This window comes from Amphiura filiformis, chromosome 4 (genome assembly GCF_039555335.1).
Source record: "Amphiura filiformis chromosome 4, Afil_fr2py, whole genome shotgun sequence".
NCBI lineage: Eukaryota > Metazoa > Echinodermata > Ophiuroidea > Amphilepidida > Amphiuridae > Amphiura > Amphiura filiformis.
This window is the reverse complement of record NC_092631.1, coordinates 37883272-37947910: the sequence shown is the minus strand read 5'-3', so window position 1 is coordinate 37947910 and position 64639 is coordinate 37883272. Positions and strand designations below refer to the sequence as shown.

The following is a 64639-nucleotide window of genomic DNA, read 5'->3' as shown; positions in this document are numbered from 1 at the left end:
AAATAATGTATAATTTCACGTGCTGTATTTTACCCGCTTAGATTTCTGTACTTTTAGTTTGTATAGTTTTTGTAAATGCATTGATGAGCGTTAAATGCAATATAATACGCTCGTACCACTCACAAAGTAAACACTAACTGTACCATTTACCTTAACCCTAATGCTCTCATCTTAACTCTTACCTTAACAATAACCTTCAACGCCAGGGCTGTACCTTAACACCGTCCCGCCTTCACGGTATTAAATAGTGTCTTGTAAACTTTGCTTTTGGGTGGTATAGAATTAAGTATCCTGTCGTTTGGAGGGTTGGAACAACATCGGTACGGGTACACAACGGTTAGTTTATGTTAGTGTGCAAAAAGGTAAGACAAGGTCCTGTCACATGTCTAAAAGGTAAGACAAGATCCTGTCACAGGTCTAAAAGGTAAGACAAGGTCGGAGAAATTAAGTTTAATCTATGTGGTAAATTAAATATGAGAAAGGTTTTTAACACAGGTCAACAGAGGGCATAAACTGACAGGCCTAGTGAAAAAAAATTCACTGACTATCCAGGACTTTGAGCCTGGGACCTTCGGTCCCGGATCCGATGCTCTACCAGGTTCAAATCCTGATGTTATTATATATAGGTCTATAGTCAGTGAATGAAGGCCTTTTCACTGGCTGTCATTTGATCGAAGGTGTATGTGTTGACTTGTGTTAAAAACCTTTCTCATATTTAATTTACTCATAGATTAAACTTAATTTCTCCGACCTTGTCTTTACCTTTTAGACTGTGACAGGACCTTGTTCACCTTTTTAGATGTGACAGGACCTTGTCTTACCTTTTGCACACTAACACTCTCGTAAGACAAGGTCCTGTCACAGGTCTAATGAACAACATCGGTACGGGTACACAACGGTTAGTTTATGTTGGTGTGCAAAAAAGTAACACAAGGTCCTGTCACAGGTCTAACAATGACAACCGTAGATCCTAAATCATAACACTAAAGGTGACCTAAATGACAAAAGGGCGAAGTATCAACTCACCAAAGAATATATTAATGTAAAATAACTGCAATTGCAAACCACGGTTATGGACCAAAATTGTTTAATCTTTTATAGCACATGTTATTAACTTCCATGCTCAAACTTTGACATCAATTTGCAGAGTATGAGATTTTAAAACCAACATAATATAATTTAAGGTAATTATTTGATTGTACAAATAAATCAGGGTTAAACAAGTGTGTTTAATTTATATACATCTTTTAGTGTCTACGTATCTTAATAAATTGGAGAATCGTGCTCGTTGCGGCATTACTAAGCAAGGGTTCTAGCTTGAAATCTAACCTGTCTGATCTTATCGAAACATTGTTGTTAATTTTTCAAATAAATACGTGACACAGAGATATGATGAGATAGTTTGTAACAATGTAGAATGTTCCTTGCGGAACTGTTGAGTGTGTTGTTGAGGCGGGTGCATGACTTGGGGCTACGTCAGGTTATCAGTGTACTCACGGTGATAAACAATAACGTTTATTTCTGCATTGGGTTATTATAACATCAAGACAGACAACAACAGTAACAACAGCACTAACACAAACAACAAGAGCAACAACACGTGTAGTATTTGGATATCCTGGCTGTCGAAAACGTACCTTATGTAGTCAATGGGTATCTTGACCTTGTAAAGAAAAACTTAATAGGAAGTCTATGGGCATCCTAGTCTTTCAATGGTATATTTGGGCTTAATCGAATAAGTAGTCTTTAGGCACCCTGACCTGTGAAAGTATAAGTGTATGATACACATAGTTTATGTGCTCTGTGATCACAAAAAAGCATTATATGTGATGCGATCAAGCAAAATCAGTCGGAACTCGGAAATATTAAATTTTCAGTTTCTTATAGGATAGTAATAATAATTTACAACGCTGCATTTTGCAGTAAACCCCATTGAAATTGAACAACCAGTTCCAAAGATATGAGCAATTAAAGAGTTTCCAAAACAAAAGGAAACAAAAGGAAATATTTCCGTTCTTCGGCTATATCTCAAAATCAATATTTCCGAGTTCCAACTGATTTTGCTTGATCGCATCACATATGTCTATGGTCATTTAGGTCGAAGAAAGCTTGCACCAAAATTAGTCAAAGAGTATTCTAGTATCTTCTGGTACAAGATAGTATAGGAGGTAATAAATGAATAAGTACTCGTAGGATATCGTACTCGTAGGATACTCGTAAGTATGTCGTGGCCCTATAAGGCCCCATTCCGGTACACGTCGTAAATAGAGTGTTAAAATTCTACAAAAGTAGTACATTAATTCTGGAATGCAAACTGTTGAGATGAATGTTATAGTAGAAAATATTCAATGAATATTTACCGGCACTCAAAGCGAGAACACCAGCGTACTTAACATGCATCCCGTTGTTTTATTCTAAATTTAACTATAGTTTCAGCTATTACCATCGTATAATGATGAACAGACTTAGTTCGACATTTCGTTATTCCAGTGAGCTTTAAAAACTTCACCATGTGATAAAATGGTGCGTGGTATAATCACAATGTGTTGTCTTTGAAGCAACATTCTGAGTTCCGTCGATGCCCAAACACACGTTCTCCATACTCCATAGTTGAATTAATGTTCATCCAATGACGACCCTTAAAGGTCCGTAACCCGATCGACAGTATCGTGCCCCCGGTCGTTTTCATTGTTGATGAGTTTTTGTTGTCATATAATATTTTATATTTTTCTCATTACCATCCTGAAATTTGACGCTCGAGTTTTATGTACTACCGAAGAAAACAGTCTATTTGTGGGTACCAATTTTAGTAAGTAAGTAAGTAAGTAAGTAAGTAAGTAAGTAAGTAAGTAAGTAAGTAAGTAAGTAAGTAAGTAAGTAAGTAAGTAAGTTACTAAGTAAGTAATATTCACATTTGGCAAGTATCGTGCAACACTATTTGAATAAAGTATTTACTTAGCCACGTTCATGCTAAACAAACCTCATTTAAATTCTTCCCTATACAATTCGTGACAGAACATGCATTGGCAGCCTTCCCGTTGCATTTAGGGTTACAAGACGGATTCAGTCAGATCTGATAGCCCCAATACACAACTGCAAATGTTTCGTGGAATAATCATCAGAGTATAACAAGTAAAATATATCCATTTAACTAAATAATTCACTTGTTGCAATCCCATGGCTACCAAACTTGTCTCTATGCTAAATACGAGGGATGTCTTTAATGTCTGCCTAGTCACTTTACCGCCTTACTTTACAGACAAAACGCTTCAAGATGTATGTTAGGATGCAGAAAAGAGGTGGAGTTTCTCAGGTTAAAGAAACAAAATAAGGCAAAAGAGTAAACAGCATTATCGGGCCTTTAGACTTCTGTGAGAAGTAACATTTTCTTTAGACTAAAGATTCGTGTGAAAGGATGCAATGTACGTCTTCACACAGATTTTGTGGAGATGATCAGTTGAAATTTGTAGAATTGTTTCGATAGGCCGTAAGAACATGTTTTGTGAAAACTTGAAGGTATGTTGTTCCATGATAGGGTTTGGGTTATGTTGCTTGAATTCTGTATTGTTAAGCTAATTATTCTTGATAAGAGTTTTAAAAAATCAGGCTTCCACGAATGCCTGCACATATATTTCTTAGCTATTTCTACCTTAGATTTTCCTTTCTTTATCCAAATTTTTCTGATTTTTGTGGTAACCTTTATTTATTTGTGGGCAAATTGAGGGCGCTATTCACATATATTTTTTATTCAATTTAGCCCAATAATATGAGATGAGTTATTCCTTTCATTTAGTGATTATAAAAAGGAGTTTGAAAATTTCCTTGCTATGTGTTACTCATTTTAATGATGTTTTAATGTCATTATACTAGTGTCCACCCCTTGTAAAGATGCAAACGAGAATCGAGATGAATGTAGCCATCATTGTTCAACTTTGCTTTAAAATGAATACAATTGTGCATGCCACCAAACTACCGTGCTTTGTTATGTAGCCTCAACCCAAATATGAATTACGGAATTGGCACTTTAACGACAGTATACAAAAGATTATGTCGATTATTTTAGTTCTGATTTATATACTATATGATAAATGCAAATTCATTAGATCACGAGTGGTAACTTTGATACTCATTCTATCGAACTCATTACTTGATTTCCCAAGATGTTATCAGAAGATTTACTTTGCAGGTGTTTGTTTGGAAATTAATTTTGTCTTTAATTTAAATTGTTAATAAAAGAAAATGACATATGGTGATCAGATGACCAGTTTGTCATATATCAGGGGCACTATACATAAATGTAGAGGAAGGAGTTATCAATTATTAGAACAGCTTAATGTTTGTTTTGTTTATTATGGAAGTAAAAATTTGATAACATTCTAAATATGAATTTGGTATCAAAATGTTTTCAGACTATCGAAGAGTGATTTTTGGAGTTCACATCTCATTTGTTAAAAATTGGAAATTGTGCTTGAGTATTGACCATGTTTTGTGGTTCTTGCGAAAGTTAAAGATAGTATTATAAACAATTCTATTATTGAAGTATCTTATAATGTTTTATCAATCACGGCTATAGCGAAGCATAATTTATACTTACTGTTGACTAATAAGAAAAATAAAAATTAAAAGACCCCTTTATTCTCGCTGCATCTGAGAAATAATATCAAAAATAACAATCCAAAAGTATATCCACTTGAGACACAAATCAATTACTTTGGCAATAAGCGCAAATTCATGGTCAAGAGGCTTAATAAATCCACTCAAAGCCACACAGATTGCAAGATGCTTATTTTAACAAAATAAATAGATTTTTTACCTTTTGTGAATTTATAAAAAGTGGCATGCCCTTTGGAAATCATGGTCTATGAGAGTGTGCATTACGTATAGTACTTGTTTCCAAACCATGTTAAATTCACAACCACATGTTTCTTATCTGCTTGTGTGATACAATCACAATTACTTTGACAAGTTTGACATTAGCAACAATGAGTTGTACCATCAGCAAGCCATTATTTACCACAACAATGCTGTTTAACAATATACAGACTATTGTTCTTATTTGGGAATCAAATGCCTCATGCAGTATTGTTACTGTGCATCCATCCACTGTTTGCTTTGTAATGGTGCATCCAACTGAAATTACTATACCTAAAGCATCACAACCCATTGCAATATCGCACAGGTAAATCAGAAACGTGTGTTTGTGGACTCAGGTTTCGAACCAAGCTCTTCATTTGCCGATAGGGAAACATTCATTAATACAGCCTATGGCTTAGGAGGTATTTGGACATCCTGGTAGGGCAAAGTGTGGTCATCTATGGTCATCCAAGTCAGGGAAAACAACGTACTCTAACATGTCTTTTGGAATTTAATGAACGCGGGATTTCGGTTCACACAGACTCCAATGACAACAAAAAAGAAACCAACAAGAATAAAAGCAGCTGTATTTGTACTGTTTAAAAGAAATTTAAATTGAAAACATTAAACCGATAATGAAATATTACTCAATATTCACGATTTTTTGACAATCACAGACAATCACAGTCATCCACATCCGAAATACCAACATAATAACTATATATGAAATATTGGTGCTATGCAGCACTAAGTAGAAACATAATGGAAATATTAATGCTCATATCAATCAACCAATTTTCTATTATTATAGGTGATATGAATGTGGGATTGCGTGCAAACTGCACTTTTGATTGATTTCAATTTTTAAAGATAATAATTTGAAGGTTATGATTAAGCTTACTTCACTCTATGTATACTTTTACGTTCAGCCACTGTTCCTAAGGACAATCATTGTTTTGGGTATCTATATAGCATGAATTTGTCATGTTCAATTAGGAGTAAATCGTGTACTTGACAATAAACATAATTCAATTAAAAAGACATTATTACCTTCAAGGTATACTAAAAGTTAAGTTTAATGCATACAATCAGTTTATTAGTTGCTGCAGCCTTAGTATTAGGGATTCTCCATAATGCAATGTGTATTATAACATGTTTCTATAGAATTAAAACAAGCACTGTTATTCATTCGCGATGTATGTTTGCTCGTACTAGCATACAAATATTTGCTGTCGCGTAGCTATGATACATACCCTGAGGCAAAATCACAAAGACGGCATCGCTGGAGGGATAATCATCCATACGAAGACTGATACTTCTGTACTATAGAAAACTGTTACTTGCCTATAATTATTATAAGCCAAGCAACTGTGTTCACGTTTCGGGGAGATTTGCATTAAGATTAATTCAAAGAAAACATACAATCATGACAAAATGTACAAGCAAAATAGTTTTTTTCTGGCATGCCTGAGGACAAATAGTGATGTACAGGGGATGTGGCGGCACTTTATTATGTAGATTGTACAGGTATGACTGTTTGTTAGTCAAATAAGAGCGTATTCATTTTCCAGGGATATTTTTGTAATGCAGTTGATAATTACTGTTCAGATATCTCGTCTTGAGTAGGGAGTACAAATTCTTTATCTGCTAATAATTATATCCTGGTCCCAAAAGTACAACTCCGCGTTCATTTTTCTTTTCATTATTTTATTTATTCATTTTTATCATTATATATTGGGTCATTTATTTATGTGTATATTTATTTTTGTACTCTTTCAATTTGTTTAAAGTTTATTGCTGTACCAATAAATCATCTGCCTTTTCATTTTGTTGTGCTTTGTATCATATTTATAATGTTATTATGTAAATAACGTTTAATATCACATGCTGTATTTGACATCTTTAGGTTTCTGTTCTTGTAGCTCCCAAAGTAAACCAAAGTATCTGCTGGGTATCAACAATGCAAATACTACCAAATTAAATTGGGATGGCACACCTTCGTTCACTATAATAACCCTGTTGTGAAACGTAGCCCTAACTCTACCATTTAACCTAACCATAATGCTATCTCATCTTAAGTCTTACCCTAACAATAACCTTAAACACCAGGCATGTACCTTAACACCGTCCCGCTTTCACGGAATTAATAGTGGAGTGTAACTTTGCTTTCGGGTGGAATAAAATTAAGAATTGGTATTTTGGCAGGTAAAGAACAACAGGTACACATCGGTTAGGTTATGCTAGTGTGCAAAGAAGGTTAAATTCAAAAGACAAATGGAGTGAAATAATCAAAACAAGAAGACTACAGTGGTTTGGACACCTAATACGACTACCCGAAGGAACATTAGCAAAACAAACATTAGAAGAGACTATAATCGAGTAGTAAAGAGACCAGCCGAGTGACCAAAACTAACATGCATCAAATATGTGAACGACCAGCTGAAAGAAATAAGTATAGCGGACGACAAAAATATTAAACCTTTGACCTCTGACCGAACATTGATTAGAGGTCAGAGGTTTTAATAACCTTAAAAGCCAGGCTTGTACCTTTTATGCTAGTGTGCAAAGAAGGTAAAACAAAGTCCTGCCATAGGTCTTATAACGACAATCGAACAGGGTGTCCCAGAAAAAAATTACCGGGCGAATGAATTTGGACGTAAGTCGAGAAATAGACATCAAAATCCAAAAATCTAAAAATCAGCATGTAGCCCGTCTTATTTTACATCTTATACGCTAACGCTTATATTTTACTGGAATCGTTTGACCGATTGTGAAGAAATGAGTGATTACATAACGCATGCATCAATTCACTTCATTCCAAGTTTATAAGAAAGACCATTCAACACAATGCACACTAGTGGTTAACTGTCAATGGGCTTCATATTTTTGGTAGCGTGAAATCTTTTTCATTCTTTATAAATAATCTGTTTCTTGCAAAACATTTGATTATAGGTTAAATTTGTCATTTTTGACAACCTGCACGATATTGAAAATAAAAGCTTGCATGTAAGATGATGCTCGGTACTTGTACATATATTTTTCGTTAATGTTGATATAAATGTTATATAAAGAATGATTGCATAGAGAATTCTATCTGGCTTAAAACAATTCTCACACACATTAATGTTTTTGGAATATTTTCAAGAAATTGTAATACAAAGTTTAAATCTTTCGAAACTTCAACATTAATGTTGCATGGTATCAAAAATCACACGTAAAGCCGTAAGCACTTGTTCATTGTCATTCTTGGCTCAAATGTTCTTTGGAAAGTTAAAATATAAAATATTTGCACAACATAAAGAATTAAAGTAGAAAAGCTTCCAATTGCAGAAATCAGAGCTTTCTTGGACAAACTGTTATTCATCTTCAGTGAAAGCATGAATAACATAACACCGTCAGATTATAAAATAGATAATGTGGACTAAATTTAATGAGATACACACACTTTAGGAAGCGGTGAGCGAGTATGAAAAAAAGCGCCTGTTGATCAAACTTGGAATGAACTGCATTGATGCGCGCATTATGTAATTGTTAATTTCTTCCCAACCATTCAACAGAATCAAATAACATTTTTGCATGTGATGCACAATAAAATAGGCTATGCGCCACATTTTATTTTTTTTAATCTGATGTCTAGTTCTCGACTTACGTTAAATTTTATTCACTCGGTAATTTTTTTCTGGGACACCCTATATATAGATCCTAAATCATCACCAAACGTGTGACCCAAATGACAAAAGGAAAACGTGTCAACTCACTAAATCGCAACCCACTACTATGGGCCAAAATTTAAAATTATTTCATTTTAATAGCATCTTCATTTAAAAACTTTGACATCATACAATATGATTTAAGGTAATTATTTGAATGCGTAAATATACCAGGGTTAAAACTTTTAGTGTCAAGGTATCTTAATAAATGGGAGAATCGTGCTCGTTGCAGCATCGCTATCAAAACAGTGTAATTAGTTTTTCAAATAAAACGTGACAAAGAAATATGATGAGAATAGTCCATGCGTCTCTACGACCTGTTGAGTGTGTTGGTGAGATGGGTGCATAACTGGGGCTACGTAAGCCAAGTTATGTGTATTAATCATTGTACTCGCGGAGATAAATATAATGTTAATTTATTGTTGTATTGGGTTATTATAACATCAAGACAACAACAGAACCAACACAAATATCATGTCAACAGCAACAACACATGTAGTATTTTGATATCCTGGATGTTGGCTCAGATGAAGAAATCCAGAAGATGCCAGAAGACTTAAACAAGCTCATGGGCTGGTCTGACAAGTGGAAAATGAGTTTTAACGTAGATAAATGCTCAGTCATGCATATTGGACACAACAATCCGCAACACCAGTACCAAATGAAGAATAAAGCACTGGCAAGTACAACAGAAGAAAAAGACAGCGGTAGCGGAAACAACCAAGAAGGCTAACAGAACACTAGGGATGGTAAAAAGAACGTTCAAGTACAGGAGCAAGAGGATTATTCTACAATTATACAAGTCCCTCCTCAGACCACACCTAGATTACAGTATCCTATGGTGATCTAGGCCGAAGAAAGCTTGCACTAAAATTGCACTAAAGTATAGGACATAATTCAGGGACAAGCGATTTGCGCGGAACTTTTTTTCCGCGCAATCCCGCGCAATTGGCTAATATTTTTCCTATGGGCAGAGATACATGATCGCCTGTCCCTAGACATAATACATGAATACATGTAGGTACTCGTAGGGTACTTTATGTATAGTCAATGGCCATCCCGGGATGCCTCACAAATTGAGTGTTAAAATTCCACATAAACCCTTTTCCCAATCATGAACATTTCTAGTCATCAATAACACAAAAGCAGTTCATTAATTCTGGAATGCAAACTGTAAGGATGAATGCAATACCGTAGTAGAAAACATTCAATGAATATTTGCAGGCACTCAAAGCGAGAACACCAGCGTGCATCTCGTTGTTTTATTTTAAATTCAGCTATAGTGACAGCTATTACCATCGCATAACATACTTAGCTGGACATTTCGGTATTCCAGTAAGCTTTAAAAAACTTCACTGTATTATAAATTGGTGCGTGGGATAATCACAATGTGTTGTCTTTAAAGCAACATTATGAGACCTGTCTTAGCCTAAAAACACTTTCTCCAAACTTGTCAGGTTTCTTTGCACGTAAATAATGTTCACCAATGACTACCCTTGAAATGAATTATTAGGAAACTTTATTTCTTGTCAAGAGAGACAAGTATCAGATTGTGTTGCTTCATACAAACAAGCAAGTTGAATTCGGAAACTATGATAATTATATGATAAGCCAATGGACATTTCAATACAGAATTACATGACCTGTTTCATGAAAAAGTATGACTTGTTCGGAACCATTTTGTGCTTATATATTGATCAATCAATGCATGGAACAGTTATATATACACATTTTCGTACAAAATATAAGTCAGTATGTCCAGATCTAGAAGACGTCGTACTTCTGTGAATGATATCTTGGAACCCTAAAAAATAAAAAAATAAATAAAGATATTTATATAGCGCTTTATGCCGTAAACAGCCTCAAAGCGCTTTGCATTTATTCCGCCGTCATTAGAATATTTCGTAACCACGTTTGCAGCCTACAAGTGGCGCAGGGTCCATCAGTACAACGACTGTGACTACCCCTAACAGCTTCCCATTGCACCTGGGTGGGGTGAGGCAAGCGAGACAAAGCGCCTTGCCCAAGGGCGCAACACGGTGGTGGGACGGGGAATCGAACCCACGCACGTCGAGCAAGCTCTCAGATTATGAGTCCAAGGCCGTAACCACTGAGCCACCATGCCCTCACGATTGTTCTTTTGGATAATTGTCCTTGCGATTGTCCTTTTGGATGATACATAATGTGTTGTCGGAAAGTACATACTAGAAATCAGTTACTGACAGGAACTGCTGCTGAACATTAAATGCCAAGAATAGTTACACTCCTATCGACACAAAACACGTTCATGCTAAACACATCTCATTTAAATTCTACCTTATACCATTCGTGACAGAACATGCATTGGCAAACCTTTCCGCTGTACTTATGGTTAAAAAGACGGATTCAGTTAGATCTGATAGCCCCAATACACAACTGCAAATGTTTCATGGAATAATCATCAGGGTATAACAAGTAAAATATATCCACTAAACTAAATAATTCACTTGTTGCAATCCCGTGGCTACCAAACCTGTCTCTATGCTAAATACCACAGGGCTATCATTAATGTCTGCCTAGTCACTCTACTGTCTTATTATGACAAAACCCTTGGAGATGTCTGCTTGGATGCAGAAAAGAGGTGGAGTTTCTCAGGTTAAAGAAACACAATAAGGCGAAAGAGTAAACAATATTATCGGGCTTTTAGACTTTTGTGAGAAGTGACATGTTCTTTATGACGAATTACTTTGTACGTCTTCGCAGATTTTATGGAGGTGTCGGGGGAGATTTTCAGTTGAAATTTATAGAAATTTATAGGTTTACAATTTTTCTAACTGTTGGCGTAATATCATCGTAAGCATGGTAGGGAAGGACAACTTGTTGTTCTCTGATAGGTTTTATTTAAATTTAAAATGTCATTCCACTTGTTAAAAGTACACGTACACTATTGTCCGGTTAATGGTATTATTTTTTAACGTTAATCAGAAAAAAAATGGTTTCATTTATTTAGAAGGGTAAAAATGTAAGTTTATTCAACTGACTTGTCATTATTTTTAATTATCGATGAAAGTACACACCAGGTTCACTAATGTCATAAATTTATAGTATTATAATGTTGAAACAATTTTAATCAGAATGCAAATATGAATACAAACTCTGTAAATACATTTGAATGAATTATCGGTTTTTTTACAACTCGATGAAAGTACACAGCTGGTTTACTGATATTAAGTTAAACGGTATTATGATAAAACAGTTAATCATTAAAATGAAAAAAACCCGCATACATACTCTGTATTAAATGTTGCATAAAATGCACACATATCCATACAAAATTCTGAAATTGTGATAAGATTTTTGTAAATTCCGTAACTTTAGTGATGCAAAGGTGCATAAGTTGTCGGCAAATTGTATAAAATTCGGCAAAGTTGCATACAAATTTTATAGATAATTATAATTTTAAAAAACTAAACGTCAGTGCTTAATTTTAAACACCAAGGTGTTTAGTTCATAAACAGGGTGTTTATTTTCTACACTTTTTAAACACGTTAGGCGTTTAGCGAAATTGTTATTATCATCTACGTGTACCTTTTCAGAAAAAGTTTCATATTTTGAAGCCGATTTTCATACACAACACAAATCCAAAATAATATTAACACTGTCCCTTTGGTTTACTAGTTATTACAATTATACCCCATTCCAAACACCCTATTTAGCTTGTGTTTACATTATAGGCCTATATGTTTAGATGTCAAACATCAACCTGTATAATCTAAACACAAGCTAAACAGGTTGATGTTTGGTATCTAAACATGTCGCTTAGGTAAACGGTAGTATTTAGAGTATTAAGGACGGATATTAGTGTTTAGGATGCGTGTAAATACAAATTCAAAGTGTGACAACATATTGACCAATATTGACCAAAAATTGTTGGAAAATGCTCAATTTAAAAAAAATCATAAAAATGCCTGATTTTCGCCCAAATTTCAACAAAGTTAGTCAAAATTCAAAAAGATAAAAAACAGGTCCTAGATATTTTAATCTAGTTTTTAAAAATTAATATAAAAAAATTTTACTAAAGAATTTTTAAAGTAGGCTAAAAAAAAACAGTTGGGAGATTTTCTCCAAAAATTAGCATTTTCGCCCAAATTTGACGTCACAGATGATTTCATCAAATCTTTTTAAGCACGGATTTTTACTTCTCACTGCACGGATTTTTATTCTTACTACACGAGCGTACCAGGAGGCACGATATGAGGCCTAGGAAAGCGTGTAATTTGTTTATTAGTTGCTGCAGCTGCGATTTCCCCATAATGCAATTAACATTGGCAAAAATCTAACACTACAGGTAGTTTGTAAACTTTTATGTTCTACCAAGAAACATATTCCTCTCATTTGCACTTTGAGGAACATTAGTATATATTGAAATGCTATTAAAAACGTTATGATATCAAGTGTTAAAGATATAAACTCATACACACAACAGAGCATGATTTAAGAATCATATGTGATTATGATAAGTGAACAGCCGATTAAAATAATGATCTCGTCCTATCCGCTCAGAATGAATGTCCCGCATGTTATACCACAACTTGAACTACATGTGTTACATAACATGCTATTATAAAATCAAAACAAGTGTTGTTATTCATTGGCGATGTATGTTTGCTCGTACTTGCATACAAATATTTGCTGTCGCGTGGCTATGATACATACCCTGAAGCAAAACCCATCACTGGAGGAATAAAGAAAGCTGCTATCTGCTCATAATTACAATCTAAACAACTGCGTTTCGGGGAGATTTGCATTAAGATAAGTGTAAAGAAAGCATACTGTCATGACAAAATGTACAAGCAAATATAGTTCTTCTAGCTTAATAGTGGATGTACAGGGTGATGTGGCGGCACCTGTTTGTGTGAGAAATAAGATATTCATTTGCATGGGATGCTTTTGAAACTGTAGATAGGAAACAACTTTGGTGATTAGCTTTGAGTGGGGGGAGGTAAATATTGTATTGGCTTGCATATAAATAGTATGTATTGATGATGCGTGAGTATTATGCAGACTGGTAGCATCATTTCATTATTACGATCAAGTGATTAATAATAAAAATGTGAAAATTATTGGTGGTTAATTAAGGGATCTAAAATGAGCGTTTATTGCGTTTCGACAGTATTTTTTGTGGGACATGAGAGCACCTCAGACCTATCGAATTGCATTCTGAATACGAAGCATGTCTTTCTGATATCAAATAATTTTCATTTTTTGAAAATCACAATATAATACAAATTTTATGTCAAATTATAAAAATTTGATATTTTTCAAATTTTTGATATATAACATTCCTCGAAGTAAATTATATAAATCTAATGATATATTCTTAAAGGGTATGTAGCAGGGAGGATTTCAACAACATGGCGGCGGTATGAAGCACGCGAGGGTGTCACCGTCCGGAATAAACGTTAAATTGACTGTCTAAATAATCACCAGAATCAGAAATATTGATACTGTCGACGTATTTAGCAGTTTCGGAACACACTGATCAAAATTTCGAATGAAATGGATACCAGAAGAAGAAAAAATCAAGGTGGAAATGATACGGCGGGTGATTCAAACAGCGGCGGTAGTAATGTGAGTACTGCACGTAACACTAGCGCTAAACAAAACGCAGCTGATCCAAGGCCGACTACAAGTAAATATTTCGCCGATGATTCCCGTAGTGCTAATGCCCAGCCTACTGGCAACGATAGTGCAAAGGATCAGGACGTAAACGCATACATTAAACGGTCGCTAGAAACCCTTATTACTGGACAGAATGAACTGAAGAAGGAACTGAATGATATTAAAGCTGCCGTGAATTTCCAAGGTGAGGAAATTAAAGACATAAAAAAGGACACAAAACGCCTGGACATAATAGCTAAAAATCAGAAAGAAAAGATCGTATCAAATACAAGCAAAATCGCCGAGCTGCATGATCACATTAATAAGCTTGAAAGACATTCACGAAGAAGTAACATACGGATAATAGGGTACCCCGAAAAAAAGGGGGAAAATGTCTTTGAGATAGTGGAGACCATTTTGAAAGAGCAATTTGACAGAGGAGACATCGAAATAGAACGTGCTCATAGAGATGGAAAGTTTCGTCACGGTGTTAATCGACACATCTTGGTCAAATTTCTCCGGTATCAAGATAAAATGGACATTATGAACGAAAAGAAGGAGAAACTTAAGTATGAAAATTATCACATGGTAGAGGACCTAACGGTCAAGGATTTAAAGGAGAAAAGGCGTTCTCTGAACGAGTAAAATTACTGTATAAGAAGAAAATTTATTTCCGGTTTGTCGCTGGTTACTGGAGGGACAAAAAAGGAAACAAGGCGCCTTTTTATGCAGATGATACATACGGTCGAGATTATGGAGAATATACAGGCCCAATACACAGGAATTGCCGGCACACTGAACAACGAGACCATAGGGATGATCAGCGAGACCTTGGTGATGATCAACCAACTGGAAACGAGTTAGAATGATAGCTGCACCCCATGATAGACTAATCTTAACACATTATTATAGACACAATACTGTTTACAAGTATAATGAAAGACAGTTTGATAGCGGAGTTCCGCATCAATAAGTGAATCTCAACACCATAACTGAAAGTTTAAAGCGCAAACAATGAAAATAAACAAGCATTAAATATTAAGAACTATTGAAAGAACTTTGCTATAAAAGCAAGGTGAACTCTTGAACTGATTGGTGAACATTTTGTAATATTTTCGGATGGGTAGACACCCGCTAAACTGATCAAGTAGATCAGGATTTATCTTTTTGATTACATTTTTGTTATTTCAAATCTCGTTATTATTTAATATTATTATTTTTATTATTTGTACTTCTTATTTATGTCGTGTATAAATGTTGCATCTCTGAATGTCCGTGGGTTGAGAAATGTAAAAAAACGTAAAGCAATCTTTATGTATATGAAGAAGAAAAAAATAGACATTATATTCCTTCAGGAAACACATTGCTGTAAAAATTTAGAAAAACAGTGGAAACGAGAATGGTCAAGTAATATTGTTTTTAGTCATGGAACAAACGATAGTAAAGGTGTAGCTATTTTAGTAAATCCAACAATTACATGTACGTTTGACCAAGTGATAAGTGACTCGGAAGGAAGATTCATTTTAGCAAAAGTTAGTATCGAAAAAAACCTTTTACCTGTTAAATGTGTACGCTCCCAATAATGACAAAGATCAAGTTATCTTTTATGATCAGTTAAGCAATATTATAGAAAAACATGTAATTAAAGAATACTTGATTATAGGAGGCGATATGAATTTAGCTATGGATATCACTTTGGATAGAAAATCTAAAAATAATACTATTAAGGATGAGCATAAGAATGGCCGAATTTCCCTCAAACGTCTTCTTTTTAAAAACAATTTAATAGACATTTTTCGTACAAGAAACCCTACCAAAATAGCTTACACATGGTCAACACGTAATCGCAATTCTGCATCAAGGATTGATTATTGGTTTATACCTCAGTCGCTTAAAATGAATATAGTAGATTGTAATATTGTACCAAGTATTATGTCCGATCACCAAACAATTATTATGAAGATTTCTTTGAGTGATACCGAGCCTCGTGGGCCGGGTTTTTGTAAGTTCAATAATAGTCTTCTAGAAGATGTTGATTATCATAATTTAATTAAAAGTGTCATTTCAGATGTTAAACGTGAATATGCTAACTTAAATGATCAACAATTTTGGGAATTTATGAAGTTCAAATTACGTATGGAAACCATATCATATTCAACCACAAAAAATCGAGAAAGAAATGCACGTGAAAGATCTTTGAATAAAAGATTAATTGATCTTGAAGAAAAGATAAATAATGAACTTCAAGAAGAAATTGTACACGAGTATGCCGAAGTGAAGAAAAACTTAGAGGAAATATATAAATACAAAGTTAATGGTAGTATTGTGAGATCAAGAGACAGGTATTATGATGAAGGAGAAAAAAGCTCTAAATATTTTTTTTTTTTTGAAAAAAGAAATGTTTCAAAAAAGGGAATTGATGAATTACTTGTAAATAATGTCCTTAAAACAACATCAAAAGATATTCTTGGTGAAATCAAAGTCTTTTATGAAGATCTTTTCTCAAGTAAACAAGATGGTGAAGGTTATGAAGATATTGAGGAATATTTAAATCAAATTGAGATTCCCAAGCTTTCTCCACAACAGCAAGAGCTCTGTGAAAAGCGTTTGACTTTGGACGAATGTTACAAAACCTTAAAAGATATGTCTAAAAATAAATCTCCTGGGAGTGATGGTTTCTCTAGTGAGTTTTACCTATGTTTCTGGGATTTGCTTGGAAATATTTTAGTTGACTCTTTAAATTTTGGCTACTTAAATGGTCAACTTTCAACAACGCAATCACAAGCAATAATTTCTCTTCTACCTAAGCCTGGAAAAGATCCAAAGCTTATCAAAATTGGCGTCCAATATCATTATTAAATATCGATTACAAAATAGGTACAAAGGCAATTGCTAAACGAATGGAAGGTGTACTACCAAGTATTATAGGTAATCATCAAACAGCCTTTGTCAAAGGTAGATATATTGGAGAAAATATTCGTTTAGTTGAAGATATTCTGCAGTACACAAATGATAACCACATTCCTGGTATGTTGCTTTTTGCCGATTTGGAGAAGGCTTTTGATTCTGTTGAATGGAGTTTTCTTATGGCAACCTTGAAGAAATTTAATTTTGGTCCAAACCTGCTTTCATGGGTAAAATGTTTTTATTCAAATATTAAAAGTTGTGTAATAAATAAGGGGTTTTCTACTGGTTGGTTTGATCTGACACGAGGTGTTCGTCAAGGATGCCCGTTATCAACAGCATTATTCGTATGTGTGATAGAAATGTTGGCTTTAATAACTTTGAAATGTAAGGATATTAATGGCATAGAACTCCCAAGTGGGGTGGAACTTAAGTGCTCCTTTTTTTGCAGATGATGCAACCTTTTTTCTATCCGATTCAAAATCTGTGGAGAATCTTGTAAGAGAAATAGATAAGTTTGGAAGGTTGTCTGGTTTGAAGATAAATTTGGAGAAAACAGAATTGATGAAGATAGGAAGTCTTAGACACTGTAATGATTATGTTTATGGTATTAAACCAACTAAGGAACCTGTGAAAATATTGGGCTTATTTGTTGGTTATGATAGTAAAAAATGTAATGAGTATAATATTCAACCAAGACTCACAAAATTAAAAGACAAATTAGATATTTGGAGACAAAGAGATCTAACACTTAGAGGAAAGGTCTTATTAGTAAAAAGTATTGGTATTTCACAAATGACTTATTTAATGTCCACAGATTATGTGAGTGGAAATGTGTTATCTGATGTTCAAAAGATACTGTATAACTTCTTATGGAGTGGAAAACCAGAAAAATCAAACGTTCTGTTTTAATTGCACCAAAAGAAAGCGGAGGAATAGAGATGGTAAATATATTCAATACAGACAAAGCATTAAAGATAATGTGGCTAAAAAGATTTTTGAGTGAAGGTTATGCACCGTGGAAAGATGTCCCAAATTATTTCTTTAATAAAATGGGAGGTCTGGAGTTCCTGTTACAATGTAATGTTGATGATTCTGTTTTTCCTGCAAATTTCCCCCAGTTTTACAAAGAAGTCATTTTAAGCTGGCAAAGTTTTAAACAATGTAATAACAAAGAAACAATCAATTTGGAAGATGTATTGCATATGCCACTAAGTTATAACAAGTTGTTTTCAAAAGATGTAAACAAGGCTCTTTATAGAGCTCGAACAAGACTAATAAAGATTAAAGATATATTAGATGATAAAGGTTCATTTTATTCATATGAAAAGCTTTGTGAAAAATATGGACGATGTATTGATTTTGTAACATATTACGGTGTTATAAATAGTTTACCAAGGGAATGGAAATTAGAAATAAAGAAACTTTCTGAAACAGATATGGGAAAACTTAAAAGTAATGAAAAAAATATTTCGTTAGAAGTAAAGAAGTTAACAACTCGTGATGTATCTAAACAATTTAACATGTCACAATCAACAAAACCAGTAAATCAGAATTATTATGATCGTTTGTTTGATCATTTGGGTAATCTAAATTGGGAATACATTTGGACATTACCTTTTCAAATTACCACTGAAGAAAGAATGAGATTTTTTCAATATAAAATCCTTCATCGAATAATTCCAAGCAATAGTTATTTAAAGCTCATTAATCTGAAAGAGAACGAAAATTGTCATTTATGTCAAAATAAAGAAACAATTGATCACATGTTCTGGGAATGCCATCAAATAAACTCTTTTTGGAAGGAGATAGAGACATGGTTAAATGGAAAGATACAGACTCGAATACATCTATGTTATAAAGATATAATTTTGGGACTGGAAGGACATTCAAGGTTCAAAGTGCTTAACTATATTATTCTGAGTGCTAAGTATTATTTATTTAGGAACAGGTTTTCAAATGAAAAACCATATATCGCCACGTTCTCACATTTTTAAGTAAAAAATTGAAGAAGAAAAAGCTTGTTTTCAGAGAATAAATAAATTGAATATCTTTCGTATGAAATGGGAAGGTTTTGTGTAAGAAAAAAATGTAACAACAGTAATTATATATAAATATAACATTAATTATTATTGTCTTTCTCATGTGCCCACGGACAAACAAAGTATTTAAACGAATTTAAAAATATGCATAATATTGTATTGTACTAGTGATATAAGAGATGCTTTTGTATTTGTGTGTGTTGTTTTTATTCTTTCTATCTTTTGTTTATTTTTTCTCAAGTTATTTGTCTTTTGTCCTGTTTAATCTAAAAGCAAAATGAATAAAAAAAAAAAAAAAAAAAAAAAAAAAAAAAAGGAGGAATGCCGACGGTCAATTGAAAATTTTGACCTTTCATATTGAAGATATGGATTTTTTTCCCAAAAAGACCTAATTTTTTGTGGTGTTTTGGGAAAAAAATCCATATATTCAATACGAAAGGTCAACATTTTCAATTGATCTTCGGCTTTTCATCCCACCTACATACACTTTAAGTTTAAATCATCAGATTTATAAAGTCGAGTACTGTTAATTATAATAAATATCAATTTTTAATCATTTTCTATAGTATTTGTATTAAATTGCGAATTTCAAAATTATTTGATATCAGAATGACATTCTTCGTATTCAGAATGCAATTCGATATGTCTGATGTGCTCTAATGTCCCAAAATAAATACTGTCCAAACGTTCATACCCCAGCCCTTAAGTTAAACCAATGTTTGTTGGGGTTTTTTCGGTTAGGGTGAGGCTTATTATTTTCCTATTAATTCACACTGTCTGTTGATTGGGTAGTAATTGCCCAACATTTATGCTATGTATTAAAGGGAAAATACCAAATTTTACTTGTAAGATTTGCATATTTTCACAGAATGATGCAAGTTTTGTGTCACATAATTATTCCCTTCCCAAAATACGGCTAATCAATATGTATGTCTTCCATACATCTGCAAATTAACACATACTGAAAAGTAATTACCCTCCGCTTTAGGTAATAACTCAAAATCTATGCATCAAATTTTACAACTGAATAGCAAAAAGGAACCAAGAGTCGTATTGACATTGTGATGCCTCGATTGTCTTAATAGCTCACAATTTGTTGCCATGTTGCGGTCATCCTTGACAAGTCATGTAGAGAGAGTGGAATGGTAAACTGATTTTAGTAGTTTTTTAGTGCAACTTGTGCAGATGCATCTTTTTTCATTCAAGGAGTCACCATGGCTACCAATTTTGAGCTATCCAGACAAATGAAAAGTTAAAATTTGCAGATTAAAACTAGGTTTGTTTTTGCCATTTCAGTTTTAAATTTGATACATAGATTATGAGATTTCGTCTCGTAATAAAAGGGGTAATTAGTTTCTGGTAGGCGACTGTTATTAACATAACACAGAATGATACTGCTTTTTTTATATCATAACTGCACTATCTACAACTAATTTGATTTGAGAGTATACAAATGCAACATGCTGGAGGGAAAGTAGTAAAAAAACTGGTACCGAGGTGTTGGATAATTTGACACTACTATACTCACAAGTAGTCAAATCATCCGATACCGAGGGACCAGTAGTTTTGAATACTTCCCCGAAATGTGACATGTTGTTGTTTCACAAGACCACATAAATATTTATCAAAGTAAAACAATTTTTTTAGAACCCCATATTTCCATGTAATTATTTGAATGTACATCCCTGGGTACTAATTTATCAGGGTTAAAAAACTGTATTAGACAGATGAACATGTTTCAGTGTCTACATATCGTATTATAAATCAGAGAATCGTGCTCGTTGCGGCATCAGGTGTTCCTGCATGAAATATAACCTGTCTGATCTTATCGAAACAGTGTCATTAGTTTCTCAAATAAATACGTGATATATAGATATGGTGAGATATTTTGTAGCAACATGGACTATTCCTTACGTCTCCACGAACTGTTGTGTGTTAGGCGCGTTTGCAGGTGCATAACTGGGGTTTCGTTGATGAGTATACATCGTATTAACATCGTACTACCCCGGGGGCACTCAACTTTGGAAGTGACGGTATGTGCCTGTCAATAGGCCCCCTCTTTTGAAGTCGACAATACCCGATGACCCCCTTTTTTTAGTTGCGGCTACCCAATGACCCCCTTTTTTTGGTTGCGGCTACCGAATGACCCCTTTTTTCTAGATTTTCTGGAATAGCATCATCAAAATGCCAGAAAAAATGCCGGAACTTTCAAATTTGGCTCAATTTTTGGCAAAATTTTGTCGAAACTTTCAAAATTTTGCTCCATTTTTTCAAAATGTTATACTCAATGACCCCCTTTTTTCAAAATATTATACCCAATGACCCCCTTTTTATTTTGTTTGTACCCAGTGACCCCCTTTTTAAATCATGCTTTGTTTCCTATAGGCCCCTACTTCGCGACGCCGGTAGGCACATACCCGTTACTTCTAAAGTTGAGTGCCCCCCCGGGCGTATATACTAGTTCTATCCCCAGGATAGAAACAATAATAATTTAATGTCCAATAGGCTTAGTACAATACAGTGGCGTACGCGGGTTTTAGAAAGTGTGAGGATAGGGCACGACTCCTTTTATGATCAAAATGATTCTGTTCACTTCACTCCCCGTAATTAGCCCAGAAAAAAGTTAAGTGTTGACCCCGATTTATATTCGTCAGGACGGTGCACCTACCCCTAATACGGTGCACCTATAGCTACCCCGAATAGGTAGCTGTAGGGGCATTTCAACCGAGTGTTTACACTTACCTCAACTGACTGACAAAAGTGGGAGCCCCCACCTTGCATACGCTACTGGCATGACTGGTATAACAAGAACACAAAAAGATGACAATACAAGTAATATTTGGGTATTCTGACTGTGGAACAACATTAACACCAACGTTTGTATTATTCGCATGAATCTTTTGTTAGAGATCGTCATTAAATTTAAGAGATCTAGTATATGTCCTATATGTATGTAGATTATTATTTCGACGATATTTCGACGATAGAAGATTCACGTGTATTTTACGTGTATTGTGTATGAATATCACGAATATCTTTGCAATTTTGGTTGCCACATTGCCGTATGATATACAAATTATATAGCTTTTATTTTTTATATTGATTGATAAAGCATCATGATTGAATGTTGGGATGTGCTTAGTGTGTGATAACCAGATTATACACACGGCAGATGCGAGCCATCGGGAGACAAATAGGTTAGTAATAGGATTCAGTTCAAATCTACTCCAATATTTGCAGCACCTGGTATGGTAAACAGCTATTCTATGTTTGGATGCAAAAGGTTAATCGCGTTAAATCTGAGCTGATTGGCAAGCTTGGAGAATTTGAACTGCAACATACATCTGCTATTCTTTAATGTACAGTGTGGGCCAAAAACAACTTTACCCAATTTCAAAGGGTGCTTGCTCGAATTGTGGAAGAGCTATTCATGATATTGTTACATATTCTAAATGTATATCTTTCTAAAAGTATTTGATGAAGAAATGAAAGCAAAATAAGCTAAATTAACAAAATGGTGCTAATTTTACGTCCGAGGGTCAAAAATGACTTTGTCCACACGTAATTCAATGGGATGTGTCCGATTGCTAAGAGTAAGGCATACATATGCGTTAGGCATACATGTACTTGGTAATACGTTTGGTTGTCTTTGAAAAGTGACGATTGTTTTACATGCATGAAATAAATACAATCGATTTTAATCCCCATTTACTTGTTATATACTCAAACTTCACTCCTAACATTGACCAATAATTAGCATAAAAATTACACAAACTTCACTCCTAACATTGACCAATAATTAGCATAAAAATTACACAATTACAAAGGTTTCATCTGGCGTAATTCTTGAATTGTAAATAGACCTTCGTGCATTTTGTGACTGCGTGGCTTATTTCTAATAGGTTTGCAAGGTGTCAAGATAAGGCAATTCACAACACAATAGAAGACTTTTATGGCAGCAGTATATACACCAGGCACAAAAAGAAACTCGTCAGTTATATTCATCCTTGCTGTTCAATAACTTGATAATTTTGGATTATTCTGAAATATACATTTTGTTAATTGGACTTTTCTTTCTCATTTGACACCCTGTTTGTGAACATTGAGCAAGAATTGACCTAGATATGCACCTCCAAACTCCCAAACCCCAAAATGAAAAGTTACAATTCTAACGATTCAATTGTGCCTGTTACACTGTGTGTTTATTGATTGGCCCGTGGTGCTTGTGTGCAATACAACGATACGTTCCCATTGAAAATCGTCGAAAATGCAACTTTTGATTTTGGGGTTTGAGGCTTTGGAGGCGCATATCTTGGGCAATTCTTGTTTGTTTTTCGATCACGAACAGGGTGTCAAATGAGAACGCAAAGTCCAATTAACAAAATGTATATTTCAGAATAATCAAAAATTATCAGGTTATTGAACAGCAAGGATGAATATAACTGACGAGTTTCTTTTTGTGCCTGGTGTACTTAAGAACAGAAAGCTTTTTGGAAGAGCAGCGTCAATTTCGGATTCGTTTCCCGAACGTAAGAGTCCCGCCGAAACCTAACACAACTCTAATACGAACAACTTTCACAACCTCGGAAGTGTGATGAATAGATGCAAAGCACGGAGCGGACGTGCAAGAAGTGACCGTTCAGCTGCAAATATTGCACCGGTTCAAAGGGAACTTGCAGCTAACCCCAGAGTCTGTTGTCGACGCAACAATTTGTCGAAAATACCATGAACGCAATAAGTGCAGTGCAATAACTTCCAACTTTCTTGTAGATAACATTTCGTAATGACAAAAAAAAATGAGGTCTGAGGTTACAATAATGCTTTGCGCATATTTGAAGAGCATTGTTTTTATATCTTTGCAGCATGAAAGCTGCAAATCATGACGAAATATCGTAGATTGACATTTAAATGTTTATGTTTGATTTATTTGATTGTGTTATATAAAATTACTGAACAAATTTGTGCGTACACCGAGTTTTCGTCATTCTCTATCGACCTCGCTATTGCAAGTGATGCGACGCGACATCTAGTAGCCCTTCACGTGGACAAAGTTAATTTTGACCCTTTGATTTAAAACTAGCGTCAGGTTTTTATTTTAATACATTTTTCAATAGTTTTTTCACCAAATACTCCTAAGAAGATGTTTTTTACGAATATGTGAAAACAATTTGAAGCAGGCTTTTCAATTTTGAGATATAAACCTTTGAAATTGGGTAAAGTTGTTTTTGGCCCACGCTGTATAGTATTTAATAACGCACAATGCTGAGTAGCCGAGTACAGGTAATAGATCGAGTAGAATAGAATGGAGAAAAGTAGAGTCTCGAGAAGAGTAGAGCAGGCTAGATGAGTGTAGAAGAGAGTAGAAGAGGAAAAGCAGAGTAGATTAGAGTGGGGGAGTAGAGTAGAGAAGAGCAGAGCAGAGTAGATTATATAAGAGTAGAGTACACAAGAGTAGAGTAAATAAACGGAGAGTAGAGCTGAGCAGAGTAGAATAGAGTAGTGTTGAGTAGAGTAGAGTAGAGTAGAGTAGAGTAGAGTAGAGTAGTGTTGAGTAGAGTAGAGTAGAGTAGAGTAGAGTAGAGTATGTAGAGTAGTGTTGAGTATAGTAGAGTAGAGTAGAGTAGTGTTGAGTAGAGTAGAGTAGAGTAGAGTAGTGTTGAGTAGAGTAGAGTAGAGTTAAGTAGTGTTGAGTAGAGTAGAGTGGGGGAGTAGAGTAGAGAAGAGCAGAGCAGAGTAGATTATATAAGAGTAGAGTACACAAGAGTAGAGTAAATAAACGGAGAGTAGAGCTAAGCAGAGTAGAATAGAGTAGTGTTGAGTAGAGTAGAGTAGAGTAGAGTAGAGCAGAGTAGTGTTGAGTAGAGTAGAGTAGAGTAGAGTAGAGTAGTGTTGAGTAGAGTAGAGTAGAGTAGAGTAGTGTTGAGTAGAGTAGAGTAGAGTAAAGTAGTGTTGAGTAGAGTAGAGTAAAGTAGTGTTGAGTAGAGTAGAGTAGAGTAGAGTAGTGTTGAGTAGAGTAGAGTAGAGTAGAGTAGAGTAGAGTAGAGTAGAGTAGAGTAGAGTAGAGTAGAGTAGAGTAGAGTAAATGAGAGCAGTATTATCTGTAGCATAGCCAATGCCGGGGGTTGGATCAGTGCACCACTGCACCGATGCAAGGACACCCGTCGGTACATTTCGCTACATACCAGTGCGTGACAAAGAGATATGATGAGATATTTAGTAGCAACGTGGAATATTCCTTGGGTCTCTTAGAGCTTAAAATTCACTTTGCTACGGCACAGGAGGGGGCAGAGTAGAAATAGATAATTAAATAGATCAGGCGGTGAGTAATTGCTACGCCTGAGATGTTTCACTTACCTGAAGTGTTATGTTATGTTATGCTAAACTCCGTTGTCTTAATGGATGTTTTGGAATGAGTAGGAGCTATGGGTGGGTAGCTAGACATTCTATTAAAACTTGCTAACAATAAACCCTATAAATATAATAAAAACTATAAATTAAAAAAATAAAAATATCACTAATGTACACATTTGATCATTCGTAAATAAAACCCTGCTTATGTCATCGTATATGTAAAACGCTATTTAGCTTAATGGATGTTTTGGAATGAGTGGGTGCTAGTTGTGGGTTGCAAGATCTTATCTGTTACAGTAGCTATCAATAAACATATAAAATAATATACTAAGTGAATGTCATTGATGCACATTATTTGCTCAGTCGTAAATAAAACCTTCTTGCTGCTTTATCTTAAACCGTCGTATAATCACTCCATCCAATGGCAATTATGTGTCAGCCTGCAAGTTACTATATGTGTAATAGAGTACCTTTTGATACATTTCTTACACATTTTTTGCATTAAACCATATACAAAGGAAAGGATCAGAATTATTTTATTTTATTAATCCGATACAAATGTCGAAGTCAAATGTGACTGACTTAAACCAAAACAAATGATAGCATACGGGTGGCTTCACTGTGGCAAGAGAAAAGTTGGAAAAATTTCATCTTGCCTTGACTACTAGCGCAACCTCCTGTCAGAAACCTTGACATATTGATGCACATCTGTCTCTAGCAAAAGCTGTGACAACATCCATTTTGTGAAAAGATATGACATGGATGGTGACCCCTATTTCCACATTAATTGATGGTCAGATTTTTCTTTAGTTCATCCATAGACCCTGAAATTCCAGGGTCTTTGGTTCATTATACGCTGGATACATTGAACTTAAAATGGTACATCATTCGTATCAGACAATATTTTATCTTCTCGAATTACGTAGGGAATATTCCAGTCTGGTCTGACGTCGGTGTTTAACAAAATGTTTGATAGATGTTAAAAGATTTGTTATCATGGCAAAGATTGATGAAAATGTGTATTATAAAGGTCATCGTAGATGTAGGGTACGCTATCTGACTATTTCGAGAGTTGTATGGGTATAGACATTTATTATTTGATAAAGACATGCTGTCAATACAAAAGAATTTTAGTGACATTAAATTACCTTACGAAGAATGGATGGATGTTTCTGTAAATTTACACAGATCAAAATAACACGACAGTGTACAACTACTTGTCGTTTTTACGTATTGTTAATTAATCGTTAAGCCTTTGGCTTTCTATTATTAGTTCTGGAATGATAAATGGATGTTAATGGTGCTTATTCCTGCAGCGGGAAAACATGACGCAGGCTTCAAATTGGCACCCAAAATTGACACCATGCTCTGCTCTAATAAAATATAATTCATCACTTATTTGAAGTATATCGTTATTATAATAGCGATTTGTCTCTTAAATTCATGTTGTGAATGAATTCGTACTAGGGATCAGACAGCGAGGGAATGTACCATTAACTTACACCAGAATACTTTGCTTATACCCTGTATGCTTCACTAACCTTTCACGCTAAATCACTGTTACCATAAGCCATCTGGCTAAAGTTTGTTCGGCTTATATAAGGCGAAAAAAATAAGACTCATAACACCGTGTATTGATATAAATTTAGAATGGCTTGCACGCAGCTGAGAACAGTACCTACGCTAGTTTCGCATTGCGTAATACGCAACCGGCCCATATCGGTATATCAATGTCCCCTTTTACTAGGCCAGTTTTGGTATTAGCCTGTGGATGGGTCTTTTTTTTCAAAATTGTCGCCATTTTTCCCGAAAATAGTCCATTTTCGACTCATTGTAGCAGGGGGAGGAAGTTGTAAAACTACAACAATTTGTGCTCAATTTGACCGAAAATTTGGATATTTGGTATATCGATTTCTTGCAAAATTGGTATTTTGATGGTTTCTCTTTCAAATTCTCAACGACACCCCAAACAAAGTTGAGTATCCCCGGCCCTCTACTCTACCCTAAACTAACTTGACTCGACCATATTCAACATTGTGTAGATCCAAAACATGGAACATATATATTTTGATACAACAGTATGGAATACAGTAGCAGCCCAATTAGTGATTTATTTGCATCCAAACATAGAAGGGCTGTTTATCTTACAAGGTGCTGCAAATATTGGCATAGATTTGAACTGAATCCTATTACCAAACTATTTTCATCCCGATGGCTCGCATCTGCCGTATGTATAATCTGGTTATCACATACTAAGTACATCCCAACATTCAATCATGATGATATTTCAAATCAATATTAGAAATACAAACTATATAATCTGTATGTATCATACTCGGCAAAAGTGGAAACACTATTGTACAAATCGTTATATTTGCAGATATAATGCAACGGTATTCTATTGTGGAATTATTGGTGTGACTATTTCTTGTTACAAAACCGAGGTTAAAAATAGAATGGTTCATCGTATGTTTTGACTTTGTCTAAATCCATAGAGTCGTTAGAGACATTGTACTTAAAGTAGTAAAAGGCGCACCATTTGACTTCAAGGGGAAACATGGAATATTTTTGAAAACAAAAACTTCGCCCACTAGTGAGACGAAAATAAGAAATCGAGTTTATTTACATTAAGGTAAAGCGTGTACGCTTTCACAGCACGTGTCGCGGAAAACTTGTGCACGTATCCTCACGTATAGCTCTGCATAGAATGTGCACACTTTATTACGTTCCATACGCAATCAGAGCACATTATTTCAAACATAGTGCTTTCACGTGACGCGTTTTGACCAATCACAGTGTGTGAGTTCTAATAATGGGCCATGAGAGTGATAAAATATCTATTAAAACTGCAAAAGTAGTAACATCAAATTACGTTAAGAACGTTCAATTTACACAGATGGAATACGCACGACATAGCTCCACTCCTATCAAATCATTTTCTTATCGTTGATTTTCGTATATTATTTCTGGAATGAGAGAAAATAATCTGAATATTACTTTCTTCTTCAGAGGGAAGACACGCCGCCGGTTCCAATTGGCACTCTACTTAAGAAATATGCAAATCTGTAAACTTATGATTTATTGGAAGTATAAAAAACACTTTCTTTTGGTCTCTTTTATGAGTACTGCACGATAATCACGCTCAATCAAACTTGATATACTCTGCTCTACCTAACTCTACTCAACTAGCTATACTCAACTCTACTCTATTCTATTCTATTCTATTCTATTCTGATCTATTCTAATCTATTCTATTCTATTCTATTCTATTCCAATACATTCTATTCTATTCTATTCTATTCTATTCTATTCTATTCTATTCTTTTCGACTCTATTTTTCAACTAACTTGACTCGATCCTCTACCAACTGTAGCTATATTGTATCAATTCAAATCATGAAATACAATACAGTTGGTACAACAAGGGTGGTTGCAATTCAAATTCTCCCCGGGAAATTCTCCAATAAAGAATAGTATCCCGATCATCAAAGAAGTTAAAACTTGATTTATATGTATCCAAACATAGGACTGTTTATCATACCAGGTTCTGTAAATATTGGCGTAGATCTGAAATAAATCCTATTACCAACCTATTTTCATCCCGATGGCTCGCGTCTGCCATGTGTGTAATCTGGTTATCACATACGAAGCACAATCCAACATTCAATAATGATGCTTTTTCAAATCAATATTATAAATAAAACCTGTACAATTTGTAAGTATCATACTCGGCGAAAGTGGCAAGACAGTTGCAAATGCACAAATCATTATATTGGCAGATATGCGAAGGTATTCTATTGTTTGTTAATAAAGGTCAATGTTTTCGTGGAAGGATAATGATGCTGTATTCATGGCAACCATTCTCAGGCTGGAAATGATATTGTATTATTCGCATGAAGGTATTACATCTAACTTTTGTGACTATCTGTTCATTGACAACAAAGATGAACATTGGTTTATATATAGATCTCGAAACTTAACATGTAAAAAATTTTCTTGCATCCTTCACCGGATTAGCTATTTTAAGATTCTTCATGCTAACTAACAATGTGTAGTTCCTAAATTATTATTTTATGTTTAACCTTGACTTTATTAAATGGATTTCCAGTGATAAAAATAACTTTTCTCATTGTTGACGAATGACGTACAAAAGCATGAGATATTGAGTGACTCAGTATGCCACTCAAACAAATCAAATAACAGAGACAAGGGAATACACCGTTGTATCCAAAGGAATTAAAGTAACGTCGGCGCTAACTAAGATATCGCTTTAAAGAAAAATGTAGGGTAAAACACATGCGGTACTCGTTAAAATGATAGAAATGCCGATTTGAGAACAATTCGTCGGCTGTATTCCATAGTGGCGTATAGTGATTTTTGGTCATTTTTTGAAAATTGGCACATATGTTTTTAATGATGTTCTCTTTCATTTTTCTAAGTCTCATCAGTCATAATTAGCTAATTAATTAGTAATTAATTAATTAAATGTGGCGTATAGTTACAAAGTGACATTTTTGTATTCCATAGTGGCGTATCGACCATACGCCACTTTTTATACACATTTTATAATTATGAAATATCGGCAAAAATGAAAAACATCGTATGTCATATTGGCGTACGCGTATCGGACCTATACGCCACTATGGAATACGAACGACGAAAAGTAACGCCATAGGGATTACACGGCGACCGAGGTGGCGTACGGTTAAAGTAAGGTTAGGGTATTGCGTTTTGTTCGGTTTCCATAGTGACGTATAGTTTTATTGTCAGTTTGCCAGCAATAGTATGTATTTATTTCTTTTGAAAAATATATACAATAAAATCTATTTAGTTTACTACAGAAATTTCACATCATTTACAAAATATAATGAATGTCTGATTTACACAACTCGATTTTAAATTGGCATTTCTTCAAACCCGATTTTCTCGAAAAGTTGTTTATTCGCGGCGCCCCACTATACGCCACTATGGAATACAGACGACGAATTGTATCCAAATAATATTTACTTGGTTCGATTATCTACCTTTCTTATTTATGACTCAGTTGAAGTTACTTCAAGTCATGAACTCTTTGCACAAGTGTCAAAGCGCGAAACGTGAGCGCAGACTATCGATACACACAAAACTCAATGATAATAAAAAAGAAAAGAAAATAGAAAACAAAACCCTGCTGTATATTTAAAAGAAATTTGACAAAATTAAACCAATAACGAAATGAAGCATGCGCGTCTAAACATTAATCAATAATATTCACGATTTTCTCACCACAAACCCAGACAACACATAATATCCATCCACATCCAAATACCAACAATATTGTCAGTAACAATATTGATACATATGCAGCACGAAGTATAAACATAATGGCAATTTTGAAGCTCATAATCAATTAACCCATCATTTTCTATTACAGATGATAGATATGGGATTACTTGCAATCTATACTTTTGATTGATTTCAATTTTTAAAGATAATATTTTAAGGTTACGATTGGGCATATATGAATACCGTTACGTTCGGCCATTGTTCTTGTTGATAATTACTGTTTCATTCTCATTTAATATGGTAAACCGTGTACAAATATAAAATTAAACCGACATTAAAATGTTTTTAAAGCTATATCACGTTTAATGCATACAATAATAGTTTATTAGTTGCTGCAGCCTTAATAGAGATTTTTTTTTTATGTTCTGCCAAGAAAGTAGAGTAGAGTAGAGTAGAGTAGAGTAGAGTAGAGTAGAGTAGAGTAGAGTAGAGTAGAGTAGAGTAGAGTAGAGTAGAGTAGAGTAGAGTAGAGTAGAGTAGAGTAGAGTAGAGTAGAGAGAGGAGAGTAGAGCAGAGCAGAGTAGAGGAGAGGAGAGGAGAGGAGAGGAGAGGAGAGGAGAGGAGAGGAGAGGAGAGGAGAGGAGAGGAGAGGAGAGGAGAGGAGAGGAGAGGAGAGGAGAGGAGAGGAGAGGAGAGGAGAGGAGAAGATATCTTGTGCAATTCTTGCTTAAATATTTTAATTGTTCTTATGTGTATTTTTATATTTATAGGTTAATACATGGTATCACTTGTTGGGAGTGAAATTATACAAAATAATGCACGCGTACTGAGATGTTGATGCGTCTAATGCACGAGCCCCGAAGGGGGGAGTGCATTAGACGCATCCACTTCTCAGTACAAAATTGTCACTAAAAATTGGGAAAATGCAGGCAAATATAAATGCAACAACCCGCAAGTAAAATAAACGCGTCCGAAAGCTCTGCGGGTACTACGCGGAGTGCGCGCCCGTGCAATTGTACAACATTTATGCACGGCTAGTAATTTACTAACGGAGGCTTTCATTGGTTCTCACTATCTTGGAGTGAATAAATGGTAATAAAATTGGTAATCAATCAATCAAAGAGAACAGAGGACAATATAGGCGGAGAGTATGGTAGTCTAACTAGAGAAAAGTAGAGTGGAATAGAGGAGAGAAGAGTAGAGGCGAAGAGTATGGTAGAGTGAGTAGAATGGAGTAGAGGAGAGTAGAGGAGAGGAGAGGAGAGGAGAGGAGAGGAGAGGAGAGGCGATGAGTATGGTAAAGTAGAATAGAGTAGCGTAGCGTAGAGTAGATAGTGAATGAGAGTAGTATTATCTGTAGCGTAGCCAATGCCGAGGGTTGGGTCGGTGCCACACAGTACCGATGGCATATCGATACACCGAGAACCGTCGGTACATTTCGCTACATACCAGTACGTGACAAAGAGATATGATAAAATATTTAGTAGCAACGTGGAATATCCCTAGCGCCTCTACGATATGTTTATTTATTTATTTATTTTATTCATATTTATCCAGGGTAGCCCAATTCAGCCGATAGCTGGTCTTACATAGGGTCCTGCAATACATTTACATAACATTAAAAGGCAACAATTTTCAACATGCAATTTATATAAACCATACAACTATTATATAGAAAGATTTAAACTCTTGATCTCAATACAAAATATTTACCTCCGTAATTTTCAGCTGTTGCTACTACAGCCTTCGTCAGCGGAATGACCCGATCGTGCACTCTTGAAGTGTGACGTAATGACCGGGTCATAGACCTTTGGTAACTTGTAGCGCCCTCCGTCTTTGTTCAGAGATGGTTGGTTGGCCCTGATGTGGATGGCCTCCTTGACTCCTCTCTCAAACCAGCGAGGTTCCCTATCCAAAATTTGGACTTTGTCCAGGTCGACGTGATGGCCCGGTGACTCTATGTGGATATGTTTGGAAACCTCAGACGAAGTTGTGCTAGGACGTCTGTGTTCGAGAAATCTGGTCTTGAGAGAACGTTCAGTCTCTCCAATGTACGATTCTTTGCAGGTGCCTCTTGTAGTCTGCCCCTGGCATGGAATCAAGTACACTGGACCAGTTACGTCCTTTTTCTCAGTTTTGTCTTTTGGCGCCACTAAAAATTGGCGCAGTGTCTGTGTAGGTTTAAATGTTACCCGTATACCGAATTTTTGGAAATTCCTTCGAAGAGCCTCCGAAATCCCTTTGATATAGGGTAACACGATCTGTCCTTTGTTGGTAGTACTACTGTCCTTATTCGCGTTTGATTTTGCGCTCTTGGGCTTATTGATTTTGTCAAAGACCCATGGCGGGTAGCCACACTTGGAGAGAGCTTGCGTAATATGCTCCTTTTCCTCAACAACCACTTGAGGGTTGGTGATCACTGTCTCTGCACGATGGAATAGAGTCTGTATTACACCAAACTTGTGTTCTAACGGGTGGTTGGACGAAAAATGCAAATATTGATCCGTGTGCGTTGGCTTACGGTATATCTTGATCTCTAAGCTGCCGTCAGCTTGGATCACGGTCGAAGTATCTAGAAACGCGAGGGATTTATCTTCCTCCCCTTCGGTGGTAAACTTGATGTCGGGGTCCAACGAGTTGAGATGATCCGTAAATTCCTGCGCGTGTTCTTTCTTGAGCTTTGTGTGTGTGTCGTCGACGTAACGATACCACCACTCCGGGGGGTGGGGTGCTGTGGTAATGGCTATTTGTTCTAAATGTTCCATGTACAGGTTACACACAATCGGCGAGACGGGCGAACCCATCGCCGCTCCGTGGATTTGCTGGTAATATATGCCATTGTAAACAAAGTACGTACAACGGAGACAAACGTCAAGGAGTTTTACCACATGGGCCGCAGACAACTGAGTTCTTTCTTGCAAGGTGTTATCTCTTTCCAGTCTAGACTGTATAATGGGGAGCGCTTTGTCCACAGGCACAGATGTAAACAGTGCTGTTACATCATACGAACGAAGCTCTTCATCATCCTCAACGCGTTCATTTTTGATGCAGTCAGCGAAATGTTGCGAATTGGTAATGTGGTGTTTTGTCTTACCAACCAACGGAGATAAGATGTCCGCCAAATGTCTAGCACAGTTATATGTTATGGTACCAACACTACTAACAATAGGTCTCAGTGGGATGTCAGGTTTGTGTACCTTTGGTAGACCATAAAACTTGGGTGGAGACTCAGTCGTAGGATAAAGCTTACGGTATTCAATCCTATTAATCCCCTTCTCGTTCTCCAAATCTTGAAGCACTGACACTAGTTCTTTCTTGTACCTTGGTGTGGGATCTTTGGTGCCAAGATTCTTGTATGTGGCTGTGCCAACCAACCATCTCTGAACAAAGACGGAGGGCGCTACAAGTTACCAAAGGTCTATGACCCGGTCATTACGTCACACTTCAAGAGTGCACGATCGGGTCATTCCGCTGACGAAGGCTGTAGTAGCAACAGCTGAAAATTACGGAGGTAAATATTTTGTATTGAGATCAAGAGTTTAAATCTTTCTATATATGGATTACCAATACAGATGAACTTTCATGCTAACATACAACTATTAGTTACAAAATTAAAATACAGAAATATATACAATTTTCAAAGTAGAATAGAAATACATCATTAACAAGTACATGCTCAATTTTTTTAAGACTTGAATCGTTGCTTGAAAGTCTTCACATTTATAGAACTTCTTACATCATTACTCAGTTTATTCCAAACCTCAACCCCACTGTATGAAAAAGATGATTTAAAGTACCCAGTGTCATAACCATTTGTGCAAGGCGGTAGAGCCAATAAATTGGACGCAGCTTGTCTGGTGTTCACATTATGTTTTTCATGTACATAAGAAAACCTGTTGATAAGGTACTGTGGTGATATATCGTTAAGACATTTAAACAGTAACAGTGATTTGAAATACATTGCACGATTTGGAAGTGATTCCCAACCTAATATAGGAAACATTACATCGTAAGGTAGTTGGCACGCAATATTATTCTAGCACATCGCTTTTGTAAAACACATAATTTACGTACATCTTCATTGAAGCGACCAAACCAAACTACACTGCAATAGTCGAACTGCGGTTGGATAAGAGCCTTATATAAAACATTAAGAGTGCGAACGTCAAGAAATGTTTTTAGAGTGATTTGGTGCGTGTGTGGGTACTGGCTACGTAAAATTATGTTTATTTTAATTTCGTACTTCTACTCAGGAAATTGAAATACCAATTAATGTCTTATAGGGTAAGTCTATCTTACGAAAAGACAACAACAGCAGCAACACAAACAACGAGTAGAGTAGAGTAGAGTAGAGTAGAGTAGAGTAGAGTAGAGTAGAGTAGAGTAGAGTAGAATTTAATTTAATTTACTTTGTCACCACACAGGAGGGGTAAAATAGAACATTAAATAGATTAGGCGGTGTGAAATTGCTACTTACCTGAAGTGTTATGTTATATTATGTTATGCTAAGCACAGTTTTAATTGGGTGTTTTGGAATGGGTTGGAGTTGAGGGTAGCTAGACATTCTATTAAACTTCGCTAACAATAAACCCTATAAATATAATCACCATCATCATCATCATCATCATCATCATCATCATCATCATCATCATCATCATCATCATCATCATCATCATTAGCCGTATTCAGCCCACTGCAGGGCGAAAGCCTCCCCAAGTTGGCACCAAAGATTCCTGTCATTTGCTTTTGCCATCCACCTGATCCCTATGAAAATGGGTATCTCATCTCTGCATCTGACTTTCTGTCTGCCTTGGTGCCTCGAACCCAGCCAAGGTCTCCATTCCATGACATTCTTTGTCCATCTATTATCTGTTGATATTGCAAGATGGCCAGTCCAATGCCACTTCTTCATCCTTATTGTGTGGATTATGCCCGGGGATTATGTCTGTAACGTCTGTTTGGCTCCTGGCCCATGCCACTGTTTTCCTATCCCTTTTGGTAAAGCCCAGCATGCATCTTTCCATGCTATGCTGTGCAGTTTTCAGTTTTTGCTCCATCCTCTTAGTAAGTGACCATGTTTCAGCTCCGTAGGTCATGGCTGGTAGTACACATTGGTTGAAAACCTTTCGTTTCAGACAAGTTGGCATCTTACTTCTCATGATGTCGTTGAGTTTACCAAATGCACACCAACCAGCCCTTGTCCTCCTTTTTACTTCATCCATGTGATTTGGAGTCATGTTGATTAGTAATTGTAGCTAGTTGTCCTAAGTACACATATTGGTCCACCTTTTCTATTTCTGTGTTCCCTACCATGACCAGCTGTTCTGTGGCAAACTGGTTGAACATAACTTTTGTCTTTTTCATGTTAAGAAATATAATAAAAACCTATAAATAAAATAAATAAAATGTCACTAATGTACAAATTTTCTCACTTGTAAGTAAAACCCTGCTTTATGTCATCGTTTATGTAAAACCCCGTTTAGCTTTATGGATGTTTTTGAATGAGTAAGAGCTGTGGGTTGGTAGCTAGACATTCTGTTAAAACTTGCTAACAATAAACCGTATAAATATAATAAAACCCTATAAATAAATATCACAAATGTACACATTTACTCACTCATAAATAAAACCCTGCTTTATGTCATCGTATTATGTAAACCTCATTTTAGCTTAATGGATGTTTTGGAATGAGTGGGTGCTAGGTGTGGGTTGCAAGATCTTATATGTTACAGTAGCTATCAACATATAAAATAATATACTGAGTGCATGTCATTGATGTACATTATTTGCTCAGTCGTAAATAAAGCCCTCTTTTTGCTTTATCTTATGCCATCGTATAAGCTCTACATCGAATGGGAATTATGGGTCAGCCTACAAAGTTACAATATATGTAACAGAGTACCTTTTGAGTTTTGACACATTCCTTACACATCTTCTTGCTTTAAACCGTTTACAAAGGAAAGGATTAGAATAAAACAATAGTAGAGAATATGATGAAGATAAATAAAAATATCACTAATGTACACATTTGATCTTTCGTAAATAAAACACTGCTTTATGTCATCGTATAATGTAAAATGCTATTTGTGGCAAGATCTTATCTGTTACAGTAGCTATCAATAAACATAAAATAATATACTAAGTGAATGTCATTGATGCACATTATTTGCTCAGTCGTAAATAAAACCTTCTTGCTGCTTTATCTTAAACCATCGTATAAGCTCTACATCCAATGGGAATTATGGGTCAACCTACAAGTTAATGCCGTTATCTTATGCCATATCGTATAAGCACTACATCCAATGGCAATTATGTGTCAGCCTGCAAGTTACTATATGTGTAAAAACTAATAGAGTACCTTTTGACACATTTCTTACACATCTTCTTGCTTTAAACCATAATACAAAGGAAAGGATCAGAAATAAAATGATGGGAGAGAATATGATGAAGATTCTTTAAAGACGCACGCAGGATTACGTTTTTTTTGTTTTTGACACCATGTAAAAAAAACAGTATAATGATTGTATACATTTTGTGGGAAGACAATTAAGCTAGGAATCAGTGGCGTAGCGTGGGTCATCAAAATGGGGTGGGGGGGGGTGGGGGCACCGACCATGATTGGGGGAACTGGGTCTGATTGGGTGGCACAAGCCATTTTTCGGCCATTTTCCTATGGGATTTTTAAAATTTCAGATCGATTGGGGGGGCACGTGCCCCGTGCCCTTATGACGCTACGCCACTGCTAGGAATCCAACTTTAACTTCAGGTTTTGAAAAAATTAACCATAGCCTATACTAATTTTGAGAATATCACGCAAATTAGTTATAGTGGTTCAAACAATTGTGTGGAAAAATCAGTTACATTCCGGTCCGAATAATATATTTGTAAAAAATATACTATTATTTAGTACTTTTTGTGAACATTTTGCGTACATCTTTAAAAGAAAAGAAAAAGAAATTGAAATAATCTTTGAAAGTGCATTGACTGAAATAAAATACACATCTATCATTGATCTGGTACCCTGTGAAAGTTTATTAGATTTATGGGAATAATTTATTGTCTGGCAATCTGTTAATGGTGATATCTAACAGCTGCGTGCTATTTAAGTACAAACCTAGGGGTTACGTCATTAATGACGTTATTGTATTTTCATATCACAAACTTGTCGCAACATCGTCGTGCAGCATCTTCCCCTCAACAAAATGCTGTGAAAAGGAATTTCACACACTAAGGAATTGTAGCAAAAAGCAGTATTATGAATATACATTATTTTTTAATCCGAAACAAATGTCGAAGTCAAATGTGACCGAATGTAATCAAAACAAACCATAGCCTACGGGTGGCTTCACTGTGGCAAGAGAAAGTTGCAAAAAATTCCATCTTGCCTTGACTACTAGCGCAACCTCCTGTCAGAAACCTTGACATATTGATGCACATCTGTCTCTAGCAAAAGCTGTGAAAACATCCACTTTGTGAAAAGATACGACATGGATGGTGACCCCTATTTCCACGTTAATTGATGGTCAAATTTTTTCTTTAGTTCATCCATAGACCCTGAAATTCCAGGGACTATGCTTCATCATATGTTTCACTATGTCTTAATCCCGGGTCTTAATAGAGATGTTGGATACATTGAACTTAAAATGGTACATCATTCGTATCAGACAATATTTATCTTCTCGAATTACGCAGGGAATATTCCAGTCTAGTCTGACGTCGGTGTTTAACAAAAGGTTTGGTGGATGTTAAAAGAGTTGTTATCATGGCAAAGATTGATGAAAATGTGTATTATTAAGGTCATCGTAGATGTAGGGTACGCTGTCTGACTATACATGTCGACAGTTGTATGGCTATAGACATTTATTATTTGATAAAGACACATTGTCAATATAAAAGAATTTTAGGGACATTAAATTACCTTACGATGGATGTTTCTGTAAATTTACACAGATAAAATATGCACGATAGTGCATTGTTTTTATACGTATTGTTAACTAATCGTTAAGCCGTAGGCTTTCGTATATTATTTCTGGAATGATGAATGGATGTTAATAGTACTTATTCCTGCAGCGGGAAAACATGTCGCAGATTTCAAATTGGCACCATGCTCTGCTCTAATAAAATATGGTTCATGACGTTTTTGAAGTATATCGTTTCATAATAGCGATTTGTCTCTTTAATAAATTCATGTTGCGAATGAATTCATATCAGGGATCAGACGGCGAGGGAATGCACCATTTAACTTACCCTGTATGCTTCACTTACCTATTACGCTGGATCACTTTTGGACGATTACCATAATGCCCTCTGGCTAAAGTTTGTTCGGCTTATGTAAGGCGAAAAAATAAGACTCATAACACCGTGTATTGATATAGAATGTCGCGCACGCAGTTGGGCGCAGTGGCTACGCTAGTTGTGCGTTGCGTAATACGTGACCGGTGCACACGTGAATTAACGCGAGCGTGAGTTGGACGTTAATGACGCGCGCAGTAATAAAAGCCGAATAATTTTTCCTTATATTAGCCGAACAAACTTTATCAACCGTGCGATTCTGTGTCATCTAATTCGAGAAAATCCATACGTAGCATTACAGTATATCAATGGCCCCTTTTCCTTGGCCATGTTTGGTATAGGCCAGTGGATGGGTCTTTTTTCACCATTTTTGTTCGAAAATAATCCAATTTCGCCTCACTGTAGCCAAAATTTTGAAATTACTCAAAATGTTGGTGGAAAGTTGTCCAAAAATGTTGATATTTGGTATTTCGATTTCTTGCCAAATTGTAAATTGGTTTCACTTTCAATTTCTCAACGACAACCAAAACAAACTTGAGTATCCATCGGGTTTTATATACTCTACTCTTCCCTAAACTACAACTGCAACCATATTCAACATTGTGTAGATCCAAAACATGGAACATAATACATTTTGATACGACAGTAGCAGGCCAATTAGAAATCAGTGACTTATTTACATTAAAAAAAGAATGGCTGTTTACCTTACAAGGTGCTGCAAATATTGGCATAGATTTGATCTGAATCGTATTAGCAACCTATTTTTATCCCGATGGCTCGCGTTTGCCGTGTGTATAATCTGGTTATCACACACTAAGTATATGCATCCCATCATTCAATCACGATGCTTTTTGGGGCGCCCGCTACGGCGGGCCCCTTATATTTAGCATAACTTTGTAAAAAGCTTCTAATTTCGGTCTTGCTAGATTTACTTCGCAACTGTTTTGCTTAAAAGCATGCCCAGCTTAGAACTAAAAATACAACTTGCTTGGTTTTGACTTTTGTGTCGCTTAAGTATGTTAAACAAATTCAAAATATCCGCGACGACTTTCCGTTTCATAACCAGCCATGCAATATTGTCAGGTATTACAACCGACAGTTATATCATAATATGGAAAACAATCCTTAAGAAGCAAACCTAAATAAAATAATTTTGCTCCAACAACCCTCCGCAACATGATTTCCTAACAATAGTAACCGAAATGGTCAGATCTTTATTCCTTTTTTTTTTTTTTTTACCCTCTTCCATCCCGTGCAGTACGTTTTTAAACCTCTCTCACTGCAATAAATATGCTTTACTTTTCCTAATCTTTCTTTGCTATGCTAATGTTACATTATTGTTTTAAAGAAACAAATTGTATCCAAACGGTTACATTTCAGTCCCGGGGTGGCACTTCAATATGAAATGGGTATAGGTGTAGGGCTGGCCAGTAAGGGGCATCAGGTGAGAGTAAAATATGAAAAAATATAGGGTCATTGCAAGCCTGAGAGCATAATTGTTGGCATTCTGTGAGAGCAAAAGTCAGTGTACAAAATATACAAAAGATGGGTCATTGGGTGAGAGAGGGACCGTTTGGATCTAAATTAGGAGGGCATTGTGTGAGAATATGACTTTTTTTAAATAGAGTCTTTGGGTGAGAGCCAAAAGAAGCCTCGAAAATCAGTGATAGACGACTCGTTGCTGTTCAGATGGAAATATTAGGGTCTAGGTCTTTGGGTGACATATCTAAAGGAAAAATATGGGGTCTTTGGGTGACAGAGCATGTGCTGGTAATGGGGACTTTGGGTGACAGCGATGGTGAAAAAGGGGGTCTTAATAGCTCTACATACGCGTCACGTCCAAAGTGGGAGTGCCTCCCCCCGATCTCATCACTTCACATCATAGCTCCCATTGGTCGCCCCATTCCTTTTTTAAAGGAATTTTTATTCAAATCAATATCAGAAATAAAAATTATATAATCTGTATGTATCATACTCGACAAAAGTGGAAACGCTATTGACAAATCGTTATATTTGCAGATAATAATGCAAAGGTATATTGTGAAATTATTGGTATGACTATTTCTTGTTACAAAGCTGAGGTTGAAAAAAGATTAAATGGTTCATCGTATGTTTTGACTATGTCTAAATCCATAGATGCGTTAGAGACATTTTACTTAAAATAGTAAGGGACGTATCATTTGACTTCTCCAATTACGTAGGGAATATTCCTGTCTGGTCTGACGTCGGTGTTTAACAAAAGGTTTGGTTATTTTCACACAGAGTTGCTATCAGGGCAAAGATTGAAGACAATGTGTCTTTTGAAGGTCATCGTAGCCGTGGATGTAGGGTACGTTGGGTGGCAAACTATGCTGACAGCGGTATGGATATAGTAATTTGCTTAAGAAATAAAGGCCATTGCCCTATCTTTTACACACAAATAATGTGTTCGAGGTAGCAAAAATATGTAAAAAGGTATACATTAAATCCATAGATGCGTTAGAGACATTTTACTTAAAATAGTAAGGGACGTATCATTTGACTTCCTGGAGGAGGCATGGGAGTTTTTTGAAAAAAAAAAAAAGTTTCGCCCACTAGTGAGACTAAAATAAACAAAAAATCGCCCACTGATGAATACGACATTTCCCCACCCCCATCCAGCTATGTATAAAGGTATACATTAAAATTGAAAATAAAAGATGTTGCGCCTTCGGCGGCAAAAAAAGACATCTGCCTGACCCAAACCCCCATGCCCCCCTGAGAAACGAATGGTGCGTCCCTAAATCATTCATATCAGAAAACATTTTATCTTTTCCAATTACGTAGGGAATATTGCAGACGTCGATGTTTAACAAAAGGTTTGGTTATTTTAAGAGAGTTGCTATTGAGGCAAAGATTGAAGACAATGTGTATTTTGAAGGTCATCGTAGCCGTCGATGTAGGGTACGTTGGGTGCCAAACTATGTTGACAGCGGTATGGATATAGTAATTTGCTTGAGAAATACAGGGCATTGCCCTATCTTTTACACACAAAAATAATGTGTTCGAGGTAGCAAAAAGGTATAACATTTTACTGCCGGCGACACATTATTTGAGTGTAAAGTATATGGCAACAACCTTTACTTTTATTCTTTTACCGCAAAAATAGAGCGGCATAAGACAAAATATAACTTTTTTCCCCAAATATTCAATTTGAAGTTGTTTGAAGGTAAAGCGCGTACGCTTTCACCGCACGTGTCGCGGAAAACTTCACGTAACCTAACGTATTGCTCTGCATAGAACGTGCGAGCTTTATTACGTTCCATACGCTATCAGAGCACATTATTTCAAACATGATGCTTTCACGTGACGCGTTTTGACCAATCACAATGCGTGAGTTCTAATAATGGGTCATGAGAGTAATAGAATATGTATTAAAACTGTCAATACAGCAGAAGTAGTAACATAAATTACTTTAAGATGTTACGATAACTTTACACAGATATTATACGTATATTATTTCTGGAATGAGAGAAAATAATCTAAATATTACTCCTTCCTTCAGACAAGCCACCGGTTCCAATTGGCACTCTACTTAAGAAATATAAAAAATGTGTAAAGTATAAAATACACTTCCTTTTGGTCTCATTCATGTATCCTGTACGATAATCACGCTCAATCAAACTTTATATGCTCTGTACTGCTTTATTTAACTCTACTCAACTCTACTCAACTCAACGTTATTCTAGTGTATTTATTGTAATATGTTGTAATCTATTCTTTAAAAAAAAGCGCAGTGATTTATAGTGCGCTACGCACAGGCACAACGCCTAGACGTTGATCCACAAGCCTCAGCACACTTTTACAGGTTGTCCCTGACCACTTCGGCCCCACATAAACCATTAAACACAATTCAGGGATTTTGCTGCTTCAAGAGCGCACACCCTAGGCATTCCACAAATAACCAGGATCAGCTCCTCGAGTTTCGTACGGGTTACAACGAGACAAATTAGCAGTAAGTTCCTTGTCCAGGGGAATTTCAAGCTAACTCAATTTTCCACGAGAGCGTACTAGGCACCGCCAGGGTTCGAACCCGCAACATCTCGCACCACAGTCGAACGCCATATCGATTGAGCTAACTTAATTCTAATCTATTCTATTAAATTCTTTTCTATACTATGATATGCAATACTATTCTATTCAATTCTATTCTATTCTATTCTATTCTATTCTATTCTATTCTATTCTATTCTTATTCTATTCTATTCTATTCTATTCTATTCTATTCTATTCTATTCTTATTCTATTCTATTCTATTCTATTCTATTCTATTCTAAACCAACTTGACTCTGCCAACTATAGCTATATTTAACAGTTGTGTCGATTCAAATCATGAAACAAGATATATTTGGTACAACAAGGGTGGTTGCAATTCAAATTCGCCACAATAGAGTAGTATCGCGATCATCAAAGCTTTAACTTGATTTATATGTATCCAAACATAGGACTGTCACCATACCAGGTGCTGCAAATATTGACATAGATCTGAACTGAATCCCATTACCAACATTTTCATCCCGATGCCTCGTATCTGCCGTGTGTATAATCTGGTTATCACATACTAAGTACATCCCAACATTCAATCATGATGCTTTTTCAAATCAATATTAGAAATAAAAACTACATAATTTGTATGTATCATGCTCGGAGAAAGTAGCAACACAGTTGCAAATGCACAAATCATTATATTTGCAGATATGCGAAGGTATTGTATTGTGTGTATACAAAGGTCAATGTTTTCCTGGAAAGATAATTGTATTCATGACAACCAAGAGTTGATCTGGGTAATGATATAGGTACTACATCTAACTTTTGTGACGATCTCTTCAATAACAACAAGGATGAGCATTGGTTTATAGATCTCGAAACTCATTATGTTTAACAATTACCTTGCATCAACCACTGGATAAGGGAGGACAGTTTTTATGGTCTACTGAGCTCAGCAATGCTTTGCTGTCTTCGATAGCGCATTGTATCGGAGAGGTACCTGGCTTTTATCAAAGCCCAAACCCATTAAAGCCTGTAGCAAACTCTTTTAGGCTCCGCTCAATTGACAACTCTGCTCCGATACAACGCATTGACCAAAATATCGATCGAATCAATTTTACGACCATGCTTGAATTAACAACCCCTTGAAACCTAATTACACCACTTTATGTAAACATAAACTTACACACATTATTTACTTTCTATTGACCACAGACACGACCCGAGACATGTTTATTTAATGACCACTTGAGTAGGTGATGAGTGGGTAGTTATGTACTTACTGAACACAAAGGAAATTGATTTTGGTTTTACCATCGACCGTGTCTATAATCCTGCTGTTCTGCTGAACGCTCCGATAGATATCAGCAAACTCGTATACTGTTCGCTTGTTCCTATCGAACGCTCTAGCGTACATGAACCATTATCGAAGACAGCAAAGCATTGCTGAGCTAAGTAGACCATAAAAACTGTCCTCCCTAAGCTATTGTTATATTCTTGATGCAAACTAACAATGCACTTTTGTTCCTATATTATTAGTTTATGCTTGACATTATTAAATGGATTTCCAGTGATAAAAATAACATGTCTCATTGTTGAGGAATGACGTACAAAAACACTATGATGAGATATTTTGATTGACTCAGTATGCCACTCAAACTATTCAAATAACAGAGGCAAGGGAAAACACCGCTGTATCCAAAGGAATTAAAGTAACGTCAGCGCTAACTAAGATATCGCTTTAAAGAAAAATGTAGCTTTAATGAGTAAAACACATGCGGTACTCGTCAAAATAATAATATTTATTTGGTCAGATTATCTACCTTTCTTATTTATGACTCAGTTGAAGTTACTTCAAATCATGAAATCTGTTCAAAGTGTGAAAAGTGTTCAATATATTACGGGGTTTTTTTTTATATATATGGGTTTTTTATATACCGGAATTTCATCCTGCACGTTTTCTTAGATTAAGATCCTTTAAAATTATTAGAAACATCCCTTTTTTATTATTGGAAAGCTATGTCGAAAACAACATAATAGCTTTTAAATAATATATCACTCCATGAATCAAATAATATCAACTTTCTCCATAATCGCACCATACTTATTGATTGTTTGTAGACAGATGGTTGACAAAACACACATACTTAAACTGGATCTATAAAGATACACTCCCGTGAAATAAAATCAAATAAAACGAAAGGAGACGGGAAACAGTTATACTTTAGCAGCAAATTGTCGGTACCAAGCGTACCTTCTTCAGGCTTTATTATATAAAAAAATAGACTGGTATTTATTTGGTTGAAAACGGTTAAGAATTGGCCTCAAAATCAGTAAAAAAAGTGAGTTTTTCGGGCAAATAATAGCGGCTGCTTGTTTACGGGTTATTGATTGATACGCAGCTGTGTATAAACAGCTGGTATTCATGTTTGTGCCATTACACTTTCAGTGTTAACATGGTTAATGTAAATGCATAGGTTAAAAATTCTAAGCGATCATTTCATTATTAGGTAACTATAGGACTATCCAAAACGTCATTTCAAATTGCGAACATTTTTGCACAGTACACCTATAGGTTGTTGAAAAATGAAACTTTTTCTGAAAGCATCATTTTTGGAAAATGTGATTATTTTTGACCAAAAGAATGATTTTGAAAACTGAGAACTTTGGGAGGGTAGCAAAAAGATTCCTCTATTCACAGGCTTTTCAAATCACTCAAAGAAATGTTTTGTAGTTTTTGGGAGTTACTTTTTTGAACCCTCTAGTATATTTATGTAGGGCCTACTGCATGACTACTAGGCCAAAATACCCTTTGACAATTATATAATTAACCCTGTCTAACACAAAGATGCACGCTGTCCTAGACAAAGATGACCATACCTACACATAATACACGCGTTCCCAAGCCGGGACACTCATAGACTGCAGTGTAATACACGCTTTGATGGGCCAGAATGCAGTACATAATGATTCTAGCCTGTAGAATGGTCGAAGAAATGGAACGGTATGTTTTATTCACATTTTTCCCCACTTTTGTTTTTCAATAACTCACAAACCGTTAGAATTTGAAAAACAGATTTGGCCCCGTTTTTCGGGCCCCGTTTTCTACTACACACGGCATGATGAAGGTTCCCACGAATTCGGCAGTCATAGTAGCCTCAACCATGCATGCATACCCATACGGTCATGCTCATGACTTTTCTCATACGATTTACGATCTCATTTCAAATTCTAACGGTTTGTAAAAACAAGCTTGGAAAATGTCAATAAAACGTACCTTTCCATTTCTTCGACCATTTCTAATGGGCTAGAATCGCGGCTAAAGTGTCCAGCTCAAGACGCTAGATGTCCTATCGTCTGCAGCTGGGTGCGTGAAATATCGTCCATAAAGCTAGTAGAGACTAGCTCTACTAGCTTCATTTGTCGTCCCGTACCATGCGTACTGCACGCTTTCCTAAGCCAGGATGTCCATAGAGTACATGTCATGCACGCTTTCCTAAAAGAAAATGGCCATTGGCAACATGTAATGTACGCTTTCTTAAACCCTAATGCTTATAGACTGCACTATAGGAGAGCGTGGCCTAGCGGTTAAGGCATAGGACTGTGAACCCAAGGGTCAAGGGTTCGAATCCCAGGTCCGGCTCTTTGTGTCCTTGAGCAAGACACTTCACTCTACTTGCTTAGTGCTTCGGAGGGCACTTTTAGCTGTCGGTCCCGTGTACATGCATATTTTCTCACATTAATGTAGTGTGCACGTTAAAGAACGTCACAGGCTATTCGAAAAGAGCAGGGATCATCCCGGTCATGTTGACTGTACTTCAAAATACACTCATCTACTCTAGGTTCCAGAGTAAAAAAATAAGTACAGCTTGTCTGTACGCAGTGCGATAATACTCATACATATGAGGGAGGCACTTATAAGGAAGAAGAAGAAGAATGTACTATTTTCTATGCAAAACTTGTAATGGGCCAACTTCTTCCAAATACAACTTTGAATCTCTTGCAATTACCACAATCAATAGCTTTAATCAAGTTTTTACTTGTAAGGTGGATCTTATATTTTCATTTTGAATTACATTCTCGCTCATAGTCTATGAAAATTGGTAAAAAAATAATTGATGAGGCAGCCTGTATAAGAATAGTACAATGTGATAATGTGAATTTCCTGAGTACGTAAATATTTAACTTTACTGTCCTTTTTCACAAAAACAACGCCTTTGTACATTTTCCCTGCTCATATATCCAGACGCGTTCTAATGTTTGAGAGCAAACTTAAGATAGCATGTTAGCATTCCAATAAGACACCTAATGTCCCCTACAGATAACGCCAATCTTACACATTTGTTTAACAAGTCGAATCTTATTTCACTTATTTTTCACTCGCGTGGTTGACTCACAGTAGTATTTTCAAGTAAAGTTACGCACAGATCTTTGTGTAGAAATTCTATACGGACTTGAAATGTTGACTTTCATCTCAAAGGCTCTCGCAGTTCTATCAATATAAAAATCGTATTGAATCATTCTGTCCTTAAAGCTCAAGGGCGGCCTTATAGCGCACTTTGTCTTGAGCATTAAGTACGAGTTATATAGTTCCACAATGCTTGCGTGGCTTCTAGCGAGGGATCCCATAGTGATTGGATTTATAGTAGCCTATGGTATTTTATCGTATTTTATCGTACAAACATTATTTGCTTTTTGAATGCAGCTACCTTGAACGCGCAGAGTTCCTTGCCCAGTTGGCAAGAATGTCGGCATGTTTGAAGCTGTTTTTCTATACGTTAACATAGTTTTAGCTTCACTGTATGTGCGAAAACTATATAAATATTCCAGAATAGTGAGAACTTGTGTGTATGTGTGTGTGCCCATTGTAGCCGAAAGTGCTCCTATAAGATGAACCAATTATCTACAAACGTTTGTTCAATTCACCACAGAACTCTCATTTAGGTTTGAACTCGACTGGTTACGGTCTGCACAGCTTGTTTTTTATTAATGCTCATGGGAACGCTAGGCCTCGTGATTAAGTGGTTACATTCACACTCACAGCGCTGGTTCTAACTCAGAAGTTTTGTGTTAGCTGAACACAAATAGTGATGTTAAAGCTGACAATAACACATAGTGCTCTCAACATTATTCATGTAAATTTTTATGATGTGTTAACATTAATGTCGGTCAACTTTTTCTAATTAAACCGGTTGACATAAACCTAGTTTAGTGCAGACACAATAAATAACAATGCTGTATCAATGAAGATTGTCTTTGAGTTCTGTAAAGAACTGTTCATTGTCCAAGTCTGATCGGACCATCAAGTTGCTTCCTCCCAGCAGAGATCAGATCACGTAGACAATTAAGAAACAATGCCAATTTCACCCAGCTCCCAGATTAAAGCATTTGGACATACGGGAAGCACTAACGGACGGTCCCCATCAACGATATAATATGTGACGTCCCATTTCAAAACCAGACACTTTTGGGCAGGTTATCAATTTTGGGGTTTTTACATATCTTAAATATAGAGATATGTTGCTCCAAAACCATGACGACGCCGTTTTCCCCAATGAAATCGGACATTCTTAAGCAAAGATATTGAGTTCGTAAGTTATGGTATTATACAATTGGTCCTTGGAAATATTATTGACAATGTTGAGAGTAGGAATTACCTTGAAAAATGTCTCAAAAAATACAAGATGCCAGTTACATTCCGATCTGAAACTATCAGACAATATTTTAAACATTAACAACATCGCAAATTCGCAACAAACCCAAATTGTGAACAAATCAGCCCCGGGCAGATTTTTGGATATTTCTCCACTTACGATCCTGCCCAAAAGTGTCTGGTTTTTGACATGAGACGTCACATATTTCACTCCCTGTATCGAGTAGTGTTAGCAGGATATACGATCCACACATCCTTTAAAAGTCGGAATGGTTTCTGTTTGAAGTATCATCTCACCTAAAGGATTTTGTTTAATGTAAAAAGTAGTCATGTGCAACACGTCTCCAACTCGCTCGCTCAAACACGAAATTCTACGGTGATAGATCCTTTGTAGTCGCTGCAGCAACTCTGTGGAATCGCCTGCCCGCAGATGTCCGTCAAGCTACATCTCTGCCAATGTTCAAGTCAAGATTAAAGACACATCTTTTTCGCCAATGTTTTCATGTTTGATATGTTTTTGCTTTTCGCGAATTTATAAATGGAGCTCTTTTATGCATTATTTAGTGTATCACACCAGGGTGAAGTGCTAGTAACCTCTCCCTGGTGGTTTTTGTCTATGATTTCGTCATCTACTATGTTTGCTCACAGTTTTGCGTGGATTAACCATCACCACAACACTTGGGTGACGTGCTAGCAACCTCTCCCTTGTGTCACTTATCGCTTCATTTTGCATACAGTATATCATTCCATCTGCTTCTGATTAATTTTCGCAATATTATTCTGATTTAACTAGAGTGAAGTGCTAGTAACCTCTCCTCTAGTTAATAACGTCATTGTTCTGCATCATGTTAGCATTGCCATCATTTTCTGTGCTTCGTGTATCTTCGTGTCACTCGCAAATTTTTTCATCATTTGGATCTTGTATACTCATTGTCTGAACTATTACATTGTATTTTGATATTATTGTATTATGAATTATTATGCAAGTTTTGTTATTAATTATGTTTAAAAAAGTGTGCAATATGTTTCGCATAATATTTTGTCTACACCTCGTATAACTCAAGTTTCTTCTTGGTTGCTCTCGTGTCGTATCTTGCTCTTTTCATTTGAGCATTATACCTGGTGTAGATAATTATGTTTGCTTCGGCACTTTGTTATTGTTTGTTGATATTTTGATATTATTGTATTATTAATTATTATGAAAATATTTGTTATCAATTATGTTTTTAAAAAATGTGCAATAATATGTTTCACATAATATTTTGTCTACAAATCGTTTTAGTTATTTTTTCTTGGTTGCTCTCGTGATGTGTCTTGCTCTTTTCATTTGAGCATTATACCTGGTGTTGATATGTTTGCTTCGCCACTTTGGTATTGTTTGTTGATATTTTGATATTATTGGATTATTAATATTTGTGCAATTTTGGTTATTAATTATGTTTAAAAAAGTGTGCAATATGTTTCGCATAATATTTTGCCTACACCTCGTATAACTAAAGTTATTTTCTTGGTTGATCTCGTGATTGCTCTGTTCATTTGAGTATTATACCTGGTGTAAATATGTTTGCTTCACCACTTTTGGTATTGTTTGCGTTAAAAGTATCCATTTGTTTGGAATTTTTCATATTCAATTTGATTTGTGTTTTGCCATTTTTGATATTGCATTGATTCGATCATGTGTTTAATTGCTTCGCTGTATACTTCATTTTAATTTTTGTTGTTTTCTACTCTCGTGTTATCAATGTAGTGTACAGCTTGGCGTTTAAAAAAAAAAAAAAAAAAAAAATGTGTTTTATGATTCTAATTTCATCTCTGATATTTGTTTGCAGTATATTGCCTTTGTTTATATAAAATTGTTGTTTGGTTAAACTTATTTTGCTTTTATTGCTTATGCCGTCACTTTGAACATTTCACTTAGTTGTTTCTCTGCTCATTTTGCATGCATTTTTTCCGTGCAATCCCTTTTGTGCAATGTTCATCGTGTGCCTATTTCATTTTTATCATTTCTTAATGATGTATATTTATAATTCATTGGGTATTTTGTTTTTATGTACACATGTTTTAATTGTAAAGCGCCTTGTGGTCTTTGATGTAATGCGCTATATAAGAATAAATTATTATTATTATTATTATTATTCTCCCAACATCAATATCCAGGTGCAGCATAGAGGCGGTAGCCCCCACAATCTGTAAATCAACCTTTTTTCTTTCTGTCTCTCTTAGTTTCTTTCTTATTTTATCTCCTTTCTTTGAAATTACTATGAACTTCTGATTTCACTCCTGATTAAGAAATGCGACTTTCATTATTTTACGTAAGATCATAGTCAAATCACGTTGATGAGCATACGGCTTGATATTATGTAAACTGTTGGCGACTGTTAGTCTCCTATGCCCAGTCGCGTTAATGGTCACATACACCACGTTTGTTTGCATTGATAGTGTAAAACATGCAGCTTGCTGGTAAGGTTTTATTTTTAAATAATGTAAAAGCACCAGAGCAAAAAGTGTGAAAGTCAGCTACCCTGACCATAATTGCATTTCAACAGCTTTCAGGATGTCAATTTCTTTCTACCGAATAACGATATTTTCATGTCATTGTATTTCGTACATGAACGAAGAAAAAACATAGCAGGAAAATAACGCGAAGTGGTATTGTGATAGATATACAACATTTTCAGATCATTACCAAATCAGTAAACCCATACAAGGAAATTTATAATAATAACGAAGAAGAACTTTCATGGACCATAAGGACACATTGCGAATTTCAGGAAGTTTGATAGGTCGCATACTAGCTTTAGCTTATACTATATGTAATGTCTTCAGTTCGAGGAAGACATTGGACATCGTTTTACAAAAAGTAACGCAGCTGTTATAAATACGCCTATAGCTTCAGAACTAATAATTGTTTCGACAATATTTCTACATAGAAAGAAGGACGATTTATTTACGAGCATTTTGATTTGTCAAATGTCGTTCAATATTAACAACACAGTATAGTGCTTTTATAGGAAAAATACTCGAATTTAAAAGCTGTAGTTTACAGCAATCAATGGTTATTACGCAAGCATTGTGGCACGTAAAACCCTCCATTATCTTCGCGCTGACTTCAAATCAGTACAAATAGTTGAAACCTTTAAATTCGAATATTTCTCTTTAAAAGCACTGCTGTGTTCTTAATATAGAACGAAATTGGACAAATGGGGTATCAAAATGCGCGTAAATAAATACCGTAAACGTTCGCCTAATGGCGCTATGGAGTTCATGGAAATGAGAGAGCGCCATCCCTGTAAAAGCCAACTATTATCACTGATCATTACGGGTACGTGTAGTTAAAGGGTGAAACCTATCGACACATACATTATGAACAAGATTGAACAAACTTAGATAATGCGGTAATCATTCACCTGATACGTTGTGGCCCAGTGAGCAGAGCATCAGACTATAGTGCGAGGATAAAGAGAACTTGTGGAGAAGATTGATGGTTCGAATCTCATGCAGTAATTTCTGACAGATTATGATGTCTGTCAATGTTTGTTTTTTTCTGATTTGAGGAAATGTTATTCTCTATTTTCTTGATTTTATCTTTAACATTGTTTATATAATTTTATTATTTTATCTTGTAGGTGTCTTTTTTCATGATTCTTTGTTTTTATCGTTTCATTTTAGAGTAACTCAATCCATTCATTCAAATGTTGTAATGAACCTATTTGATTGTATAGGCATTTCTTATGTGTGTGAGACGAACTGTCGCGTGCGACAAGTCTTTCAATTCGCGCGAGTGTCCTTGCCTATGCATCAGTGGTCATAAGAGGTATATCATTTTATTCGAAAGGGGGGGTCCCAAATATACGGGGGTCACAAAGTCTTGGAAAGAATAATAGGAGGGGGTCAAAAAATGTTTTATGACCAAAATGTAGGGAGTCACACGATGACCACAGAAAGTGTGTTATTTTATACAAAAAGACTGATTTCAATACAATTTTGGGGTTTGGGATCATACAATTTTTGTTGCCGAAATAGACGCAGACTTTTTGTAAATTTTAGACCCCCTTCCGAAAAAATGATAGCCCTCTAAGAGGATTCAAAGATAACCTCTGTCCCAATAATCCTTAGCTATATTTGTTTGAAACTGTTCCACGGAGGATGTATCATAATAGGATCAGTCTTCAAATGATATGAATAAAATTTGAATGAGTGAACGAACAAAATCATTCAACGACCAACTGAATAGAGGCTGTGCATATGACGCAAATATGGCGGAATACTCAAATGCATTCAACAAAAGCATGATTGCATCTACCGCGACATTTCGTCTCACACACATAACAAAATGCACTACGATCAAATAGGTTGATGACAACATTTGATTGAATGGACTGCACTGCGCCATGATTACCGGGAAGAAACCGGTTCAAATCCCTTGTTTGGAGCAAATCGATAAACGCAAGGCCTCTATAGCTATCATTGAATATACTGGCTAGGATTCCACAACACAATGAGAACATGTTATAAGGCGCTTTGGAAGGCACACAATACCCCAATGGCTTTCCATATTATGTGCACTCAACAACTATTCAGTATCGAAGCCCGGTATCGAAGTTACGTAATATTACTATGTCAACGGGATCACGCGCTTAAATAATGAACCACGATCGAAACAATCAGTACACAAAAAAAGGCATACCTAAATAGCGTGATCGTAATGATCGCCATACAAATAGGTATAAAAACGTTTTAATAACATTCTAAAAACATTCTTGAAAACTTGATACAAAACATTCTAAACAAAATGTTATTTTGGGGTTGAAAAAAAATTTTGCGAAAAATGTTTGCCCAAAATATTTTCAATAACGTTTTAAAAACGTTTTCATGACCTTTATATAACCCGACATTTAAATGTTTTTAGAAGGTTTTGAAAAAAAACATTTTAATAACATTTCTGTGTTTGCTGGGTTCAAATATTTTAACATAATGTTATTTAAGTATTGACACAATATTTGGCAAAAAATGTTTGCAAAAATAGTTTACAATAACATTTAAAAATATTGTTGTAGTGTGTTTTCATACAAAACGTTTAAAACGTTATCATGACCTTTATATAACCCGACATTTTAATGTTATTAACCCGACATTTTAATGTTATTAAAACGTTTTTACCTAAACCAAAAGCCAAAATATAACTTATCTAAAACGTTTTTAAAACGTTTTTGTGTTTGCTGGAACGTATCTACTTCGTGGTCTGATAGTTATATGATCAGTGGTCTGATCTACTTGGGCTCGATCCTTTTAAGAAAAGAAAAAATAGCTGATCATTTATAATGCATAAATGAATAAAGTTATGTAGTTACACAATTTGAAACATTCGTTCTATTTTTCAAAGGTCATTTTACTGTTAAATGTAGTGGAATATATCACGCATTGATAGGTAGCAGGTGGGGCCAATTTTGACAGCGGTTTCTGTTGCCGTTTGTTCGCAGTGCCTATTTATCTAAAAATTAAGAAAATTAAAATTAAATTTAAAAAAAATTCACAATATTCGTTCGTTAAATGGGGACAAAATCCAAAAACATTTCTTGACCCTTCTTCACATAAAAGTGGGGGCAGAAGTCAAGATTCGAACAAGCACCATTCACCATTCAAGGCGCAACCTCTACCGACTGAGCTAACGGGTCAGACAATAGAAGGGTGTCATTTTGAACTGACGAATATTAAAAAATATGAAGAAATTACAATGTTATAAAAAGATTTACCAAAATGAGTTAGGTATAACGTATAAATCGATTTACAAATTAAGTCCAATGGCACTTTGAGAAAGAATACCTGAAGAAACCCCAAAACATTTGCTGCTCTAGCAACTAACCTATTGACCTAAAGTATTGGGTCATGTCACGATTTTTTTTTTCTGAGGCATTATGTCTAGGTTGCTCAATTTAACATACACGTATCCTTAATGCTGTTGAGATTTTACAAGGATGGCGCTCTCACATTTCTAAGAATCCAAAAGCGCCATTAGGCGAACGTTTACGGTAATCCTTCTTTCTATGTTAAAATAATTATTGTGAACACAATTATTAGTTCTGACTCTATTGGCGCATTTATAACAGCTTCGTTACTTTTTGTGCAGTCTTTATGTGACTACGGTATAACATGTGCAACTTGAGATTCTGGAAACGACCTGGAAAACTCCGCAAACATTATAGCTCGAGTGGAGGAGATCCTGGCCCGATTCCGGTCACAACATATGTAGGAAAGGCTAAAAGTTCAAAAGCGCACTCTATTCTAAACAAATAATATAATAGTATTTGCGCAACCCACTCACCGATAAGTAAATGCTCCGTGGAATGAGACAAAAACCTCACCTAATTTTGTCAGCTTCAATTTTGAGCTGCAATTTCGCGGTCACTTCGAATTCGATTGCCATTGAATACCTGATCAAGAAATCTTTAACAGATATCTCCTCAATCAAGGGAATTGTTTAGCTGCTGAAAAGATGTGACGATACAAAAATAAAACAAAACATATTGTTTATACCCTTATCGCTAATGGAAAGTACCATAATTACCGTAAGCAAATATTTAAACAATTTATATTAATGTATTCACTATCATTATGATCATGGTGCATGTAAAAATATCACCTTAAAGATTTCATCCAACCCTTCGTATAATGCCATGTGTGCTTGTAGGCATAGCCATATCATTTCCATCAAAATGTCTTCATTATTGTTAAAATAAGTTCCTCTTTTCTTGGTAATCTTCATTCCCTGCCTCACTTCATATTCTTATTATCTTCCTCATTATCTTATACCCTTATGTTTTTCCCTCTACGAGTTTTCTTACTCATCATATTCATTCCTTTCTCATACCATTCTTCCTTTGTTCTGTATTATGTACTTCAATTTATTTTAGATCGGGTCATTAGAGAATGAATTTGGAGAAAACCTTCTGATAATTATAAGCACTCGCTGAGCAGCAAGACCTTCCCTCTAAGCTTTTAATCCGATAAGCTGATTATCTATTTGTTTTCATGAATTGGAAGACATTCTTTGACGTATTACTGAGCTCAATCATCTGAAATTACTGGAGCGTGAGCCACCCAGGCTGGTGACTTAACATAGTATTTTATTAACAGAAGGTTTTCTCCAAATTCGTTTCCTAATGCATTGTGATGTGTTAAGTCTGCTCTCTATGCGTTTTGGCCACGTATAAAATTCTGTGCAATATTGAAAATTTTATTTGGTGTCCTTGTGCATGGCTCGTTTGGACAGTTAAATTGCCAAAGCGAATCGCCTAGAAGACTTCGCCATGATCACGGGTTGAATAAACACGGTTTATAGTATACTGGTACTCAATAACTGATATGATATGATTTTATCAACGTGCACAAATCGCGGCCAAACGGCCGAATTGCATTATACAAGAAACTGGAAACAAGAAACAAATATTATGAAAATCACTGAAATGTATCAAGTTATATAGCCATAAAAAGTACATTTTGGGTTTGGATGCTTTAAAATGGTATATTGTCTCTCATTATATGACATTTTTGTTGTAATATTATCAAAATTCATCCGCATGGCATCAGTTTTTCTAAATTGTAAAATAAAATACCTACGAGCCGTAATTGTAACTTTCAGCTTCCAGGACGCAATGCCATTTTAAGGTGTTTACAGTTCAGCGCGTTAAAACAAGAAAAGTCTCAGGCCCGGGTTTCAACCTATGTTGAGTTTTTTATTATTTGGCATTTAAATCATCTAGTTTCACCTGATATTGATGGCGAAATAACACATAAGCAAGTAAGTACATCAGTAAAACTTACAGCGATAATTGAGTGAAAAGTATGGATGGCGGAAACCTTCAAAATACGCCTAAGAATACGCCTAAGAATACGCCTAACCTTAGACGTCTAAAATGCAATCTTAGACGTCTAAGATGCATTCTTAGGCGTCTAAGATGCAATCTTAGGCGTCTAAGAATTTCGCGGTAGACTTAAATCAACGAATCACAGGACCAGAAATCCCAAACAACCAATCATCTTAGGCGTATTCAATTATTGACCAATGAAATCTTAGACGCCTAAGATTTTACACGCCTAAGAATTCTTACACGTCTAAGATTGACCATTTGACCGTGACTAGTGATGGACGGTATCGCAAATTCGATCAAAACGTACGACGGACGCTGTGCGTTAGAGAATACTTCGGCTGGGTGGTGTGTTTTTAGTCAACTCCGTTTCTCTCCATAGCCATGGGCGTTAATCCCAGAGAGAAAGGGGTGATGGGGTAGGGTACATGTTCTCCCATCTGTCGGCACAATGGCCCATTGTTTTGTTCTTTTCAGCCACTTTTTGACAATTCAGACGGAACAGGGTATTTTTTTCATAATAGACTTTTTTCATTTGAACATAATCTAGCAGTTGATGTTGTTGTTGCAAACTGAGCGCGCAGTCATAAAACAATAATTTGTTTTAAATATTTTGTTTTTCTGATGACTTGTAAGATTTCTATTTGTGTGGCTATAGTGTAAATGATGATGATGATGACGATGATGATGATGTTGTTGTTGTTGTTGTTGTTGATGTTGTTGTTGTTGTTGTTGTTGTTGTTGTTGTTGTTGTTGTTGATGATGATGATGATTGATAATACAAATGATGTCAGATGATTATTAGAGTCGTGGTGGTGATGATGATGGCAGTGATGAGGGATTTAATTTTATTTAGTATGAAATCTTCACCACCGCCCCCCCCCCGCACCCACCTAGTCAATGCTGTTTTGATACTGAGATAGGAACGGACTAGTATTGGCTCCAACATTGATTGGGGGAGGGGGTTGCAAGCAATATGAAACATTAATGTTTGCCACTCATGTTACTTGTAATGTTTAAACAAAGAGCATGTGTCTATGGTGTCAACTATACATGTACCCTGCTCATTTTTCATGTATATGTTTTTTCGTAACTCGTGTGCTATGACTGAGCCAAAAGGACACCATCTCCAAATACACAGTTAAGAGACCTCGATGCCTCCATTCAACAAGAAAGTTAACCGGACGATGTAGGGTATGATGTGTTTACATCCAATACGTTCAGAGGTCAAGTTATGAGTGCACACACATTATAAGGTCAACCAACTATGTCTTTATAATTCGAACAGCGTGTGACATATTTTCGCCAAGGCCCCGGGCCAAGGCCAAATCGTCTTTTATAATTGAAGAGATCAGATATGCATAATTTCAGTCTGCAAGAAGACAAGAGGTCAAATTTGTCTATGTTAAAAATAGAATCATGGAGGTATATAAATATATGCTTGGCATGTTTGTTCCACTTTGTTGTTTGTGTATTAATTTTCATCATCATCATCATCATAATCATCATCATCATCATCGTTATCATCATCATTTATCATCATCGTCGTCGTCGTCGTCGCGTCGTCGTCGTAGCCACACCAAAACAGCACACCGAAAATAAAATCAAAACAATTAATCAATTTTGCTGCAAGTTCAAAGAAAATTAATATACAAATATTTAAATTCGTGTTTTATTTAAACGTATCTAATTGTAATTTAAACACAACCATGCCAAGTGCTGCATTAAGCTGAATTGAGCTATTTTGAAAAGAAATGTTGTTGCGGATTCTCTACCACACATTTCAAGCTGGATTGGCGCCAATGTCCATAACAATGGAGGGTTATAATTTTTCCCCAAGACGCTCCCGGATCCCCCGGCATTGCCACTGAATTTAGAGCATGTTATGGTTATTTAAAAGGTGCCCTGTAAAGAAATTGCTTGTGTCCCTTTTCGACCTGCCAAAATTGTTTGCACCCACCCTGTTTTATAAAAAAAAAATGTCCCTGACGCAAATTTGACTAAGATTGCATCTTAGACGCCTAAGAATGCATCTTAGACGTCTAAGATTGCATCTTAGACGTCTAAGGTTAGGCGTATTCTTAGGCGTATTCTTAGGCGTATTTTGTATCACATTGGTGATACCGTCCATCACTAAAATGTCAATCTTAGACGTGTAAGAATTCTTAGGCGTGTAAAATCTTAGGCGTCTAAGATTTCATTGGTCAATAATTGAATACGCCTAAGATGATTGGTTGTTTGGGATTTCTGGTCCTGTGATTCGTTGATTTAAGTCTACCGCGATATTCTTAGACGCCTAAGATTGCATCTTAGACGCCTAAGAATGCATCTTAGACGTCTAAGGTTAGGCGTATTCTTAGGCGTATTCTTAGGCGTATTTTGAAGGTTTCCGCCATCCATAGAAAAGAGTGAAATTACAAGTACAAAAATATAATAGCTATATAAGTGAACGAGTTTCACGTGTCTTATAATATGCGTGGGATGTTCCATTTGGGATAATTTTATCTGATTTGCTAACATTTGCTAAGAATTTTCTGGAATGCACATTATCGTACTATAAAATAAGCACACATGTCTGAGACTGAAAAATTCTTGATTGAAAGATTACTCGAAACATCTTGTTATTTGATATATATGACATACAGAAAAGAAAAGTCGAGTGATGACTCCCCATAGCAAACATAAAACAATGGAAGAGAAAATAGGCCTACTACAAAATAAACATCTTTCTGAAACGAAGTCTATGTAGATTTAATGAATTAATTAATCCTATTCATGGGTGATCAGACGAGAAAATTCATACTTTACTGTACTGTGTTATTTACTGAATATGATAATGGAATGGTGAGGTGAGAGGTCCGAGTTTTTCTTATATCGAGGCCTACCAGTAAAATAATCTGTTTCAGAATTTTGAGTTGCATCTGTTCGGATATCAGGAGCAAAAGGGATATAACAATGCCTAATAGAATAGTACATGCTCCTGGTATACCACCTTTTTATAGATATTTAAAAAGTCTAACCGAAACATATTTCAGGCCTAAAAATTCGCTGCATGTGGAGCTTTCATCTAATACCAACATGTTCATTTTGATGTTTTCATTTGGTAAAGTTGGGCTGTCGTCAATCGGGTTACCCACCTTTAATCAAATAGGGACCAACCACTATCATAAGACATCATCAGCGATATCTTGAAGATTAATGATAGATTAAAAAGATATCTCGATTAAGAGGCAGTCGCTAGCACACCAGCGTCTTTTTTATAGCAGTTGAACGATCGCATTGTCATATCAGGTGACTTTGACCAAGAATTACAACAAACGGGGGGTAGCGTTTGCACAATAACCACTACCAGGATTAGATCATAATAGCCATTTTGTCTCTCAATCTCTGCGGCTAAAAACAATTTAACCTTATTAACTATGAACTTTCTAGACCTTTCGAAACCCCTCGACCAGGGAAAATGTTTTGCACCTTTCCTAAAAAGGTAAAGGAGACGATCCTGTATAAACAGTGATCGGAGTGCCCATCTCTTTTTCATTGGCGATTGGCCAGACTCCTCCATGTAATGTTGCTATAATGGGATCGCTACACCTCCTCTACATCGAGTGTGTTACCTTCCCAGCATTTAAGAATGCTGGTACCCATTTAAACACCTGGGTGGAGAGGAGTAATCGAGATAAAGTGCTTTACTCAAGGGCACAACACGATGGCGCCGCCGGGGCTCGAACCCGCAACCTTCCGATTATGAGTCAGTGCCCGTTCCGCTAGGCCACCGTGCTCCCACCTTTCCTAATATTATTTATATTGTCGATACAATAGATACATAGAATATGACTCTACAAACAGATATGTGATGCGATCAAGCAAAATCAGTCGGAACTCGGAAATATTAAAAGTTCAGTTTCTTTTAGGATAGTAAAAATCATTTACAGAGCTGGATTTTGCAGAATACCCCATTTAAATTGAACAACCAGTTCCAAAGATATGAGCAACTAAAGAGATTTCATAACAAGAGGAAACAAAAAGAAATAGTTCCTTTGTTTGGTTATATCTCCAAATCAATATATCCGAGTTCCGACTGATTTTGCTTGATCGCATCACATAATATCCTAAGCAACAAGTGGAAAATAGGGGAGATTTACATGCACAATTTCGCTTAGCCCTGGAAAAGACTTCTGGGTAAGCATGTGGGCAATTGTCACCTACCATAACTCAAGGCATAATTGAATCTTTGTCGAACGTGACGCTTTCATCTTACTCCTTGTTGCTACTTGTCATTTTTGTTCATGATCTCAAAATAAGCCACAATTAAGGGGAAAGGTATATAAACACATGCAGACAAAACATTTTTGTAAACTGATTTATTTTCGAGAAACTAACACAGTATACAGTCCTATGAACATCGTCGCGCTCATTGCTGTTGACGGAACTATTCTTTCTTATTTACTTCACTTTTAATCAAAATGCAATGAATAGAATATGCACTCTTGTTTAGATATGATCTCTTTTTATTGCCAAATTCTTTTACATATTTTGTAATACATTATTTGGCATATATACATGTACGTGTGGACTCATTAGATTTCGCACTGTGCAAATAATGAATGCTTTGCCAAATTTGACACATTATTTCATTCAAAGAACATTGTGTAAAAATGAAAATGAAATCCTTTTTGTAATTGAAAAACACAAAACTAGCATGTAGTTGCTTTACCGAAAGTCACTTCGAAAGTCGTATGAATTACAATGCAAGGCGCCTTTTATATACTATTCTTCTAACTAACTCATTGGAACGAGTTATGTAAACATATTAAATCATACAATTTTCGGGAAATGACAATTTAAACATTTAAAATCATATCATTAAGTCTGATATTCATGACGAGAATGTCGATATGCATTACCACATCATAGTATTTATATTCTGTCAAAACTATTATACATATACCGTAAAAATATCGATAGTAGTTAACATAATATGCTTAGCATGGAGCGCTTTTAAAACATGCAAAAATGAAGTGCCCCATCCATAAAAGTGTAAAGGGTTTTGAGCAAATCATCCATACACATAGTAATATACGAATAAGTAAACCTGCAAATTTGTGTTGTAGCTCAGTTGGTAAACATGGTAAAGCGCCGGACTTTGTTTTTAAAAGCGTTCTAATATGATAAGGTAAAAAGGTAAAGGAGACGATCCTGTATAAACAGTGATCGGAGTGCCCATCCCTCTTTCATTGGCGATTGGGCCAGACTCTTCCATGTAATGTTGCTATAGGGGGATCGCTACATCTCCTCTACAGCGAGTATGTTACCTTCCCAGCATTTAAGAATGCCGGTACCCATTTAAACACCTGGGTGAAGAGGAGTAATCGAGATAAAGTGCCTTACTCAAGTGCACAACACGATGGCATCGCCGGGAATCGAACCCACGACCTTCCGATTATGAGTCAGTGCCCGTTCCGCTAGGCCACCGTGCTCCCACCTATATTTCGCTATTATCGTTAGATCCCGAGTTTGGTGATAAGTATGCCATGGGACCGAAAATTGTGCAATGTTATTGATCTTTTGGGTATAGAGGAAAGAGAAAAATCATAGTAAGTGCCTCTGCAATATGAATATAAAAATCATCTTCATAAGTGATTTTATACTTTAGTTTTAGCCTCTTTCATTTGTCCTATGTTATTTTTTTTTTTTTAGGTCGTCCGAAGGAAAAGACCTCATAGCATCACGAGTCGTGTGTCCGTGTGTCAGTCCGTCTGTGTCGGGGTGTCCGTTTGTCCGTGACCGATTATGTAAGGCTTTCTGCTTTTTGTGCTCATATGAACAGTTCAAATACTATTGCAACCAAAATTGTGTTTCTTTCTTTCATTCATTCATTCTTTCATTCTTTCTTTCTTTCATTCTTTCTTTCTTTCTTGCGTGTAGTTAATATATTCATTCGGAATTCCTAGGAATAAAACCAAATGCACAATGTGCTAAAGTCACTGTATTCAGAAGTGGCCAAGCTAAATGTAATATTTGCCACGGGAATTTAATTCCGTGTTTTTTTTACAATTGAATACCTGAGTGGAAGAAGGGCCCAACTCCAATTTTTTACAAAATGAGTTACACCCATCATTTTATTGCCAGCAGACTGTTCTTCCTTGTGTGTGAAAGATGAGCCAAAATCCTCGCTCTAAATAGTCTTCCATATACCCTTAATCATGGTTTTCATGGAAGAAAGGCCCAACTCCATGGACTTCTTCCACAAATACTGGGGTAAAGAGGAATTTTGTTCATCCATGAAATCTGCTTTTCACTACAATAAACTTTCTTGCTAACATATTGCATGCTTCTACTTGTGCAATTAATGGATTTCTGTAGCTATTTATAACACATCTGCTTACGGAACTGGTACTTGCAGTATCTTAGTGGAAGAAGGGCCCAACTCCAGCTCGTATAAAGACATGTACCGTTGCCATGAAAACATCATATATAATTTCGAATGTATGTAATATTGTATGTTCATGTATTGAAGGTCCCCTGAAGATGAAAACATTCTGTCTATAAAACTTTTCAAAATATTAAGTTTTTTCTTAATATCTCAAAAACAGTTTTGATGGAGTTGGGCCCTTCTTCCACTCAGGTATTCAATTACGATTTCTTATTATTTTGCAAATTATATTGACATTTTAATATTTGTCCACCACTTCATCACAAAATCGGTTTTAAAGATTAACGACTCGTTTCCAAAAGGTTTCAACAGTTTTATCATCGTAACATTTAATTAAAAGAAATTACACACCAGGAAAATAATGATCCCGGAGGGCTCATTATTGGGAGGGCGAGTTAGCGCAGCGGCAATTCCCTCGCTTTGCACCACTGAGGTCCCGGGGTCAAGCCCCGGCGCGGCCCAAGGACTCATGTGCACTTGGTTTATCCCTCTTCCATGCTCGCTCTCGCAGGTTTTCTCCGGGATCTCCGGTTTCCTCCTGTATCGCAAAAATCGGTGATTAGTTGTTTGGTTATCAAAACTTCCTTCACCCAATGGAATTTGGGGAGCTGCACAGATAATTGGTGGATGTTACAATCTAAAATGCGGACAGGTGTGCGCCGTTTCGGCAGCAACCTAGTTGATGCGATCTGATTGTGATGATTCACAATTGCAGCGAAATTACAGCGCTTTCAGTCCTCTAAGATCTGGAGAAAGGCGCTTTATAAATCCAAAATTTATATTATGACCCATTCCATGTCAACTCCAGGGATGTGCACTGCAGCACCTCTTCAATTTTTTTTCTTTTTCTGTGTGGTGGTAGATATTGATGAGAAAGTAAAATCCCGAAAATTTGAGCTTCATACTCCATTTCGTTTTCCCGTGGCATCAATTTGAAATTTAGGGGTCAGCATAAAAAATGTGTCGTAACGTGAAAGACGACGTTTGGAGGTCCATAAATGTATAAAGGGAACCCTTTACAACTTTGAAAAGTATGTATCCTGGGATACTTATTTGTGTAGAATTCAAATCTGGCATCAGAAAACTTGCAACTCCTTTACTTTAAAAGATATAGGGCCCTCAAAATGCAACTTCGTCCATCCAGGACCAACTTTGGGGGGTCAGAACTCCAAAAGTAAAAATAATTTTTTGTCCATTTTTTTGCCAGTCAGAGCCCTTTGGTAGGACATTACTCTTACCCAATATTGAGCCTATTAGAATACTTTTAGCTGAGATATTACCCATGCAAAACCCCAATTGTACATTTTTTGTACATTTTGACCCCCCTGAAAACCAATGTCAGACAATTTGATCCACCATCAACTTCAGGTATGTTGAAAATATGTCCTTGGACAACATTTCTGAGAGATATTGGCTTGGGGTCTCGATGGCTTCAACACATTAGTCAGGTTTGCATTCTCCATAGAGTTGTACATATTTTTGATTTCGCATGTAGAATGACTTATGTACAAGTCTATGGAGAATATTATATTATATTATATTATATTATATTATATTATATTATATTATATTATATTATATTATATTATATTATCCCGCAGCTTGAATTGAACCACGATCTCGGGT

The 64639-nt window shown here is 35.8% G+C and overlaps 1 protein-coding gene across 1 annotated transcript; it reads right to left on the bottom strand.

The window, feature by feature from the left end:
- Positions 1-15545: 15545 nt before the first annotated feature.
- Positions 15546-36002, bottom strand: LOC140150187 (uncharacterized). The gene is made up of 4 exons (XM_072172191.1): positions 35874-36002; positions 32662-34145; positions 21893-21946; positions 15546-15570 (listed from the first exon to the last, which is right to left on the bottom strand). Exons 1-4 carry the CDS (start codon positions 36000-36002, stop codon positions 15546-15548), a joined length of 1692 nt encoding a protein of 563 aa, XP_072028292.1.
- Positions 36003-64639: the final 28637 nt, after the last annotated feature.

Bases quoted from the DNA above. Each gene is read 5' to 3' on its own strand.
- LOC140150187 (XM_072172191.1), bottom strand. From the start codon at position 36,002: ATGACTCCAAATCACATGGATGAAGTAAAAAGGAGGACAAGGGCTGGT. The intron at 34,146-35,873 runs GTACTACCAGCC...GTCTTTGTTCAG, and splicing joins GAAAGGTTTTCAACCAATGT to AGATGGTTGGTTGGCACAGC. The intron at 21,947-32,661 runs GTTTGAGAGAGG...TTGTTATACCAG, and splicing joins TTGGATAGGGAACCTCGCTG to TCATGCCAGTAGCGTATGCA.